Source organism: Oncorhynchus tshawytscha, linkage group LG02 (assembly GCF_018296145.1).
Source record: "Oncorhynchus tshawytscha isolate Ot180627B linkage group LG02, Otsh_v2.0, whole genome shotgun sequence".
Taxonomy (NCBI): domain Eukaryota; kingdom Metazoa; phylum Chordata; class Actinopteri; order Salmoniformes; family Salmonidae; genus Oncorhynchus; species Oncorhynchus tshawytscha.
This window is the reverse complement of record NC_056430.1, coordinates 11,056,650-11,128,589: the sequence shown is the minus strand read 5'-3', so window position 1 is coordinate 11,128,589 and position 71,940 is coordinate 11,056,650. Positions and strand designations below refer to the sequence as shown.

General features: G+C 45.0%; 1 protein-coding gene across 2 annotated transcripts; it reads right to left on the bottom strand.

Moving 5' to 3' along the window:
- Positions 1 to 20,772: 20,772 nt before the first annotated feature.
- On the bottom strand, positions 20,773 to 68,906 carry LOC112263172 (rho GTPase-activating protein 40). 2 transcript variants are annotated; one of them, XM_042330176.1, is made up of 15 exons: positions 68,692 to 68,906; positions 60,191 to 60,417; positions 57,616 to 57,872; positions 53,562 to 53,793; positions 52,577 to 52,737; positions 51,021 to 51,186; positions 50,702 to 50,793; positions 50,527 to 50,604; positions 50,216 to 50,375; positions 37,373 to 37,455; positions 36,489 to 36,794; positions 27,635 to 27,778; positions 27,335 to 27,483; positions 26,040 to 26,107; positions 20,773 to 23,415 (listed from the first exon to the last, which is right to left on the bottom strand). In XM_042330176.1, the coding sequence occupies exons 1-15, from the start codon at positions 68,799 to 68,801 to the stop codon at positions 23,300 to 23,302; spliced, it is 2,349 nt and encodes a 782-aa protein (XP_042186110.1). In that variant the 5' UTR covers positions 68,802 to 68,906; the 3' UTR covers positions 20,773 to 23,299. The 2 variants fall into 2 exon arrangements, with proteins under 2 accessions (XP_042186110.1, XP_042186109.1); XM_042330175.1 differs by lacking the exon at positions 68,692 to 68,906 and adding an exon at positions 63,047 to 63,735.
- Between the last annotated feature and the right edge of the window lie 3,034 nt (positions 68,907 to 71,940).

Genomic DNA, 71,940 nt, shown 5'->3' with positions numbered 1-71,940 from the left:
CCAGCACGCGCCATCCATCTGATGTGAATGACTCAGATATAAATATATACTGTATGTTAATTTTCTGTTAATAAAATCAGTATTTGGTCATTTGAACAATGGTTTCTGTTTACTATATTTCCTCCTCAGCACATTCAAAGATAATGGCTGTGTTTTGATCTCATCATTTCATCTTTAATTATGTGTTTTATTAATGGGACTTTTTTTTTACATGGAAATTTCATTTCACGACATCAATATTTTTGTGCTTTTCATTATTGAAAACCTCAATTCAGACTTATTTTTAATTAAACAGATTTCCTTTTTCTTGAATCAGGAAAATATTTGAATATCTTTGATGTTCCTTTGACGGTACCGATGTATTCCCAGCAGCCACCTCTCTCTGAGCAGATAGCTGTGTGTTTATTACACGCATCATTGATTTAAATGCTAATTGATTCTGAGGCAGGAGGCTTTGAGAGCAGAGAACCTCCTGGCCTGGTCTCCATAGAGGCTTTATACACCTGCCGAAGCTGAGTGACACATATTGACAGAATAACCTCTTGTAGTGTGTGTGTGTGTGTGTGTGTGTGTGTGTGTGTGTGTGTGTGTGTGTGTTTTCATTAAACGTGCTATTGATATGGTTGAGTTTAAAGAAGTGTGTAGTAGTAGAGTGAACAGAGAGACATTTGGTTGAATGCAGACACATGCACACGTACACACACACGCACGCACGCACGCACGCACACACACACACACACACACACACACACACACACACACACACACACACACACACACACACACACACACATACACACACGCACACACACACACACACACGCACGCACACACACACACACACACACACACACACGTACACGCACGCACGCACATACACACACACACACACACACACACGCACGCACATACACACACACACACACCCAGCCCCCCATCATTACATGGTAATTTGGGAAACTAGAGCATGGGCAGCTAAATGATCCATGCAATGTTGCTAGGAGACACCAGGGCTGGATGTTACAGATAAATGCTCGAATTTCACCCCTGGCTGGGAGCAAAGAGAGAGAGAGGAGGATGGGGGAGTAGAGAGAGAGAGAGAGAGGAGGATGGGGGAGAGAGAGAGAGAGAGAGAGAGGAGGATGGGGGAGTAGAGAGAGAGAGAGAGAGAGGAGGATGGGGGAGTAGAGAGGGAGAGGAGGATGGGGGAGTAGAGAGAGAGAGAGAGGAGGATGGGGAGTAGAGAGAGAGAGAAGAGGATGGGGGTGTAGAGAGAGAGAGAGAGAGGAGGATCGGGGAGTAGAGAGGGAGAGGAGGATGGGGGAGTAGAGAGAGAGAGAGGAGGATGGGGAGTAGAGCGAGAGAGAGAGAGAGGAGGATGGGGGAGTAGAGAGAGAGAGAGGAGGATGGGGGAGTAGAGAGAGAGAGGAGGATGGGGGAGTAGAGAGAGAGAGAGAGGAGGATGGGGGAGTAAAGAGGGAGAGGAGTGGGGAGTATAGAGAGAGGAGGATGGGGGGAGAGAGAGAGAGAGAGGAGGATGGGGGAGTAGAGAGAGAGAGGAGGATGGGGGAGTAGAGAGAGAGAGGAGGATGGGGGAGTAGAGAGAGAGAGGAGGATGGGGGAGCAGAGAGAGAGAGAGGAGGATGGGGGAGTAGAGAGAGAGGAGGATGGGGGAGTAGAGAGAGAGAGGATTATGGGGAGTAGAGAGAGAGAGGAGGATGGGGGAGTAGAGAGAGAGATGAGGATGGGGGAATAGAGAGAGAGAGAGGAGGATGGGGAGTAGATAGAGAGAGGAAGATGGGGGAGTAGAGAGAGAGGAGGATGGGGGAGTAGAGAGAGAGGAGGATGGGGAGTAGAGAGAGAGCGGAGGATGGGGGAGTAGAGAGAGAGAGGAGGATGGGGAGTAGAGAGAGAGCGGAGGATGGGGGAGTAGAGAGAGAGAGGAGGATGGGGGAGTAGAGAGAGAGATGAGGATGGGGGAGTAGAGAGAGAGAGAGGAGGATGGGGGAGTAGAGAGAGAGGAGGATGGGGGAGTAGAGAGAGAGGAGGATGGGGGAGTAGAGAGAGAGCAGAGGATGGGGGAGTAGAGAGAGAGAGGAGGATGGGGGGAGTAGAGAGAGAGAGAGAGGAGGATGGGGGGAGAAGAGAGAGAGGAGGATGGGGGAGTAGAGAGAGAGAGGAGGATGGGGGAGTAGAGAGAGAGAGGAGGATGGGGGAGTAGAGAGAGGAGGATGGGGTAGAGAGAGAGAGAGGAGGATGGGGGGAGTAGAGAGAGAGAGGAGGATGGGGGAGTAGAGAGAGGAGGATGGGGGAGTAGAGAGAGAGAGGATGATGGGGAGTAGAGAGAGGGGAGGATGGGGTGAGTAGAGAGAGAGAGAGAGGAGGATGGGGGAGTAGAGAGAGAGAGGGAGGATGGGGAGCAGAGAGAGAGGAGGATGGGGGAGTAGAGAGAGAGAGGAGGATGGGGGAGTAGAGAGAGAGGATGAGGATGGGGGGAGTAGAGAGAGAGGAGGATGGGGGGAGTAGAGAGAGAGAGAGGAGGATGGGGGAGTAGAGAGAGAGAGAGGAGGATGGGGAGTAGAGAGAGAGGAGGATGGGGGAGTAGAGAGAGAGGAGGATGGGGGAGTAGAGAGAGAGGAGGATGGGGGAGTAGAGAGAGAGAGGATGATGGGGGGAGTAGAGAGAGAGGAGGATGGGGTGAGTAGAGAGAGAGAGAGAGAGAGGAGGATGGGGGAGTAGAGAGAGAGAGGATGATGGGGAGTAGAGAGAGAGAGGAGGATGGGGAGCAGAGAGAGAGGAGGATGGGGGAGTAGAGAGAGAGAGGAGGATGGGGGAGTAGAAAGAGAGGATGATGGGGGGAGTAGAGAGAGAGAGAGGAGGATGGGGGAGTAGAGAGAGAGAGGAGGATGGGGGAGTAGAGAGAGAGGAGGATGGAGGGAGTAGAGAGAGAGAGAGGAGGATGGGGGGTAGAGAGAGAGAGGGGGATGGTGGAGTAGAGAGATAGAGAGAGATGATGGGGGAGTAGAGAGAGAGCGGGAGAGAGGAGGATGGGGAGTAGAGAGAGAGAGGAGGATGGGGGGGAGTAGAGAGAGAGAGGAGGATGGGGGAGTAGAGAGAGAGGAGGATGGGGGAGTAGAGAGAGAGGAGGATGGGTCAGTAGAGAGAGAGGAGGAGGATGGGGAGCAGAGAGAGAGAGGAGGATGGGGGAGTAGAGAGAGAGAGGAGGATGGGGGAGTAGAGAGAGAGGAGGAGGTTGGGGGAGTAGAGAGAGAGAGAGGAGGATGGGGGAGTAGAGAGAGAGGAGGATGGGGGGAGTAGAGAGAGAGAGGAGGATGGGGGAGTAGAGAGAGAGGAGGATGGGGAGTAGAGAGAGAGGAGGATGGGGGAGTAGAGAGAGAGGAGGATGGGGGAGTAGAGAGAGAGGAGGATGGGGGAGTAGAGAGAGAGGAGGATGGGGTAGTAGAGAGAGAGAGAGGAGGTTGGGGGAGAGAGAGAGAGAGAGGAGGATGGGAGGAGTAGAGAGAGAGAGGGGATGGGGGAAGTAGAGCGATAGAGAGAGAGGATGGGGAGTAGAGAGAGAGCGAGAGAGAGGAGGATGGGGGAGTAGAGAGAGAGAGGAGGATGGGGGAGTAGAGAGAGAGACAGGATGGGGAGTAGAGAGAGAGAGAGAGGAGGATGGGGGAGTAGAGAGAGAGAGAGAGAGAGGAGGATGGGGGAGTAGAGAGAGAGAGGGGGATGGGGGAGTAGAGAGAGAGAGGAGGATGGAGGGAGTAGAGAGAGAGAGAGGAGGTTGGGGGAGTAGAGAGAGAGAGAGAGAGAGGAGGATGGGGAGTAGAGAGAGAGAGGAGGATGGGGGAGTAGAGAGAGAGGAGGATGGGGGAGTAGAGAGAGAGGAGGATGGGTCAGTAGAGAGAGAGGAGGAGGATGGGGGAGCAGAGAGAGAGAGGAGGATGGGGGAGTAGAGAGAGAGAGGAGGATGGGGGAGTAGAGAGAGAGGAGGAGGTTGGGGGAGTAGAGAGAGAGAGAGGAGGATGGGGGAGTAGAGAGAGAGGAGGATGGGGGAGTAGAGAGAGAGAGGAGGATGGGGGAGTAGAGAGAGAGGAGGATGGGGGAGTAGAGAGAGAGTAGGATGGGGGGGTAGAGAGAGAGGAGGATGGGGGAGTAGAGAGAGAGGAGGATGGGGGAGTAGAGAGAGAGGAGGATGGGGTAGTAGAGAGAGAGAGAGGAGGTTGGGGGAGTAGAGAGAGAGAGAGGAGGATGGGGGAGTAGAGAGAGAGAGAGGTGGATGGGGGAAGTAGAGAGATAGAGAGAGAGGATGGGGGAGTAGAGAGAGAGCGAGAGAGAGGAGGATGGGGGAGTAGAGAGAGAGAGGAGGATGGGGGAGTAGAGAGAGAGACAGGATGGGGGAGTAGAGAGAGAGAGAGAGAGGAGGATGGGGGAGTAGAGAGAGAGAGAGAGAGAGAGGATGGGGGAGTAGAGAGAGAGAGGAGGATGGGGGAGTAGAGAGAGAGAGGAGGATGGGGGAGTAGAGAGAGAGAGGAGGATGGGGGAGTAGAGAGAGAGAGGAGGATGGGGAGCAGAGAGAGAGAGAGGAGGATGGGGGTCGAGAGAGAGAGAGGAGGATGGGGGGAGTAGAGAGAGAGGAGGATGGGGGAGCAGAGAGAGAGAGAGGAGGATGGGGGAGCAGAGAGAGAGAGAGAGAGGAGGATGGGTGGGTAGTGACCGAGAGGAACACAGTGTATTAGCAGTGCAGTGACCAAGAGGAACACAGTGTATTAGCAGTGCAGTGCAGTGCAGTGACCGAGAGGAACACAGTGTATTAGCAGTGCAGTGACCGAGAGGAACACAGTGTATTAGCAGTGCAGTGACCGAGAGGAACACAGTGTATTAGCAGTGCAGTGACCGAGAGGAACACAGTGTATTAGCAGTGCAGTGACCGAGAGGAACACAGTGTATTAGCTGTGCAGTGACTGAGAGGAACACAGTGTGTTAGCAGTGCAGTGACTGAGAGGAACACAGTGTGTTAGCAGTGCAGTGTAGTGACCGAGCGGAACACAGTGTATTAGCAGTGCAGTGCAGTGACCGAGAGGAACACAGTGTATTAGCAGTGCAGTGACTGAGCGGAACACAGTGTATTAGCAGTGCAGTGGCTGAGCGGAACACAGTGGATTAGCAGTGCAGTGACCTAGAGGAACACAGTGTATCAGCAGTGCAGTGTAGTGACCGAGAGGATCACAGTGAATTAGCAGTGCAGTGAGTGAGAGGAACACAGTGTATTAGCAGTGCAGTGACCGAGAGGAACACAGTGTATTAGCAGTGCAGTGACTGAGAGGAACACAGTGTATTAGCAGTGCAGTGACTGAGAGGAACACAGTGTATTAGCAGTGCAGTGATTGAGAGGAACACAGTGTATTAGCAGTGCAGTGACCGAGAGGAACACAGTGTATTAGCAGTGCAGTGACCGAAAGGAACACAGTGTATTAGCAGTGCAGTGATCAAGAGGAACACAGTGTATTAGCAGTGCAGTGACCGAAAGGAACACAGTGTATTAGCAGTGCAGTGACCGAGAGGAAGACAGTGTATTAGCAGTGCAGTGACTGAGAGGAACACAGTGTATTAGCAGTGCAGTGACCGAAAGGAACACAGTGTATTAGCAGTGCAGTGACCGAGAGGAACACAGTGTATTAGCAGTGCAGTGACTGAGAGGAACACAGTGTATTAGCAGTGCAGTGACCGAGAGGAACACAGTGTATTAGCAGTGCAGTGACCGAGAGGAACACAGTGTATTAGCAGTGCAGTGACCGAGAGGAACACAGTGTATTAGCAGTGCAGTGACCGAGAGGAACACAGTGTATTAGCAGTGCAGTGACCGAGAGGAACACAGTGTATTAGCAGTGCAGTGACCGAGAGGAACACAGTGTATTAGCAGTGCAGTGACCGAGAGGAACACAGTGTATTAGCAGTGCAGTGTAGTGACCGAAAGGAACACAGTGTATTAGCAGTGCAGTGACCGAGAGGAACACAGTGTATTAGCTGCTCAGTGCAGTAAATCAATGTATTTTTCATTACGTGTATTTTTTCTCTTAATTTTTAAAAGTTTCTTTAACTTCTGGATTTGAGCTCATTATCGTAAATGGTTTTCGAAGGTTTTCCTTTAAAATGCTGTAAAGGACTTCTGGCCCACCTCAAAACAAAGGCCAGTTTGGTCATGGAGAACAGAGAGAGAAAGACTGAGAAAGTGGAGATTGTAAGTGCATGTCACGATTGGCCCTTGAATGAGGAAGACACAGAACTGTGATTGGTGGAGAGTGTACTGTGTAGGGGGGTGTGGGTTAGGGAGTCAGGGGTAAAGGGTTAGAGGGGTAGAGGGTTTGGGGTAGGGGGGCAGAGATTTTGGGGTAGGGGGATCCTTCCATCACCTCTTCGCAATACAGCTAATTTCCATTTATCCTGTGATTACAGTAATTTAGATTCTGTAAGAGGAGACCTTTTCAGTGTCTGAGGTTGAGTAAGACTGTAGTACTAGGAGCAGCTGTAATAGCCTGGGTATTCAACATTGAACATGTTGCTTCTCTGAAATACATCCTTTACTTTTATTTGAAAGACATGTTCTTACATTGTGGATTGATTTTCTGAACAGTGAGCTTCAATAGTATTGGGACAGTGACAAATATTCGATTTTTGTTGTCTCTATACTCCAGAACTTTGAATTTGAAATTACATTAAATTTGTATATGGACCAAAACATTTAGTCTATTCATGTGTATTAAAATAGTAAACAGTTAAGTATTTCGTCCCATATTTATAGCATTCACTGACTACAACAAGCTTGTGACTCGACAAATGTTTTTACGTGCTGTATGTGGCAGTGTCTACAGACAATCACGGACTACAAAAGGAAAACAGCCACGTCACGGACACCGACGTCTTGCTTCCAGACAAACTAAACACCATCTTTGCCGGATTTGAGGATAATATAGTGCAACCGACGCGTTAACCCGGCATCCCTAGTATTTCGTCCCATATTTATAGCATTCACTGACTACAACAAGCTTGTGACTCGACAAATGTTTTGGATACAAATGCAATACTTTTGTAGCTCACTGTATATCAAGCCTAGTGTTGGAATCGATTCTTAGTCCAGGACTAGGCTTAATATGTGTCTGGGAAACCGACCCTGTAAATCATAGAATATTCTCAATTGATGAGCTAGTTAGTTAAGACGAGTTTTCCAGGGGCTAATGCGTTTTATCAGGGAACACGCAGAACAGCCTACTACACTCTCCACCATTACAAGGTTCATCTATCAATTGATTAGGACTCTCCAATCACCATTACTAACACAGAGATGCTGTAGTTGTTGTTGTTTTGTGAGAACATGCCTGCTACCATAGTCTTCTATAGTCTTCTCTAGTCTTCCATAGTCTCACAGTCTTCTCTAGTCTCATAGTCCTCTATAGTCTCATAGTCTTCCATAGTCTTCTATAGTCTTCTATAGTCTCATAGTCTCATAGTCTTCCATAGTCTTCTGTAGTCTTCTATAGTCTTCTATTGTCTCACAGTCTTCTATAATCTTCTATAGTCTTCTATAGTCTTCTCTAGTCTTCCATAGTCTCATAGTCTTCTATAGTCTTCCATAGTCTCATAGTCTTTCCATAATTTTTATAATCTTTCCATAGTCTTTTCAAAGTCTTCCATAGTCTCATAGTCTTTCATAGTCTTCCATAGTCTCATAGTCTTCCATAGTCTCATAGTCTTTTCATAGTCTTCATAGTCTCATTGTCTTCCACAGTCCCATAGTCTTCCTGAGTCTTTCATAGTCCCATAGTCTTCCATAGTCTACCATAGTCTCATAGTCTACGATAGTCTCATAGTCTTCCATAGTCTCATAGTCTCATAGTCTTCCATAGTCTACCATAGTCTCATAGTCTACCATAATCTCATAGTCTACCATAGTCTTCCATAGTCTCATAGTCTTCCATAGTCTCATAGTCTCATAGTCTTCCATAGTCTCATAGTCTCATAGTTTCCCATAGTCTCATAGTCTTCCATAATCTCATAGTCTCATAGTCTCATAGTCTTCCATAATCTCATAGTCTCATAGTCTCATAGTCTTCCATAATCTCATAGTCTCATAGTCTCATAGTCTTCCATAGTCTCATAGTCTTCCATAGTCTCATAATCTCATAGTCTTTTCATAGTCTTCCGTAGTCTTCCATAGTCTTTCCATAGTTTTCTATAGTCCTATAGTCTCATAGTCTTCTATAGTCTTCTATAGTCTAATAGTCTCATAGTCTCATAGTCTTCTATAGTCTTCTATAGTCTCATAGTCTTCCATAGTCTCATAGTCTCATAGTTTCCCATAGTCTCATAGTCTTCCATAATCTCATAGTCTCATAGTCTTCCATAATCTCATAGTCTCATAGTCTTCCAAGGTCTCATAGTCTTCCATAATCTCACAGTCTCATAGTCTAACATAATCTCATAGTCTCATAATCTCATAGTCTTTTCATAGTCTTCTGTAGTCTTCCATAGTCTTTCCATAGTTTTCTATAGTCTCATAGTCTCATAGTCTTCTATACTCTTCTATAGTCTTCCATAGTCTCATAGACTTCTATAGTCTACTACAGTCTTCTATAGTCTCATAGTCTTCTATAGTCGCATAGTCTTCCATAGTCCTCTATAGTCTCATAGTCTCATAGTCTTCTATAGTCTCATAGTCTTCCATAGTCTTCTATAGTCTTCTATAGTCTCATAGTCTCATAGTCTTCTATAGCCTTCTATAGTCTTCCAAAATCTTCTATAGTCTTCTATAGCCTTCTATAGTCTTCTAAAATCTTCTATAGTCTCATAGTCTTCTATAATCTTCTATAGTCTTCTATAGTCTTCTCTAGTCTTCCATAGTCTCATAGATTTCTATAGTCTTCTATAGTCTTCTCTAGTCTTCCATAGTCTTCCATAGTCTCATAGTCTTCTATAGTCTCATAGTCTTCCATAGTCTTCTATAGTCTTCTATAGTCTCATAGTCTCATAGTCTTCTATAGTCTTCTATAGTCTTCTATAGTCTCATAGTCTTCTATAGTCTCATAGTCTCATAGTCTTCTATAGTCTCATAGTCTTCCATAGTCTTCTATAGTCTTCTATAGTCTTCTATAGTCTCATAGTCTCATAGTATTCTATAGTTTTCTATAGTCTTCTATAGTCTCATAGTCTCATAGTCTTCTATAGTCTCATAGTCTTCCATAGTCTTCTATAGTCTTCTATAGCCTTCTATAGTCTTCTAAAATCTTCTATAGTCTCATAGTCTTCTATAATCTTCTATAGTCTTCTATAGTCTTCTCTAGTCTTCCATAGTCTCATAGATTTCTATAGTCTTCTATAGTCTTCTCTAGTCTTCCATAGTCTCATAGTCTTCCATAGTCTCATAGTCTTCCATAGTCTTCTCATAGTCTTCCATAGTCTTCCATAGTCTCATAGTTTCCCATAGTCTCATAGTCTTCCATAGTCTTCTATAGTCTTCTATAGTCTCATAGTCTCATAGTCTTCTATAGTCTTCTATAGTCTTCTATAGTCCCATAGTCTTCTATAGTCTCATAGTCTTCCATAGTCTTCCATAGTCTTCTATAGTCTTCTATAGTCTTCTATAGTCTCATAGTTCCATAGTCTCATAGTCTTCTAGTCTACCATAGTCTCATAGTCTCATAGTCTTCCATAGTCTCATAGTTGTCCATAGTCTCATAGTCTACCATAGTCTCATAGTCTTCCATAGTCTCATAGTCTCATAGTTTCCCATAGTCTCATAGTCTCATAGTCTCATAGTTTTCCATAGTCTCATAGTCTTCCATAGTCACATAGTCTCATAGTCTTCCACAGTCTCATAGTCTTCCAAAATCTCATCATCTCATAGCCTTCCATAGTCTCATAGTCTAACATAATCTCATAGTCTCATAGTCTAACATAATCTCATTGTCTCATAGTCTCATAGTCTTCTATAGTCTCATAGTCTTTCATAGTCTCATAGTCTTCCACAGTCTTCAATAGTCGCATAGTCTCATAGTCTTTTCATAGTCTTCCGTAGTCTTCCATAGTCTTTCCATAGTCTTCCATATTCTTTCCATAGTGTTTATAGTCTGCCATAGTCTTTCCATAGTTTTTATAGTCTTCCATAGTCTTTTCATAGTATTTTCAAAGTATTCCATAGTCTCATAGTCTTTTCATAGTCTGTCATATTCTCATAGTCTTCCATAGTCCTCCATAGTCTTCCATAGTCCTCCATAGTCTTCCATAGTCTCATAGTCTTCCATAGTCCTCCATAGTCTTTCATCGTCCCATAGTCTTCCATAGTCTCATAGTCTTCCATAGTTACATAGTCTTTCATAATCTCATTGTCTCATAGTCTTTCATAGTCTCATAGTCTTCCATAATCTCATAATCTCTTAGTCTTCCATAGTCTCATAGTTTTCCATAATCTCATAGTCTCATAGTCTTCCATAATCTCATAATCTCATAGTCTTCCATAGTCTCATAGTCTTCCATAGTCTCGTAGTCTCCCATTGTCTTCCATAGTCTCATAGTCTCATAATCTCATAGTCTCATAGTCTTCCATAGTCTCATAGTCTCCCATTGTCTTCCATAGTCTCATAGTCTCATAGTCTCATAGTCTTCCATAGTCTTCCATAGTTTCATAGTCTCCCATAGTCTTCCATAGTCTCATAGTTTTCCATAGCCTTTCATAGACTTTTCAACGCTGGTCTGACCAATCGGAATCCACATTTAAAGATTGTTTTGATCACGCAGACTGGGACATGTTCTGGGAAGCCTCAGAGAATAATATCTTAAATGCTTAAACGCATTTGCTCAAAACTGTATTTAACCATGGAAAGGTGACTGGGAATATGGCAGAATACAAACAGTGTAGTTATTCCCTCCGCAATGCAATCAAACAAGCGAAATGTCAGTATAGAGACAAAGTGGAGTCGCAATTCAACGGCTCAGACACGAGACGTGCTGTATGTGGCAGTGTCTACAGACAATCACGGACTACAAACAAACAGCCACGTCACGGACACCGACGTCTTGCTTCCAGACAAACTAAACACCATCTTTGCCGGCTTTGAGGATAATATAGTGCAACCGACGCGTTAACCCGGCATCCCTAGCGGCATCCTCAGAGCATGCGCAGACCAGCTGGCTGGTGTGTTTACGAACATATCAATCTGGCCAAATCTGGTCAATTGCAAGATGGCGCCGACAGAAATGGTCACCTCTCTTCAGGTCCTTAGAAAACTATGCAGTTATTAGTTTTTTATGTATAATTTCTTACATTGTTAACCCAGAAAATCTCAAGTGTTATTACATACAGCCGGGAAGAACTATTAGATATAAAAGCGATGTCAACTTACCAACATTACGACCAGGAATACGTCTTTCCCGAAGCGGATGGAGGTCTGCTTTGTGCAGACCTCCACCCTGGACATGGGATCTTATCCCAGAGGCCGACACAAAACAACACGGTCGCCGCAGGAGAGTCAGACGGAGCGGCCTACTGGTCAGACTCAGAAGGCGAGCACACCATCCACCACTTCCGAGCATATTACTCGCCAATGTCTAATCTCTAGATAACAAGGTGGAAGAAATTAGGGCACGAGTTGCCTTCCAGAGAGACATCAGAGATTGTAATATTCTCTGTTTCACAGAAACATGGCTCACTCAAACATCTTGTCAGAGTCGGTAGAGCCACCCGGTTTCTTCATGCATCGTGCCGACAGAAACAAACATCTCTCTGGTAAGAAGAAGGGCTGGGGTGTATGCCTTGTGATTAACGACTCATGGTGTAATCAAAACAACATACAGGAACTCAAGTCCTTTTGTTCACCTGACCTAGAATTCCTTACAATCAAATGCAGACCGCATTATCTACCAAGATAATTATCTTAGATTATAGTCACAGCCGTGTATATCCCCTCCCAAGCAGATACCTCGTCAGCCCTGAAAAAACTTCACTGGACTCTTTGTAAACTGGAAACCATACATCCTGAGGCTGCATTTAGTGTAGCTGGAGATTTTAGCACAGCTAACCTGAGACTTCCTAGATTCTATCAGCATATAGAATGCGCAACACAAGTTGGTAGCATTCTGGATCATTGCTACTCTAAATTCTGCGATGCATACAAAGCCCTCCCCCGCCCTATATCTCCCAATCTATACACACAAGAAGCTAAAACAGGAAACGCCCATGCTCAGGTCTATACAATGCTGGTCTGACCAATCAGAATCCACGCTTCAAGATTTCTTAGATCATGTGGACTGGGATATGTTCCAGATAGCGTCAGACAATAACATTGATGTATACGCTGACTCTGTGAGCGAGTTTATTAGCAAGTGCATTGAAGATGTCCCACTGTGACTATTAAAACCTTTCCTAACCAGAAACCGTGGATTGATGGCAGCATTCACGCAAAACTGAAAGCGCGAAACACCGCTTTTAGTCATGGCAAGGCAACTGGAAACATGACCGAATACAAACATTGCAGCTATTCCCTCCGCAAGGCAATCAAACAAACAAAGCGACAGTATAGAGACAAAGTAGATTCGCAATTTAACGGCTTAAACACGAGATGTATGTGGCAGGGTCTACAGTCAATCACGGATTACAAAAATAAAACCAGCCCCGTCGGGGACATTGATGTCTTGCTCCCAGACAAATTAAACAACTTCTTTGCTTGCTTTGAGGACAATACAGTGCCACTGACACAGCCCGCAACCAAAGCCTGTGGGCTCTCCTTCTCCATGGCCAACGGGACTAAAACATTTAAATGCGTTAACACTCGCAAGGCTGCCGGTCCAGATGGCATTCCTAGCCACGTCCTCAGAGCTTGCGCAGACCAGCTGGCTGGTGTGTTTACGGACATATTCAATCAATCCCTATCCCAGTCTGTTGTCCCCACATGCTTCAAGAGGGCCATCATTGTTCCAGTTCCGAAGAAAGCTAAGGTAACTGAACTAAATTACTAATGCCCCGTTGCACTCACTTCTGTCATCATGAAGTGCTTTGAGAGACTAGTCAAGGATCATATCACCTCCACCCTACCTGATACCCTAGACCCCCTCCAATTTGCTTACCGCCCCAATAGGTCCACTGACGATGCAATCACCATCACACTGCACATTGCCCTATCCCATCTGGATAAGAGGAATACCTATGTAAGGATGCTGTTCATTTTTTCATACAGCTCAGCATTTAACACCATAGTACCCTCCAAACTCGAGACCCCGGGTCTCGAGCCCACCTTTTGCAATTGGGTCCTGGACTTCCTGATGGGCCTCCCCAGGTCGTGAAGGTAGGAAACAACATCTCCACACTGGGGCTCCACAAGGGTGCGTGCTCAGCCCTCTCCTCTACTCCCTGTTCACCCATGGCTGCATGGCAATGCATGCCTCCAACTCCATCATCAAGTTCGCAGACGACACTACAGTAGTAGGCTTGATTACCAACAACAGGGAGGAGGTGAGTGGACTCAGAGTGTGGTGTCAGGAAAACAACCTCTCATTCAATGTCAATAAAACAAAGGAGATGATCGTGGACTTCAGGAAAAAGCAGAGGGAGTACCCCCTCTCCACATCGATGGGACAGCAGTGGAGAAGTTTCTCGGAGTACACATCACGGACAAACTGAAATGGTCCAAATCAAATCAAATCAAATGTATTTATATAGCCCTTCATACATCAGCTGATATCTCAAAGTGCTGTACAGAAACCCAGCCTAAAACCCCAAACAGCAAGCAATGCAGGTGTAGAAGCACGGTGGCTAGGAAAAACTCCCTAGAAAGGCCAAAGCCTAGGAAGAAACCTAGAGAGGAACCAGGCTATGTGGGGTGGCCAGTCCTCTTCTGGCTGTGCCGGGTGGAGATTATAACAGAACATGGCCAAGATGTTCAAATGTTCATAAATGACCAGCATGGTCGAATAATAATAAGGCAGAACAGTTGAAACTGGAGCAGCAGCACGGCCAGGTGGACTGGGGACAGCAAGGAGTCATCATGTCAGGTAGTCCTGGGGCATGGTCCTAGGGCTCAGGTCCTCCGAGAGAGAGAGAGAGAGAGAAAGAGAGAATTAGAGAACACACACTTAGATTCACACAGGACACCGAATAGGACAGGAGATGTACTCTAGATATAACAAACTGACCCCAGCCCCCGACACATTAACTACTGCAGCATAAATACTGGAGGCTGAGACAGGAGGGGTCAGGAGACACTGTGGACCCATCCGAGGACACCCCAGACAGGGCCAAACAGGAAGGATATAACCCCACCCACTTTGCCAAAGCACAGCCCCCACACCACTAGAGGGATATCTTCAACCACCAACTTACCATCCTGAGACAAGGCTGAGTATAGCCCACAAAGATCTCCGCCATGGCACAACCCAAGGGGGGCGCCATCCCAGACAGGATGACCACATCAGTGAATCAACCCACTCAGGTGACGCACCCCTTCCAGGGACGGCATGAGAGAGCCCCAGTAAGCCAGTGACTCAGCCCCTGTAATAGGGTTAGAGGCAGAGAATCCCAGTGGGAAGAGGGGAACCGGCCAGGCAGAGACAGCAAGGGCGGTTCGTTGCTCCAGAGCCTTTCCGTTCACCTTCCCACTCCTGGGCCAGACTACACTCAATCATATGACCCACTGAAGAGATAAGTCTTCAGTAAGGACTTAAAGGTTGAGACCGAGTTTGCGTCTCTGACATGGGTAGGCAGACCGTTCCATAAAAATGCAGCTCTATAGGAGAAAGCCCTGCCTCCAGCTGTTTGCTTAGAAATTCTAGGGACAATTAGGAGGCCTGCGTCTTGTGACCGTAGCGTACGTGTAGGTATGTACGGCAGGACCAAATCAGAGAGATAGGTAGGAGCAAGCCCATGTAATGCTTTGTAGGTTAGCAGTAAAACCTTGAAATCAGCCCTTGCTTTGACAGGAAGCCAGTGTAGAGAGGCTAGCACTGGAGTAATATGATCAAATTTTTTGGTTCTAGTCAGGATTCTGAAGTTTATTTAGTGCTTTATCCGGGTAGCCGGAAAGTAGAGCATTGCAGTAGTCTAACCTAGAAGTGACAAAAGCATGGATTAATTTTTCTGCATCATTTTTGGACAGAAAGTTTCTGATTTTTGCAATGTTACGTAGATGGAAAAAAGCTGTCCTTGAAATGGTCTTGATATGTTCTTCAAAAGAGTGATCAGGGTCCAGAGTAACGCCGAGGTCCTTCACAGTTTTATTTGAGATGACTGTACAACCATTAAGACCAACCACACAGACAGAGTGGTGAAGAAGGCAACTGCGTCTCTTCAACCTCCGGAGGCTGAAGACATTTGGCTTGTCACCTAAAACCCTCACAAACTTTTACAGATGCACAATTGAGAGCATCCTGTCGGGCTATATCACTGCAAGTTACGGCAACTGCACTGCCCACAACCACAAGGCTCTCCAGATGGTGGTGCGGTCTGCACAACGCATCACCAGGGGCAAACTACCTGCCCTCAAGGACACCTACAACTCCCGATGTCACAGGAAGGACAAAAATGTTGTCAAGGACAACAACCACCCGAGCCACTGCCTGTTCACCCTGCTACCATCCAGAAGGCGAGGTCAGTACAGGTGCATCAAAGCTGGGACCGAGAGACTGAAAAATAGCTTCTATCTCAAGGCCATCAGACTCTTAAACAGCCTTCACTAGCACATAGAGGCTTCTGCCTACATACAGACTTGAAATCATTGGCCACTTTAATAAATGGATCATTAGTCACTTTAATAATGCCACTTTAACTTCTTTGGGACTGGGGGGCAGTATTAAGTAGCTTGGATGAATAAGGTGCCCAGAGTAAACTGCCTGCTGCTCAGGCCCAGTTACTAATATATGCATATTATTAGTAGATTTGGATAGAAAACACTCTGAAGTTTCTAAAACTGTTTGAATGTCTGTGAGTATAACATAACTCATATGGCAAGCAAAAACCTGAGAAAAACAACAACCAGGAAGTGGGAAATCTGAGGTTTGTAGTTTTTCAACTCATTCCCTATCGAAAACATTGTCTATGGGGTCATATTGCACTTCCTAAGGCTTCCACTAGATGTCAACAGTCTTTAGAACCTTGTTTGATGCTTCTACTGTGAAGTGGGGGTGAATGAGAGGGGATTGAGTCAGAGGTCTGGCAGAGTGCCATTAGCTAACCACGCTGACCACTATAGTTAGCTTGTGTTCCATTGCAATTCTACAGACAAAGGAATTCTCCGGTTGGAACATTATTGACGATTTATGATAAAAACATCATACAGATTGATTCTATACTTTGTTTGACATGTTTCTACGAACTGTAATATAACTTTTTATCTGAACTTTCGCATGGACTTGCCTGCACGTCGTGATTTTGGATTGTATACTAAACGCGCAAACAAAAAGGAGGTACAGTGCCTTGCGAAAGTATTCGGCCCCCTTGAACTTTGCGACCTTTTGCCACATTTCAGACTTCAAACATAAAGATATAAAACTGTATTTTTTTGTGAAGAATCAACAACAAGTGGGACACAATCATGAAGTGGAACGACATTTATTGGATATTTCAAACTTTTTTAACAAATCAAAAACTGAAAAATTGGGCGTGCAAAATGATTCAGCCCCCTTAAGTTAATACTTTGTAGTGCCACCTTTTGCTGCGATTACAGCTGTAAGTCGCTTGGGGTATGTCTCTATCAGTTTTGCACATCGAGAGACTGAAATTTTTCCCATTCCTCCTTGCAAAACAGCTCGAGCTCAGTGAGGTTGGATGGAGAGCATTTGTGAACAGCAGTTTTCAGTTCTTTCCACAGATTCTCGATTGGATTCAGGTCTGGACTTTGACTTGGCCATTCTAACACCTGGATATGTTTATTTTTGAACCATTTTTGAACCATACCATTCCATTGTATCCTGTCTCAGCCTCCAGTATTTATGCTGCAGTAGTTTATGTGTCGGGGGCTGGGGTCAGTTTGTTATATCTGGAGTACTTCTCCTGTCCTATTCGGTGTCCTGTGTGAATCTAAGTGTTCGTTCTCTAATTCTCTCCTTCTCTCTTTCTTTCTCTCTCTCGGAGGACCTGAGCCCTAGGACCTGAGCTCCAGGACTACCTGACATGATGACTCCTTGCTGTCCCCAGTCCACCTGGCCATGCTGCTGTTCCAGTTTCAACTGACCTGAGCCCTAGGACCATGCCCCAGGACTACCTGACATGATGACTCCTTGCTGTCCCCAGTCCACCTGGCCATGCTGCTGCTCCAGTTTCAACTTCCACCTGACTGTGCTGCTGCTCCAGTTTCAACTGTTCTGCCTTATTATTATTCGACCATGCTGGTCATTTATGAACATTTGAACATCTTGGCCATGTTCTGTTATAATCTCCACCCGGCACAGCCAGAAGAGGACTGGCCACCCCACATAGCCTGGTTCCTCTCTAGGTTTCTTCCTAGGTTTTGGCCTTTCTAGGGAGTTTTTCCTAGCCACCGTGCTTCTACACCTGCATTGCTTGCTGTTTGGGGTTTTAGGCTGGGTTTCTGTACAGCACTTTGAGATATCAGCTGATGTACGAAGGGCTATATAAATACATTTGATTTGATTTGATTTGATTTGTAGATTTTGCTTTATGTTTTGGATCATTGTCTTGTTGGAAGACAAATCTCCGTCCCAGTCTCAGGTCTTTTGCAGACTCCATCAGGTTTTCTTCCAGAATGGTCCTGTATTTGGCTCCATCCATCTTCCCATCAATTTTAACCATCTTCCCTGTCCCAGCTGAAGAAAAGCAGGCCCAAACCATGATGCTGCCACCACCATGTTTGACAGTGGGGGTGGTGTGTTCAGGGTGATGAGCTGTGTTGCTTTTACGCCAAACATAACGTTTTGCATTGTTGCCAAAAAGTTCAATTTTGGTTTCATCTGACCAGAGCATCTTCTTCCACATGTTTGGTGTGCCTCCCAGGTGGCTTGTGGCAAACTTTAAACAACACTTTTTATGGATATCTTTAAGAAATGGCTTTCTTCTTGCCACTCTTCCATAAAGGCCAGATTTGTGCAATATACGACTGATTGTTGTCCTATGGACAGAGTCTCCCACCTCAGCTGTAGATCTCTGCAGTTCATCCAGAGTGATCATGGGCCTCTTGGCTGCATCTCTGATCAGTCTTCTCCTTGTATGAGCTGAAAGTTGAGGGACGGCCAGGCCTTGGTAGATTTGCAGTGGTCTGATACTCCTTCCATTTCAATGTTATCGCTTGCACAGTGCTCCTTGGGATGTTTAAAGCTTGGGAAATATTTTTGTATCCAAATCCGGCTTTAAACTTCTTCACAACAGTATCTCGGACCTGCCTGGTGTGTTCCTTGTTCTTCATGATGCTCTCTGCGCTTTTAACGGACCTCTGAGACTATCACAGTGCAGGTGCATTTATACGGAGACTTGATTACACACAGGTGGATTGTATTTATCATCATTAGTCATTTAGGTCAACATTGGATCATTCAGAGATCCTCACTGAACTTCTGGAGAGAGTTTGCTGCACTGAAAGTAAAGGGGCTGAATAATTTTGCACGCCCAATTTTTCAGTTTTTGATTTGTTAAAAAAGTTTGAAATATCCAATAAATGTCGTTCCACTTCATGATTGTGTCCCACTTGTTGTTGATTCTTCACAAAAAAATACAGTTTTATACCTTTATGTTTGAAGCCTGAAAAAGGTCGCACAGTTCAAGGGGGCCGAATACTTTCGCAAGGCACTGTATTTGGACATAAATGAGGGACTTTATCGAACAAATCAAACAATTATTGTGGAACTGGGATTCCTGGGAGTGCATTCTGATGAAGATCATCAAAGGTAAGTGAATATTTATAATGCTATATCTGACTTGTAGTTTTTCAACTCATTCCCTATCGAAAACATTGTCTATGGGGTCAACATGGCGGATATCTGTTTGGCTGTTTTGTTGTCTGAGCGCTGTATTCAGATTATTGCATGGTTGCGGTTACATTAAGGAGAAGTTGATCTAAAGTTCCATGTATAACACTTGTATTTTCATCAACATTTATGATGAGTATTTCTGTAAATTGATATGGCTCTCTACAAAATCACCGGATGTTTTGGAACTACTGAACATAACACGCCAAGGTAAACTCAGATTTTTGGATATAAATATGAACTTTATCGAACAAAACATACATGTATTGTGTAACATGAAGTCCTATGAGTGTCATCTGATGAAGATCATCAAAGGTTAGTGAATAATTTTATCTCTATTTCTGCCTTTTGTGACTCCTCTCTTTGGCTGGAAAAATTGGCTGTGTTTTTCTGTGACTATGTGCAGACCTAACATAATCGTTTGATGTGCTTTCGCTGTGAAGCCTTTTTGAAATCAGACACTGTGGCTGGATTAACGAGAAGTGTATCTTTAAAATAGTGTAAAATACTTGTATGCTTGAGGAATTTTAATTATGAGATTTCTGTTGTTTTGAATTTGGCGCCCTGCACATTCACTGGCTGTTGTTGAGGTGGGACGCTACCGTCCCGAATATCCCAGAGAGGTTAATAATGTTTACATATCTTACATTACTCATCTCTGTGAGGACGTTGGTAAAAGGAAAAATGCAGAGTCAGGCGCAGGACACAGTTCTGAGTAATCATCCATAATTTATTCCAAAATAAGTAAGATTCCAACAAGGTACAAATACAATAATCCCAAGCACGAACAACGAGAACCCACATGACAAACAATAACGTACAAAACAGTGTATGATCAAGACAAAACAACACGAAAATGAAACATAGATCGGTGGTGTCTAGAAAGCCGGTGACGTCGACCGCCGAACACCGCCCGAAGGAGGAGAGGGGCCAACTTCGGCCGAAGTCGTGACAATCTCATATGTATATACTGTGTTTAATGCCATCTATTGCATCTTGCCTATGCCACTCTGTCATTGCTCATCCATATATTTATATGTATATATTCTTATTCCATTCCTTTACTTAGATTTGTGTGTATCAGGTAGTTGTTGGGGAATTATTCGATTACTTGTTAGATATTACTGCACTGTCGGAACTAGAAGCACAAGCATTTCGATACACTCACATTAACATCTGCTAACCATGTGTATGTGACCAATAACATTTGATTTGATGTAGAAATTCCATAGTCTTTCCATAGTATTTCTGTAAATTCAATATATGTGAAATAACAAACAGTTCACAATATTATTTTCACATTTATTGAGAAATCTTTAAAAAAAAATGTTTTATACAAAAGATATTTGCACCAGGCCTACCTAAATTACTTTCACTTGACAAGAGTAGAAAATAATTGCTTTTGTAAACAGTACAAATACACCTACTGCGTGCAGTAATTCCATACAGGGTTTTGGTTCTAAACCATATATACTGAACTAGCATTGTAACCTACAGTAGGGTAAATGTCTTTCAGAGCACTACGGTAGCATTTGATTGTGAGTACATTATTACAAAGCAAAGTCCATTCATTGAAGACATTCAGTCTACTCAGGTTATTACAGTAAAATACATTTCTCTATTTTCCATTACTCCTCATACATGTGTTTTTGACGTCACGTCCTAGTGTAGAAAACACGGAACATTGAACATTCCAATATGTCAGTTCTCCACATGCTGTACATGTGGCCCATGTTATTGGTCAGCTGTTTGCGTGTGTGTTTGCATCAATATCTCCTCATGTACTGTGGACTGGGGTGTATAGTGTCACTACTTCCCTGAGGGAGAACAGAGCTTTAGAGGTGACCTAGTTCCACTGATTAACGTCAGCAGAAGGCCGTGTGTGTGTGTGTGTGTTCCATCAGTGCTTTGTACCGGGGTACTGAACTGTGCCATGGACTCAGGACTCAACCCAATTGGGCTTGTGTAATGAAGCAAGCACACACACACACACGCACACACACACACACATGCACGTGCGCACGCACGCACGCACACACACACACACACACACACACACACACACACACACACACACACACACACACACACACACACAGAGATAATAACATCCGTAATAACACCCAGATATTACCCTCTCTATCAACCAGAAGAACTGACTCCTCTGTGGTAATGTTCATGGAATGCATGAACCAATGCATGAACCAATGCATGAACCACTGCATGAACCAATACATGAACCAATACATGAACCACTGCATGAACCAATACATGAACCACTGCATGAACCAATGCATGAACCAATACATGAACCACTGCATGAACCAATGCATGAACCACTGCATGAACCACTGCATGAACCAATGCATGAACCACTGCATGAACCAATGCATGAACCAATGCATGAACCACTGCATGAACCAATACATGAACCAATACATGAACCACTGCATGAACCAATACATGAACCACTGCATGAACCAATGCATGAACCAATACATGAACCACTGCATGAACCAATGCATGAACCACTGCATGAACCACTGCATGAACCAATACACCGTGACGATGCATCAGTAGGTCGTGTGACAGACAGGGAATTACACCGTGTGATAGATGCTGGCTGTCATTACACTGCTGCTCGGTTCTCTCTCCTAAAATGGCAGCACAATAGAACAGAAGGCTGTGGCTCTGACTCTGTACTGAGCAATGACTGAACCAATGACTGAACCAATGACTGCTGTGACTGAGATGAGATCTATGCAGTTTGTTACATTCTTGTTGTCATTTCTGAGGAGACTGGTAGCTAAACATACATTCATGGTAGGTTGTAGATGTGTAAATTCATGGTAGATTGTAGATGTGTAAATTCATAGTAGGTTGTAGATGTGTAAATTCAGGATAGTTTGTAGATGTATAAATTCATGGTAGGTTGTAGATGTGTAAATTCATGGTAGGTTGTAGATATGTAAATTCATGGTAGGTTGTAGATGTGTAAATTCATAGTAGGTTGTAGATGTGTAAATTCAGGATAGTTTGTAGATGTATGAATTCATGGTAGGTTGTAGATGTATAAATTCATGGTAGGTTGTAGATGTGTAAATTCATGATAGGTTGTAGATGTATAAATTCATGGTAGGTTGTAGATGTGTAAATTCATGATATGTTGTAGATGTGTAAATTCATGATAGGCTGTCATATAGAACATGTGTATACTTTATATTGATGTGATGGTGCAATGTCCAAGCTTCCTCAAAACGTGTAAACACTATTCATAGATTTCATATAAAAGTGTACTCTGAAGAAGTGATGACACATGGGTAATAGGATGAGAGAATAAATATGCAGAACCGCAGCAAAGTACAACTGATCAAAACATTTACAAGAATAAGAAGACTGTCTGAAAAGAGTCCCCGAAAAGAGTGGGTGAGCTTACATGACTGTTATGTTACGATCAGAAACACCTTTTCAACCATTTCCAAGGAGAACATTAATGACTACATACATATACATACAGATACATCCAATCAATTATAAATAGTCAATCCATCGTGATATTCAATACTTCATAAAATCCTTCAAAAACAAAAAAAAAACAAACAGAAAGGTTGAAGTCCAGCTTCACTGTCTTAAACAACAGTTCCCTTTAGGGGTACTGTAATCATGTCTTAGAGATTGACCTTTGATCCCTTAGAGAGAACTATGCCCTCTGTCCCCTGTGTTTAGGGCCTCTTATAGAGCCATCAGAGGCCAAGAGCCATCAGGGACAGGGACCTAAGAGTCCCTGTCCCTTACATCAGTTCATCAGAGTACCTGACTTTCCCTCTGTGTGACATTAAAGAAATAGACAAACAAGGAAAAGAGATATACTGTGCATGTGCCTCTCTTATTACTTTGTGATCAAATGGCATGAGTAGAAGGAATGGAGAGAGAGTGGGAGAGAAAGAAAGAGAGACTCGGAGGCAGCTGCATCAGATTCCCATCTGGGCTTCTGCGGATGCTGGGAAGTGATTGGCTGAGAGCCTGAGAGCTTAGCTGACAAGCCAGGAAGCAGACTGAGACACAAGCTCAGCCACTCCTCCACCTGAAGTCTGGAGGTGGGGTGTTTTTCCACAGTAGCTGCTTTACTTCTCCTAGTCTGGTCTCCTCCGCAATGGGCAGAGAGAGGGCTCAGCCTTGAGGTGGTTTGTGGTGGCAGCATCCTCTTCTCCTCTACTCCACCTGGTCTCCCTCCTCCTCTGGCTGGCTCTTGGAGCCCCCTGCTGGTCTCTCCCTCCTCCTCTGGCTGGCTCTTGGAGCCCCCTGCTGGTCTCTCCCTCCTCCTGCGACTGTCTTATATCTGCAGTCCCTTACTGGTGGTCAGCGGTTTGTGTTTGATGACCCACTCTCCACTGGGGTTGTTGTTGTACAGGTCCAGGAGATGGGTCTCTGGGTCCAAGCAGTGCTCACCTACAGGACAGAACAGAACAACACAAGGCAGAGTCAATACTGACGGACAGATTTTGTAATGGAACATGTTTTTATACAGGTTATTCTCATTCAGATAAAATCTCTTCTGCGAGAGAGATATTGAAAACAGTTTGAAACTAAAAACTTAAACTCTGCCTTGTTTTTGGTCCGTGAATGCACATACATTATGAGTGGCGTGTGAATGATTGGGTCCAGTACATAACAGTGCAGTAGCTACATGTGGAAGCATTTGTCTGCTCTGATAACTTCAGATGCACACCGTTGGCTCCCCCCCCTCCCTCTTTCTCTCCCTCTCCCCTCCCCCTTCTCTTCCTCTCTCGCCCTCTCTCTTTCTCTCCCCCTCTCTCTTCCTCGCTCAAACTCCCCTCTCTTTCTCTCCCCCGCTCTGCTTCTTTCTCTATCCCCCTCTCTCCCTATGCCCCTCTCTCCCTCTCGCTCCCCCCCTCTCCCCCCCTCTCTATCCCCCTCTCTCATGCTCTCATGCTCTCTCTCTTTCTCCCCCTCTCGCTCTTTCTCTCCCCTCTCTTCCCCCCTCTCTCTCCTTCTCCCCTCCCTCTTTTTCTCCCTCTCTCCTTCTCTATCCCCTGTTTCCCTCTCTCTCTCTCCCCTCCTCTACCCCTATCTCACCCCCCTCTACCCCTCTCTCGCCCACTCCCCCTAACCCTCTCTCAGCCCCCCTCACTCTCCAGTTCATTGCGTAAGGCCTGGCCAGCGTAATCAGTTCAATCAGCAGAAAGACATGCACATGTCAGAGTCACTCATGTAACCTTCTAATGTGGCTCTCAGCCTGATTACAGCAAACCGGGATTCAACGTCTATTTGAAATCATTTTGAACTGTGCTTGATTGAGCTTGCCTGGGTATGGGGTGGAGGCTGGTAGATAGACTGGGTATGGGGTTGAGGCTGGTGGATAGACTGGGTATGGGGTGGAGGCTGGTAGATAGACTGGGTATGGGGTGGAGGCTGGTAGATAGACTGGGTATGGGGTGGAGGCTGGTAGATAGACTGGGTATGGGGTGGAGGCTGGTAGATAGACTGGGTATGGGGTGGAGGCTGGTAGATAGACTGGGTATGGGGTGGAGGCTGGTAGATAGTCTGGGTATGGGGTGGAGGCTGGTGGATAGACTGGGTATGGGGTGGAGGCTGGTGGATAGACTGGGTATGGGGTGGAGGCTGGTAGATAGACTGGGTATGGGGTGGAGGCTGGTGGATAGACTGGGTATGGGGTGGAGACTGGTGGATAGACTGGGTATGGGGTGGAGGCTGGTGGATAGACTGGGTATGGGGTGGAGGCTGGTGGATAGACTGGGTATGGGGTGGAGGCTGGTAGGTAGCCTGGGTATGGGGTGGAGGCTGGTAGATAGACTGGGTATGGGGTGGAGGATGGTAGGTAGACTGGGTATGGGGTGGAGGCTGGTAGATAGACTGGGTATGGGGTGGAGGCTGGTAGATAGACTGGGTATGGGGTGGAGGCTGGTAGATAGACTGGGTATGGGGTGGAGGCTGGTAGATAGTCTGGGTATGGGGTGGAGGCTGGTAGATAGACTGGGTATGGGGTGGAGGCTGGTGGATAGACTGGGTATGGGGTGGAGACTGGTGGATAGACTGGGTATGGGGTGGAGGCTGGTGGATAGACTGGGTATGGGGTGGAGGCTGGTGGATAGACTGGGTATGGGGTGGAGGCTGGTAGGTAGACTGGGTATGGGGTGGAGGCTGGTAGATAGACTGGGTATGGGGTGGAGGCTGGTAGATAGACTGGGTATGGGGTGGAGGCTGGTAGATAGACTGGGTATGGGGTGGAGGCTGGTAGATAGACTGGGTATGGGGTGGAGGCTGGTGGATAGACTGGGTATGGGGTGGAGGCTGGTAGGTAGCCTGGGTATGGGGTGGAGACTGGTGGATAGACTGGGTATGGGGTGGAGGCTGGTGGATAGACTGGGTATGGGGTGGAGGCTGGTGGATAGACTGGGTATGGGGTGGAGGCTGGTAGGTAGACTGGGTATGGGGTGGAGGCTGGTAGATAGACTGGGTATGGGGTGGAGGCTGGTAGATAGACTGGGTATGGGGTGGAGCCTGGTAGATAGACTGGGTATGGGGTGGAGGCTGGTAGATAGACTGGGTATGGGGTGGAGGCTGGTAGATAGTCTGGGTATGGGGTGGAGGCTGGTAGATAGACTGGGTATGGGGTGGAGGCTGGTAGATAGACTGGGTATGGGGTGGAGGCTGGTAGATAGACTGGGTATGGGGTGGAGGCTGGTAGATAGACTGGGTATGGGGTGGAGGCTGGTAGATAGACTGGGTATGGGGTGGAGGCTGGTAGATAGACTGGGTATGGGGTGGAGGCTGGTGGATAGACTGGGTATGGGGTGGAGACTGGTGGATAGACTGGGTATGGGGTGGAGGCTGGTGGATAGACTGGGTATGGGGTGGAGGCTGGTGGATAGACTGGGTATGGGGTGGAGGCTGGTGGATAGACTGGGTATGGGGTGGAGGCTGGTGGATAGACTGGGTATGGGGTGGAGGCTGGTAGATAGACTGGGTATGGGGTGGAGGCTGGTAGATAGACTGGCGTATGGGGTGGAGGCTTGTGTTGTGGTACCTACCAATATTTCCTCCCACTTCATACATGGCACAGTCCAGGTATGATCCCAAATCATTCACCAAACTGTTCCTGTGATAAAGAACAGGCAGACTTGTTATTCATTCAATGTATTCGGTCAACTTCAGCATTCTCAATTTCTGCTCAGTGAAATGCCAACGTAGCATTTCTGAAGCAAGGTTTTCTATGCAGTGGGTTTACTGTGTGCTTAGAGGTCACCACTAGGACAGGGATTCAGTGGTTTTACTGTGTGCTTAGAGGTCACCACTAGGACAGTGAATCAGTGGTTTTACTGTGTGCTTAGAGGTCACCACTAGGACAGTGAATCAGTGGTTTTACTGTGTGCTTAGAGGTCACCACTAGGACAGTGAATCAGTGGTTTTACTGTATGCTTAGAGGTCACCACTAGGACAGGGATTCAGTGGTTTTACTGTGTGCTTAGAGGTCACCACTAGGACAGGGATTCAGTGGTTTTACTGTGTGCTTAGAGGTCACCACTAGGACAGGGATTCAGTGGTTTTACTGTGTGCTTAGAGATCACCACTAGGACAGTGAATCAGTGGTTTTACTGTATGCTTAGAGGTCACCACTAGGACAGGGATTCAGTGGTTTTACTGTATGCTTAGAGATCACCACTAGGACAGTGAATCAGTGGTTTTACTGTATGCTTAGAGGTCACCACTAGGACAGGGATTCAGTGGTTTTACTGTGTGCTTAGAGATCACCACTAGGACAGTGAATCAGTGGTTTTACTGTGTGCTTAGAGGTCACCACTAGGACAGTGAATCAGTGGTTTTACTGTGTGCTTAGAGGTCACCACTATGACAGTGAATCAGTGGTTTTACTGTATGCTTAGAGGTCACCACTAGGACAGGGATTCAGTGGTTTTACTGTATGCTTAGAGATCACCACTAGGACAGTGAATCAGTGGTTTTACTGTATGCTTAGAGGTCACCACTTGGACAGGGATTCAGTGGTTTTACTGTGTGCTTAGAGGTCACCACTAGGACAGGGATTCAGTGGTTTTACTGTGTGCTTAGAGATCACCACTAGGACAGTGAATCAGTGGTTTTACTGTGTGCTTAGAGGTCACCACTAGGACAGGGATTCAGTGGTTTTACTGTGTGCTTAGAGATCACCACTAGGACAGTGAATCAGTGGTTTTACTGTGTGCTTAGAGGTCACCACTAGGACAGGGATTCAGTGGTTTTACTGTGTGCTTAGAGATCACCACTAGGACAGAGTTTTCCCTGATCAGCTGGGTAAAAGCATTGATTCATTGATTGTAGTGTACTGTACCTCTTGAGCAGGCCCTTGGTGTTGTCAGAGCTGTGGAGGTGCCTGTGGAACTGAGCCAGTAGGTCTGATGCTCTAGAGTTTATGTTGACCTTGACCTCCATGGTGCTGCTCATCAGTTCTCCCACCTGGATCTTTACTGTACGACATGGCTGGTGGGGGTGGGGGGTGGGAGGGAACGGGGAGAGGAGAGAGAAATAGATGCCATCAAAATAGATGCTAAATTAGAGCCAGTGAGAGAAAACAAGTCTGAGTGTAAGTGCAAGTTACAAAAGTATTAGTAGTTTCTAGAAAAACAGCTACCTCGGAGGAGTTCTTGTCAGGTTTATCCTTGCGGTCCTGGTGAATTTTCCTCAGCAGGTTCTTGATGCGGCGATCGTAGAACTGGTACCTTCGGTTACTGTTCTCATTCAGCTTACGCACCTGGCTCATCAGGAAGTTAGGGATCTGCCATGGAGGAAGATATTTCATTCATCCACTTGCCATTACAATGATCTTGTTGTCAACCTTTACATGAGTACATCCTAGCTTTTGATTTAACCTTGCATACACACTATAGTTTGTCTGATGGGTAAACGGTAAGAGAGAAAAGCTGTGCAAAGGGACGTAAGTGTTGGTGGTAGATTGGTGGGAGTGTCCCACACACCATAGCTGCGGGAAGATGTTTGAGCGGGGGAGGGGAGGGGGGCTGACCTCGGCGTGGGTGTTGGTTCTCTCCTTCCCATCCGTTAGGCTATGTGACTCTCACTCAGTATCGATCTGACAGCTCACCATACACACAAGGTCCCGTTAGCTGTCCAGCAATGACTGCCTCTAAAAGCATATCTTAACTGTTGGGACCCACACAAACAGGACAAGCTACACTAAAATTCAAATGATTTTAAACTCAAAATAGACAGGTTGATTAAAGAAGGGTAATAAATGTTCCAACCACCAGCTGCAAATTTGGAATAATACATGTTTCTCTTTTATTTTAGGCTTTTTTTGCGAACTGCTACTGTGTCATTTAGAATGAGTTAAACCCCCTAACTGCTACTGTGTCATTTAGTATGAGTTAAACCCCCCTAACTGCTACTGTGTCATTTAGTATGAGTTAAACCCCCCTAACTGCTACTGTGTCATTTAGAATGAGTTAAACACCCCGAACTGCTACTGTGTCATTTAGAATGAGTTAAACCCCCCTAACTGCTACTGTGTCATTTAGAATGAGTTAAACCCCCCTAACTGCTACTGTGTCATTTAGAATGAGTTAAACACCCCTAACTGCTACTGTGTCATTTAGTATGGGTTAAACACCCCTAACTGCTACTGTGTCATTTAGAATGAGTTAAACCCCCCTAACTGCTACTGTGTCATTTAGAATGAGTTAAACCCCATTTAGAATGAGTTAAACCCCCTAACTGCTACTGTGTCATTTAGAATGAGTTAAACCCCCCTAACTGCTACTGTGTCATTTAGAATGAGTTAAACCCCTAACTGCTACTGTGTCATTTAGAATGAGTTAAACCCCCTGCTAACTGCTACTGTGTCATTTAGAATGAGTTAAACCCCCTAACTGCTACTGTGTCATTTAGTATGAGTTAAACCCCCTAACTGCTACTGTGTCATTTAGAATGAGTTAAACCCCCTAACTGCTACTGTGTCATTTAGAATGAGTTAAACCCCTAACTGCTACTGTGTCATTTAGAATGAGTTAAACCCCCTAACTGCTACTGTGTCATTTAGTATGAGTTAAACCCCCTAACTGCTACTGTGTCATTTAGAATGAGTTAAACACCCCTAACTGCTACTGTGTCATTTAGAATGAGTTAAACCCCTAACTGCTACTGTGTCATTTAGAATGAGTTAAACCCCCTAACTGCTACTGTGTCATTTAGAATGAGTTAAACCCCCTGCTAACTGCTACTGTGTCATTTAGAATGAGTTAAACCCCCCATAACTGCTACTGTGTCATTTAGAATGAGTTAAACCCCCCTAACTGCTACTGTGTCATTTAGAATGAGTTAAACCCCCCTAACTGCTACTGTGTCATTTAGAATGAGTTAAACCCCCTAACTGCTACTGTGTCATTTAGAATGAGTTAAACCCCCTAACTGCTACTGTGTCATTTAGAATGAGTTAAACCCCCTAACTGCTACTGTGTCATTTAGTATGAGTTAAACCCCCTAACTGCTACTGTGTCATTTAGAATGAGTTAAACCCCCCTAACTGCTACTGTGTCATTTAGAATGAGTTAAACCCCCTAACTGCTACTGTGTCATTTAGAATGAGTTAAACCCCTAACTGCTACTGTGTCATTTAGAATGAGTTAAACCCCCCTAACTGCTACTGTGTCATTTAGAATGAGTTAAACCCCCTAACTGCTACTGTGTCATTTAGAATGAGTTAAACCCCCCTAACTGCTACTGTGTCATTTAGTATGAGTTAAACCCCCTAACTGCTACTGTGTCATTTAGAATGAGTTAAACCCCCTGCTAACTGCTACTGTGTCATTTAGAATGAGTTAAACCCCCTAACTGCTACTGTGTCATTTAGAATGAGTTAAACACCCCTAACTGCTACTGTGTCATTTAGAATGAGTTAAACCCCCTAACTGCTACTGTGTCATTTAGAATGAGTTAAACACCCCTAACTGCTACTGTGTCATTTAGAATGAGTTAAACCCCCCTAACTGCTACTGTGTCATTTAGAATGAGTTAAACCCCCCTAACTGCTACTGTGTCATTTAGAATGAGTTAAACACCCCTAACTGCTACTGTGTCATTTAGAATGAGTTAAACCCCCCTAACTGCTACTGTGTCATTTAGAATGAGTTAAACCCCCTAACTGCTACTGTGTCATTTAGAATGAGTTAAACCCCCTGAACTGCTACTGTGTCATTTAGAATGAGTTAAACCCCCTAACTGCTACTGTGTCATTTAGAATGAGTTAAACCCCCTAACTGCTACTGTGTCATTTAGAATGAGTTAAACCCCCTAACTGCTACTGTGTCATTTAGAATGAGTTAAACCCCCTAACTGCTACTGTGTCATTTAGAATGAGTTAAACCCCTAACTGCTACTGTGTCATTTAGTATGAGTTAAACCCCCTGCTAACTGCTACTGTGTCATTTAGTCATTTAGAGAGTAAACCCTGCTACTGTGTCATTTAACTGCTACTGTGTCATTTAGAATGAGTTAAACCCCCTAACTGCTACTGTGTCATTTAGAATGAGTTAAACCCCCTAACTGCTACTGTGTCATTTAGAATGAGTTAAACCCCCTAACTGCTACTGTGTCATTTAGAATGAGTTAAACCCCCTAACTGCTACTGTGTCATTTAGAATGAGTTAAACCCCCTGCTAACTGCTACTGTGTCATTTAGAATGAGTTAAACCCCTGCTACTAACTGCTACTGTGTCATTTAGAATGAGTTAAACCCCCTGAACTGCTACTGTGTCATTTAGAATGAGTTAAACACCCCTAACTGCTACTGTGTCATTTAGAATGAGTTAAACCCCCCTAACTGCTACTGTGTCATTTAGAATGAGTTAAACACCCCTAACTGCTACTGTGTCATTTAGAATGAGTTAAACACCCCTAACTGCTACTGTGTCATTTAGAATGAGTTAAACCCCCCAACTGCTACTGTGTCATTTAGAATGAGTTAAAAACCCCCTAACTGCTACTGTGTCATTTAGAATGAGTTAAACCCCCTAACTGCTACTGTGTCATTTAGAATGAGTTAAACCCCTGTGTCATTTAGAATGAGTTAAACCCCCTAACTAACTGCTACTGTGTCATTTAGAATGAGTTAAACCCCCTAACTGCTACTGTGTCATTTAGAATGAGTTAAACCCCCTAACTGCTACTGTGTCATTTAGAATGAGTTAAACCCCCTAACTGCTACTGTGTCATTTAGAATGAGTTAAACCCCCCTAACTGCTACTGTGTCATTTAGAATGAGTTAAACCCCCTAACTGCTACTGTGTCATTTAGTATGAGTTAAACCCCCTAACTGCTACTGTGTCATTTAGTATGAGTTAAACCCCCCTAACTGCTACTGTGTCATTTAGAATGAGTTAAACCCCCTAACTGCTACTGTGTCATTTAGAATGAGTTAAACACCCCTAACTGCTACTGTGTCATTTAGAATGAGTTAAACCCCCTAACTGCTACTGTGTCATTTAGAATGAGTTAAACCCCCCCTAACTGCTACTGTGTCATTTAGAATGAGTTAAAACCCCCCTAACTGCTACTGTGTCATTTAGAATGAGTTAAACCCCCTAACTGCTACTGTGTCATTTAGAATGAGTTAAACCCCCTAACTGCTACTGTGTCATTTAGAATGAGTTAAACCCCCTGCTAACTGCTACTGTGTCATTTAGAATGAGTTAAACCCCCCTAACTGCTACTGTGTCATTTAGAATGAGTTAAACCCCCTAACTGCTACTGTGTCATTTAGAATGAGTTAAACCCCCTAACTGCTACTGTGTCATTTAGAATGAGTTAAACCCCCTAACTGCTACTGTGTCATTTAGAATGAGTTAAACCCCCTAACTGCTACTGTGTCATTTAGAATGAGTTAAACCCCCTAACTGCTACTGTGTCATTTAGAATGAGTTAAACCCCCTAACTGCTACTGTGTCATTTAGAATGAGTTAAACCCCCTACTGTGTCATTTAGAATGAGTTAAACCCCCCGAACTGCTACTGTGTCATTTAGAATGAGTTAAACCCCCCTAACTGCTACTGTGTCATTTAGAATGAGTTAAACCCCCCGAACTGCTACTGTGTCATTTAGAATGAGTTAAAACCCCCTAACTGCTACTGTGTCATTTAGAATGAGTTAAACCCCTAACTGCTACTGTGTCATTTAGAATGAGTTAAACCCCCCTAACTGCTACTGTGTCATTTAGAATGAGTTAAACCCCCTAACTGCTACTGTGTCATTTAGAATGAGTTAAACCCCCTAACTGCTACTGTGTCATTTAGAATGAGTTAAACCCCCTAACTGCTACTGTGTCATTTAGAATGAGTTAAACCCCCCTAACTGCTACTGTGTCATTTAGAATGAGTTAAACCCCCTAACTGCTACTGTGTCATTTAGAATGAGTTAAACCCCCTAACTGCTACTGTGTCATTTAGAATGAGTTAAACCCCCTGCTAACTGCTACTGTGTCATTTAGAATGAGTTAAACCCCCCTAACTAACTGCTACTGTGTCATTTAGAATGAGTTAAACCCCCTAACTGCTACTGTGTCATTTAGAATGAGTTAAACCCCCTAACTGCTACTGTGTCATTTAGAATGAGTTAAACCCCCTAACTGCTACTGTGTCATTTAGAATGAGTTAAACCCCCTAACTGCTACTGTGTCATTTAGAATGAGTTAAACCCCCCTAACTGCTACTGTGTCATTTAGAATGAGTTAAACCCCCCTAACTGCTACTGTGTCATTTAGAATGTTAAACACCCCTAACTGCTACTGTGTCATTTAGAATGAGTTAAACCCCTAACTGCTACTGTGTCATTTAGAATGAGTTAAACCCCCCGAACTGCTACTAACTGCTACTGTGTCATTTAGAATGAGTTAAAAAAAACGAACTGCTACTGTGTCATTTAGAATGAGTTAAACCCCCCGAACTGCTACTGTGTCATTTAGAATGAGTTAAACCCCCTAACTGCTACTGTGTCATTTAGAATGAGTTAAACCCCCTAACTGCTACTGTGTCATTTAGAATGAGTTAAACCCCCTAACTGCTACTGTGTCATTTAGAATGAGTTAAACCCCCTAACTGCTACTGTGTCATTTAGAATGAGTTAAACCCCCTAACTGCTACTGTGTCATTTAGAATGAGTTAAACACCCCCGAACTGCTACTGTGTCATTTAGAATGAGTTAAACACCCTGTGTCATTTAGAATGAGTTAAAACCCCCTAACTGCTACTGTGTCATTTAGAATGAGTTATACACCCCCTAACTGCTACTGTGTCATTTAGAATGAGTTAAACACCCCTAACTGCTACTGTGTCATTTAGAATGAGTTAAACCCCTAACTGCTACTATTTACTGCTACTGTGTCATTTAGAATGAGTTAAACCCCCTAACTGCTACTGTGTCATTTAGAATGAGTTAAACCCCCTAACTGCTACTGTGTCATTTAGAATGAGTTAAACCCCCTAACTGCTACTGTGTCATTTAGAATGAGTTAAACCCCCTAACTGCTACTGTGTCATTTAGAATGAGTTAAACCCCCTAACTGCTACTGTGTCATTTAGAATGAGTTAAACCCCCTAACTGCTACTGTGTCATTTAGAATGAGTTAAACACCCCTAACTGCTAATGTGTCATTTAGAATGAGTTAAACCCCCTAACTGCTACTGTGTCATTTAGAATGAGTTAAACCCCCTAACTGCTACTGTGTCATTTAGAATGAGTTAAACCCCCTAACTGCTACTGTGTCATTTAGAATGAGTTAAACCCCCCTAACTGCTACTGTGTCATTTAGAATGAGTTAAACACCCCTAACTGCTACTGTGTCATTTAGAATGAGTTAAAAACCCCGAACTGCTACTGTGTCATTTAGAATGAGTTAAACCCCCTAACTGCTACTGTGTCATTTAGAATGAGTTAAACCCCCTAACTGCTACTGTGTCATTTAGTATGGGTTAAACACCCCTAACTGCTACTGTGTCATTTAGTATGGGTTAAACACCCCTAACTGCTACTGTGTCATTTAGTATGGGTTAAACACCCCTAACTGCTACTGTGTCATTTAGAATGAGTTAAACACCCCTAACTGCTACTGTGTCATTTAGAATGAGTTAAACCCCCGAACTGCTACTGTGTCATTTAGAATGGGTTAAACACCCCTAACTGCTACTGTGTCATTTAGAATGAGTTAAACCCCCCTAACTGCTACTGTGTCATTTAGAATGAGTTAAAACCCCCCGAACTGCTACTGTGTCATTTAGAATGAGTTAAAACCCCTAACTGCTACTGTGTCATTTAGAATGAGTTAAAACCCCTAACTGCTACTGTGTCATTTAGAATGGGTTAAAACCCCTGCTACTGAACTGCTACTGTGTCATTTAGTATGAGTTAAAACCCCTAACTGCTACTGTGTCATTTAGAATGAGTTAAAACCCCTAACTGCTACTGTGTCATTTAGAATGAGTTAAAACCCCTAACTGCTACTGTGTCATTTAGAATGAGTTAAAACCCCCCTGCTACTGTGTCAACTGCTACTGTGTCATTTAGAATGAGTTAAAACCCCCTAACTGCTACTGTGTCATTTAGAATGAGTTAAAACCCCCGAACTGCTACTGTGTCATTTAGAATGAGTTAAAACCCCTGTGTCATTTAGAATGAGTTAAAACCCCTAACTGCTACTGTGTCATTTAGTATGGGTTAAAACCCCCGAACTGCTACTGTGTCATTTAGTATGAGTTAAAACCCCCGAACTGCTACTGTGTCATTTAGAATGAGTTAAACACCCCTAACTGCTACTGTGTCATTTAGTATGGGTTAAAACCCCCCTAACTGCTACTGTGTCATTTAGAATGAGTTAAAAATGAGTTAAAACCCCTAACTGCTACTGTGTCATTTAGTATGGGTTAAAACCCCCCGAACTGCTACTGTGTCATTTAGAATGAGTTAAAACCCCCTGCTACTGAACTGCTAGTTTTAATTTAGTATGGGTTAAAACCCCCGAACTGCTAGTTTTAATTTAGAATGGGTTAAAACCCCCGAACTGCTAGTTTTAATTTAGAATGGGTTAAAACCCCCGAACTGCTAGTTTTAATTTAGTATGGGTTAAAACCCCCGAACTGATAGTTTTAATTTAGTATGGGTTAAAACCCCGAACTGCTAGTTTTAATTTAGAATGGGTTAAAACCCCCGAACTGCTAGTTTTAATTTAGAATGGGTTAAAACCCCGAACTGCTAGTTTTAATTTAGTATGGGTTAAAACCCCGAACTGCTAGTTTTAATTTAGTATGGGTTAAAACCCCCGAACTGCTAGTTTTAATTTAGTATGGGTTAAAACCCCGAACTGCTAGTTTTAATTTAGTATGGGTTAAAACCCCCGAACTGCTAGTTTTAATTTAGTATGGGTTAAAACCCCCTGAACTGCTAGTTTTAATTTAGTATGGGTTAAAACCCCCGAACTGCTAGTTTTAATTTAGTATGGGTTAAAACCCCCCTGCTAGTTTAACTGCTAGTTTTAATTTAGTATGGGTTAAAACCCCGAACTGCTAGTTTTAATTTAGAATGGGTTAAAACCCCCGAACTGCTAGTTTTAATTTAGAATGGGTTAAAACCCCGAACTGCTAGTTTTCATTTAGAATGGGTTAAAACCCCGAACTGCTAGTTTTAATTTAGAATGAGTTAAACCCCCTAACTGCTAGTTTTAATTTAGAATGAGTTAAACCCCCTAACTGCTAGTTTTAATTTAGAATGAGTTAAACCCCCTAACTGCTAGTTTTAATTTGGAATGAGTTAAACCCCCTAACTGCTAGTTTTAATTTAGAATTAGTTAAACCCCTAACTGCTAGTTTTAATTTGGAATGAGTTAAACCCCCCTAACTGCTAGTTTTAATTTAGAATTAGTTAAACCCCCCTAACTGCTAGTTTTAATTTAGAAGGAGTTAAACCCCCCTAACTGCTAGTGTGTAATTTAGAATGAGTTTTTAAAAAACTAACTGCTAGTATGTCATTTAGAATGAGTTAAACACCCCTAACTGCTACTGTGTCATTTAGAATGAGTTATACACCCCTAACTGCTACTGTGTCATTTAGAATGGGTTAAACACCCCTAACTGCTACTGTGTCATTTAGAATGAGTTAAACCCCTTAACTGCTACTGTGTCATTTAGAATGAGTTAACCCCCCCTAATTGCTACTGTGTCATTTAGAATGAGTTAAACACCCCTAACTGCTACTGTGTCATTTAGAATGAGTTATACACCCCTAACTGCTACTGTGTCATTTAGAATGGTCTGGGACTCTGGTGTGCTAGCTAACTCCCTCGTGTAATTTTACAATCTTACCACCAGGGGACGCTGCTGCACCCCTGCTTCCCGTGCCCTTGCTACAAACCCAACCAAGCTCTGATGTTTCTATTGGTAAATAAATACTTAAATGAAAAGTGTTGTTGGTAGCCTGAAGTTTTTACTTACGGTCCAGAGCAGGTCCTGGTAGCGTATGAGTAGCCTCATGATGTCAGCAGCCTTCTCAGCATGTCCTTTCTCTTCCCCTGGCCCCCCGTCAGTGAGGCGAGAGGGTGCGGCCTTGTGGAGGAACAGGTTGGGGGCCTTCTCAGCATGTCCTTTCTCCTCCCCTGGCCCCCCGTCAGTGAGGCGGGTGGGTACGGCCTTGTGGAGGAACAGGAACAGGTTGGGGGCCATGATGGTGGACACGGCCCACAGGTTCATACGGTTCCTCCTCTCTCTGGAGACTACCTTGGAAAGAAACTCCAACAGAGCCTGCAGAGAGGAGAAGGAGCCTTTATTGTCTGTTCCCGCAGAAATGTGCTTTAAAAGGAGAGGAGACCTGTTTTACAGTGAGCCCCTCTATCAGTAATACATGTTTTCTCTTCGTAAGATTGAACGATGACGGTGGCTGAAGTGTTTTTCTGACAATGTTATTCTGTGTCATCAACAGAGGGACAAAGGCTCTGAAATGTTGAATCAGACCAGACACCTACAGTCATCCATGATGATGTCATCTTAAAGGCAACCTAGTAATGTGAAAGTATTCAAGTAGTCACGATTATTTATTCCGCATACGTGAACAAGAGCACAAGCTAGTTACATAAGAGCAGAACAACTCATCAAGGTGCTGAGAGTGCCCTCTCATGCCATTACCTCCTACCATACGTGGAGGAGTTAACACATTATATTATATAAGAGATATATGACTCATTAATGCATCACCTACAAGATGTACGTGTGGAGGTTTGAGATGTAATACATTATACAGAAGAAGTGGAGATTTAAAGTGCATCGCTATAGCCATCTGGTTACGTCATGGTCATGGAATCATTTGGAGTCTCACAGAATACCTTGAGTGTGTTTCTGTTGGGTTCAGGCAGTAGGAGGATGAGGAGGTTCAGAACGTGTAGCTTCTGTTTCAGCTCAGGGATGTCTGTAGAGCAGGAGGAAGGGGAAAGACAGAACAGACAACAGGGGTATGAAGGATCAACACACACTCATTTCATTTCCTTTGGCCCAACCATAATCTGATCTGTAGAGATGAATGACTCTGACAGGAAGCTATTAGGTTTCACATTCATCATTAATCTAATGTAAAGAAGACGTGTCTAAAGTTTCATATTCACATCACAAGCTACTTATTACTTTAATCATTCTGTCATTTATTTAATGGCATTAAAACTGTACAGGAAGTGGCATTATTAATAGTATAGCTGTCACAGCCGTTGACTGAAGAGGACCAAGGTGCAGCGTCGTGAGCGTACTTATTCTTTTTATTAGAAAAGACCCCGAACAAAAACAATAAACACTACAAAACAAACCGTGAAGCTAAAGGCTACGTGCCATAAACAAAGTCAACTTCCCACAAAGATAGGTGGGGAAAAAGGGCTGCCTAAGTATGGTTCTCACAACGATAGACAGCTGTCCCTGATTGAGAACCCTACCCGGCCAAAACATAGAAATACAAATAATAGAACAACCACCCCAAATCACACCCTGACCAAACCAAATAGAGACATAAAAAGGATCTCTAAGGTCAGGGCATGACAATAGCAGATTCAGACGAGCAGCTTAAAGGCTATCGTGTTGTTTATCTTCATTAGACCTCTAAGTAGTATGGACATAAAAGATTAGCACCTCGTTCTGCTGCCGATACAGTAAGGAGACCTAGACTTAGATCTGTACGTCATGCATGGCTGTGTGACTGGGCAGTCATAGGAGATGAGTGTGTGTGTGTGTGTGTGTGTGCGTGTGTGTGTGTGTTTTCATTAAACGTGCTATTGATATGGTTGAGTTTAAAGAAGTGTGTAGTAGTAGAGTGACATTTGGTTGAATGCAGACACACACACACACACATGGTAATTTGGGAAACTAGAGCATGGGCAGCTAAATGATCCATGCAATGTTGCTAGGAGACACCAGGGCTGGATGTTACAGATAAATGCTCGAATTTCACCCCTGGCTGGGAGCAAAGAGAGAGAGAGGAGGATGGGGGAGTAGAGAGAGAGAGAGAGAGAGGAGGATAGGGGAGTAGAGAGAGAGAGAGGAGGATGGGGGAGTAGAGAGGGAGAGGAGGATGGGGGAGTAGAGAGAGAGAGAGGAGGATGGGGGAGTAGAGAGAGAGAGAGAGAGAGAGAGAGGAGGATGGGGGAGTAGAGAGAGAGAGAGGGCACCAGAAGTCCTCACAAGGATAGTAAAACAAGGACAAAACAAGGACAATTTGTCGGGACATTTTAGGCTCAGGGGTTAGGTTTAGGGTTAGAAGTTAGGGTTAGGTTTAGGGTTAGGGTTAGGTTTAGAAGTTAGGGTTAGGTTTAGAAGTTAGGGTTAGGTTTAGGGTTAGGGTTAGGGTTAGGGTTAGGTTTAGGGTTAGAAGTTAGGGTTAGGTTTAGGGTTAGAAGTTAGGGTTAGGTTTAGGGTTAGGGTTAGGTTTAGGGTTAGAAGTTAGGGTTAGGTTTAGGGTTAGAAGTTAGGGTTAGGTTTAGGGTTAGGTTTAGGGTTGTTAGTTAGAAGTTAGGGTTAGGTTTACGGTTAGAAGTTAGGGTTAGGTTTAGGGTTAGAAGTTAGGGTTGGGGTTAGGGCTAGGTTTAGGGTTAGAAGTTAGGGTTAGATTTAGGGTTAGAAGTTAGGGTTAGGTTTAGGGTTAGAAGTTAGGGTTAGGGTTCAGTTTAGGGTTAGAAGTTAGGGTTAGGGTTAGGGTTAGAAGTTAGGGTTAGGGTTAGAAGTTAGGGTTAGGTTTAGGGTTAGAAGTTAGGGTTAGGTTTAGGGTTAGATGTTAGGGTTAGAAGTTAGGGTTAGGGTTAGGTTCAGGGTTAGAAGTTAGGTTTAGGGTTAGGTTTAGGGTTAGAAGTTAGGGTTAGGGTTAGGTTAAGTTAGGGTTAGGTTTAGGGTTAGAAGTTAGGGTTAGGGTTAGGTTTAGGGTTAGAAGTTAGGGTTAGGTTTAGGGTTAGAAGTTAGGGTTAGGGTTAGGGTTAGGGTTAGAAGTTAGGGTTAGGGTTAGAAGTTAGGGTTAGGGTTAGGTTTAGGGTTAGAAGTTAGGGTTAGGGTTAGGTTTAGGGTTAGAAGTTAGGGTTAGGGTTAGAAGTTAGGGTTAGGGGTTAGGGTTAGGGTTTAGGGTTAGGTTAGGGTTAGGGTTAGGGTTAGGGTTAGAAGTTAGGGTTAGGGTTAGAAGTTAGGGTTAGGTTTAGGGTTAGAAGTTAGGGTTAGGTTTAGGGTTAGAAGTTAGGGTTAGAAGTTAGGGTTAGGGTTAGGTTCAGAGTTAGAAGTTAGGGTTAGGGTTAGGTTTAGGGTTAGAAGTTAGGGTTAGAAGTTAGGGTTAGGTTTAGGGTTAGAAGTTAGGGTTAGGGTTAGGTTTAGGGTTAGAAGTTAGGGTTAGAAGTTAGGTTTAGGGTTAGAAGTTAGGGTTAGGGTTAGAAGTTAGGGTTAGGGTTAGGTTTAGGGTTAGGGTTAGGGTTAGGGTTAGGGTTAGGGTTAGGTTTAGGGTTAGAAGTTAGGGTTAGAAGTTAGGGTTAGGGTTAGGTTTAGGATTAGAATTTAGGGTATTTAAGCGCCAGTACAGAGACAAAGTAGAATCTCAATTCAACGGCTCAGACACAAGAGGCATGTGGCAGGGTCTACAGTCAATCACGGACTACAGGAAGAAACCCAGCCCAGTCACGGACCAGGATGTCTTGCTCCCAGGCAGACTAAATAACTTTTTTGCCCGCTTTGAGGACAATACAGTGCCACTGACACGGCCTGCAACGAAAACATGCGGTCTCTCTTTCACTGCAGCCGAAGTGAGTAAGACATTTAAACGTGTTAACCCTCGCAAGGCTGCAGGCCCAGACGGCATCCCCAGCCGCGCCCTCAGAGCATGCGCAGACCAGCTGGCCGGTGTGTTTACGGACATATTCAATCAATCCCTATACCAGTCTGCTGTTCCCACATGCTTCAAGAGGGCCACCATTGTTCCTGTTCCCAAGAAAGCTAAGGTAACTGAGCTAAACGACTACCGCCCCGTAGCACTCACATCCGTCATCATGAAGTGCTTTGAGAGACTAGTCAAGGACCATATCACCTCCACCCTACCTGACACCCTTGACCCACTCCAATTTGCTTACCGCCCAAATAGGTCCACAGACGATGCAATCTCAACCACACTGCACACTGCCCTAACCCATCTGGACAAGAGGAATACCTATGTGAGAATGCTGTTCATCGACTACAGCTCGGCATTCAACACCATAGTACCCTCCAAGCTCGTCATCAAGCTCGAGACCCTGGGTCTCGACCCCGCCCTGTGCAACTGGGTACTGGACTTCCTGACGGGCCGCCCCAGGTGGTGAGGGTAGGCAACAACATCTCCTCCCCGCTGATCCTCAACACTGGGGCCCCACAAGGGTGCGTTCTGAGCCCTCTCCTGTACTCCCTGTTCACCCACGACTGCGTGGCCATGCACGCCTCCAACTCAATCATCAAGTTTGCGGACGACACAACAGTGGTAGGCTTGATTACCAACAACGACGAGACGGCCTACAGGGAGGAGGTGAGGGCCTCGGAGTGTGGTGTCAGGAAAATAACCTCACACTCAACGTCAACAAAACTAAGGAGATGATTGTGGACTTCAGGAAACAGCAGAGGGAACACCCCCATCCACATCGATGGAACAGTAGTGGAGAGGGTAGCAAGTTTTAAGTTCCTCGGCATACACATCACAGACAAACTGAATTGGTCCACTCACACAGACAGCATCGTGAGGAAGGCGCAGCAGCGCCTCTTCAACCTCAGGAGGCTGAAGAAATTCGGCTTGTCACCAAAAGCACTCACAAACTTCTACAGATGCACAATCGAGAGCATCCTGGCGGGCTGTATCACCGCCTGGTATGGCAACTGCACCGCCCTCAACCGTAAGGCTCTCCAGAGGGTAGTGAGGTCTGCACAACGCATCACCGGGGGCAAACTACCTGCCCTCCAGGACACCTACACCACCCGATGCTACAGGAAGGCCATAAAGATCATCAAGGACATCAACCACCCGAGCCACTGCCTGTTCACCCCGCTGTCATCCAGAAGGCGAGGTCAGTACAGGTGCATCAAAGCTGGGACCGAGAGACTGAAAAACAGCTTCTATCTCAAGGCCATCAGACTGTTAAACAGCCACCACTAACATTGAGTGGCTACTGCCAACACACTGTCAATGACACTGACTCTACTCCAGCCACTTTAATAATGGGAATTGATGGGAAATGATGTAAATATATCACTAGCCACTTTAAACAATGCTACCTTATATAATGTTACTTACCCTACATTATTCATCTCATATGCATACGTAGATACTGTACTCTATATCATCGACTGCATCCTTATGTAATACATGTATCACTAGCCACTTTAACTATGCCACTTGGTTTACATACTCATCTCATATGTATATACTGTACTCGATATCATCTACTGTATCTTGCCTATGCTGCTCTGTACCATCACTCATTCATATATCCTTCTGTACATATTCCTTATCCCCTTACACTGTGTATAAGACAGTCGTTTTTTTGGAATTGTTAGTTAGATTACTTGTTCGTTATTACTGCATTGTCGGAACTAGAAGCACAAGCATTTCGCTACACTCGCATTAACATCTGCTAACCATGTGTATGTGACAAATAAAATTTGATTTGATTTGATTTTAGGTTTAGAAGTTAGGTTTAGGGTTAGAAGTTAGGGTTAGGGTTAGGATTAGGTTTAGGGTTAGAAGTTAGGGTTAGAAGTTAGGGTTAGGTTTAGGGTTAGAAGTTAGGGTTAGGGTTAGGTTTAGGGTTAGAAGTTAGGTTTAGGGTTAGAAGTTAGGGTTCGGGTTAGGGTTAGAAGTTAGGGTTAGGGTTAGAAGTTAGGGTTAGGGTTGGAAGTTAGGTTTAGGGTTAGAAGTTAGGGTTAGAAGTTAGGTTTAGGGTTAGAAGTTAGGGTTAGGGTTAGAAGTTAGGGTTAGGGTTAGGGTTAGAAGTTAGGTTTAGGGTTAGAAGTTAGGGTTAGGGTTAGGTTTAGAAGTTAGGGTTAGGGTTAGGGTTAGGGTTAGAAGTTAGGGTTAGGGTTAGAAGGTAGGATTAGAAGGTAGGGTTAGGGGTTAGGGTTAGGGTTAGGGTTAGGGTTAGGGTTAGGGTTAGGGTTAGGGGTTAGGGTTAGGGTTAGGGTTAGAAGGTAGGGTTAGGTACAGTGCATTTGGAAAGTATTCAGACCCTTTGACTTTGACCACATTATGTTGCGTTACAGCCTTATTCTAAAATGGATTAAATTGTTTTTCCCCCTCATCAATCTACACACAATACCCCATAATGACAAAGCAAAAACAGGTTTTTATACATTTTTGCAAATGTATAAAGAAATAAAAACGAAAATATCACATTTACATGAGTATTCAGACCCTTTTCTCAGTACTTTGTTGAAGCACCTTTGGCAGCGATTACAGCCATGAGTCTTCTTAGGTATGACACTACAAGCTTGGCACACCTTTATTTGGGGAGTTTCTCCCATTCTTCTCTGCAGATCCTCTCAAGCTCTGTCAAGTTGGATGGGGAGTGTCGCTGCACAGCTATTTTCAGGTCTCTCCAGAGATGTTCGATCGGGTTCAAGTCCGGGCTCTGGCTGGGCCACTCAAGGACATTCAGAGACTTGTCCCGAAGGCACTCCTTCGTTGTCTTGGCTGTGTGCTTAGGGTCATTATCCTGTTGGAAGGTGAACCTGTGCCCCAGTCTGAGGTCCTGATCGCTCTGGAGCAGGTTTTCATCAAGGATCGCTCTGTACTTTTCTCCGTTCATCTTTCCCTCGATCCTGACTAGTCTCCCAGTCGCTGCCGCTGAAAAACATCCCCAGAGCATGATGCTGCCACCACCATGCTTCACCATAGGGATGGTGGCAGGTTTCCTCCAGGTGTGATGCTTGGAATTCAGGCCAAAGAGTTCAATCTTGGTTTCATCAGACCAGAGAATCTTGTTTCTCATTGTTTGAGTCCTTTAAGTGCATTTTGGCAAACTCTAAGCAGGCTTTTATGTGCCTTTTACTGAAGAGTGGCTTCTGTCTGGCCACTCTACCATAAAGGCCTGATTGGTGGAGTACTGCAGAGATTGTTGTCCTTCTGGAAAGTCCCATCTCCCATCTCCACGGAGGAACTCTGGAGTTCTTTCAGAGTGACCATCTGGTTCTTGGTTACCCCGTCTGACCAAGGACATTCTCCCCCGATTGCTCAGTTTGGCCATGTGGCCAGCTCTAGGAAGAGTCTTGGTGGTTCCATACTTCTTCCATTTAAGAATGATGGAGGCTACTGTGTTCTTGGGGACCTTCAGTGCTGCAGTCATTTTTTGGTACCCTTCCCCAGATCTGTGCCTAGACACAATCCTGTCTTGGAGTTCTATGGACAATTCTTTCCACCTCATGGCTTGGTTGTTGCTCTGACATGCACTGTTAATTGTAGGACCTTATATAGACAGGTGTGTGCCTTTCCAAATCATGTCCAATCAATTGAATTTAACACAGGTGGACTCCAAGTTGTCGAATCATTTCAAGGATGGTCAATGGAAATAGGATTCACCTGAGCTCAAGTTTGAGTCTCATAGTAAAGGGTCTGAATACTTGAATAAGGTATTCATTTTCTTTAATTTGAATACATTTGCGAAAATGTCTAAAAACCTATTTTCCCTTTGTCATTATGGGGTATTGTGTGTAGATTGTTGAGGGAAACATGTTTTTTAATCATTTTAGAATCAGGCTGTAACGTAACAACATGTGGACAAAGTCAACGGGTCTGAATACTTTCAGAATGCACTGTATAGATTAGGGGTTAAGGGTTACGGTTAGGGGTTAAGGTTAGGGGTTAAGGTTAGTGGTTAAGGTTAGGGATTAAGGTTTGGGGTTAAGGTTAGGGGTTAAGGATTACGGTTAGGGGTTAAGGTTAGGGGTTAAGGTTTGGGGTTAAGGTTAGGGGTTAAGGTTAGGGGTTAAGGTTAGGGGTTAAGGTTTACGGTTAGGGGTTAAGGTTAGGGGTTAAGGTTTACGGTTAGGGGTTAAGGTTAGGGGTTAAGGTTAGGGGTTAAGGTTAGCGGTTAAGGTTAGGGGTTAAGGTTAGGGGTTAAGGTTTGGGGTTAAGGTTAGGGGTTAAGGTTAGGGTTAAGGTTTACGGTTAGGGGTTAAGGTTAGGGGTTAAGGTTAGGGGTTAAGGTTTACGGTTAGGGGTTAAGGTTAGGGGTTAAGGTTTACGCTCAGGGGTTAAGGTTAGGGGTTAAGGTTTACGGTTAGGGGTTAAGGTTAGGGGTTAAGGTTTACGGTTAGGGGTTAAGGTTAGGGGTTAAGGTTAGGGGTTAAGGTTTACGCTTAGGGGTTAAGGTTAGGGGTTAAGGTTAGGGGTTAAGGTTTACGGTTAGGGGTTAAGGTTAGGGGTTAAGGTTTACGGTTAGGGGTTTACGGTTAGGGGTTAAGGTTAGGGGTTAAGGTTTACGGCTAGGGGTTAAGGTTAGGGGTTAAGGTTTATGGTTAGGGGTTAAGGTTAGGGGTTAAGGTTTACGGTTAGGGGTTAAGGTTAGGGGTTAAGGTTTACGGTTAGGGGTTAAGGTTAGGGGTTAAGGTTTACGGTTAGGGGTTAAGGTTAGGGGTTAAGGTTTACGGTTAGGGGTTAAGGTTAGGGGTTAAGGTTTACGCTTAGGGGTTAAGGTTAGGGTTAAGGTTTTACGGTTAGGGTTAAGGTTAGGGGTTAAGGTTTACGGTTAGGGGTTAAGGTTAGGGGTTAAGGTTTACGGGGTTAATTAGGTTAGGGGTTAAGGTTTACGGTTAGGGGTTAAGGTTAGGGGTTAAGGTTTACGGTTAGGGGTTAAGGTTAGGGTTAAGGTTTACGGTTAGGGGTTAAGGTTGGGGGTTAAGGTTTACGGTTAGGGGTTAAGGTTAGGGGTTAAGGTTAGGGGTTAAGGTTTACGGTTAGGGGTTAAGGTTAGGGGTTAAGGTTTACGCTTAGGGGTTAAGGTTAGGGGTTAAGGTTTACGGTTAGGGGTTAAGGTTAGGGGTTAAGGTTAGGGGTTAAGGTTTACGGTTAGGGGTTAAGGTTAGTGGTTAAGGTTTACGGATAGGGGTTAAGGTTAGGGGTTTACGGTTAGGGGTTAAGGTTTACGGTTAGGGGTTAAGGTTAGGGGTTAAGGTTAGGGGTTAAGGTTAGGGGTTAAGGTTAGAGGTTAAGGTTTACGGTTAGGGGTTAAGGTTAGGGATTAAGGTTTACGGTTAGGGGTTAAGGTTAGGGGTTAAGGTTTACGGTTAGGGGTTAAGGTTAGGGTTAGGAGTTAAGGTTAGGGGTTAGGGGGTTAAGGTTAGGGTTAGGGGTTATGGTTAGGGGTTAAGTTTAGGGTTAGGGGTTAAGGTTAGGGTTAGGGGTCAAGGTTAGGGGTTACGGTTAGGTTTAGGGGTTAGGTTTAGGGTTAGGGTTAGGAGTTAGGGTTAGGGTTAGGGGTTAGGAGTTAGGGTTAGGGTTAGGGTTAGGTTTAGGGGTTAGGGGGTTAGGAGTTAGGGTTAGGGTTAGGTTTAGGGTTAGGGGGTTAGGAGTTAGGGTTAGGGTTATGGTTAGGTTTAGGGGTTAAGGTTAGGGTTAGGAGTTAAGATTAGGGGTTAGGGGTTAAGGTTAGGGTTAGGGGTTAGGGGTTAAGGTTAGGGGTTAAGGTTAGGGGTTAAGGTTAGGGGTTAAGGTTTACGGTTAGGGGTTAAGGTTAGGGGTTAAGGTTTACGGTTAGGGGTTAAGGTTAGGGGTTAAGGTTAGGGGTTAAGGTTTACGGTTAGGGGTTTACGGTTAGGGGTTACGGTTAGGGGTTACGGTTAGGGGTTAAGGTTAGGGTTAGGAGTTAAGGTTAGGGGTTAAGGTTAGGGTTAGGGGTTAAGGTTAAGGGTTAGGGGTTAGGTTAGGGTTAGGGGTTAAGGTTAGGGGTTAGGTTAGGTTAGGGGTTAAGGTTAGGGGTTAAGGTTAGGTTAGGAGTTAAGGTTAGGGGTTAGGGTTAGGTTAGGGTTAATTTTAGGGGTTAAGGTTAGGGGTTAAGGTTTACGGTTAGGGGTTTAGGTTAGGGGTTAAGGTTTACGGTTAGGGGTTAAGGTTTTACGGTTAGGGGTTAAGGTTAGGGGTTAGGGTTAAGGTTAGGGTTAGGGGTTACGGGTTAGGGGTTAAGGTTAGGGGTTAAGGGTTAAGGTTAGGGGTTAAGGTTGGGGTTAGGGGTTAAGGTTAGGGGTTAAGGTTAGGGTTAGGAGTTAAGGTTAGGGGTTAGGGGTTAATTTTAGGGGTTAAGGTTAGGGTAAGGAGTTAAGGTTAGGGGTTAAGGTTAGGGTTAGGGGTTAAGGTTAGAGGTTAAGGTTAGGGTTAGGAGTTAAGATTAGGGGTTAGGGGTTAAGGTTAGGGTTAGGGGTTAAGGGTTAAGGTTAGGGGTTAAGGTTAGGGTTAGGGGTTAAGGTTAGGGGTTAAGGTTAGGGTTAGGAGTTAAGGTTAGGGGTTAGGGGTTAAGGTTAGGGTTAGGGGTTATGGTTAGGGGTTAAGTTTAGGGTTAGGGGTTATGGTTAGGGTTAGGGGTCAAGGTTAGGGGTTACGGTTAGGGTTTAAGGTTATGGTTAGGGGTTAATATTAGGATTAGAGGTTAAGGTTAGGGTTAGGGGTTAAGGTTAGGGTTAGGGGTTAAGGTTAGGGATTACGGTTAGGGGTTAAGGTTAGGGTTAGGCATTATGGTTAGGTTTAAGGGTTAGGGTTAGGGTTAAGTTTAGGGGTTAGGGTTAGGGTTAGGTTTAGGGGTTAGGGGTTAGGAGTTAGGGTTAGGGTTAGGGTTAGGGTTAGGGTTAGGGTTAGGGGTTAGGGGTTAGGAGGAGTTAGGGTTAGGGTTAGGTTTAGGGGTTAGGGGTTAGGAGTTAGGGTTAGGGTTAGGTTTAGGGGTTAGGGGTTAGGAGTTAGGGTTAGGGTTATGGTTAGGTTTAGGGGTTAAGGTTAGGGTTAGGAGTTAAGATTAGGGGTTAGGGGTTAGGGTTAAGGTTAGGGTTAGGGAGTTATGTTAGGGGTTAAGGTTAGGGGTTAAGGTTAGGGTTAGGAGTTAGGTTAGGGGTTAGGGTTTTAAGGTTAGGGGTTAGGGTTATGGTTAGGGTTAATTTAGGGTTAGGGGTTAAGGTTAGGGTTAGGGGTCAAGGTTAGGGTTTAAGGTTAAGGTTAGGGATTATGGTTAGGGGTTAATATTAGGGTTAGGCATTAGGTTAAGGTTAGGGTTAGGGGTTTAAGGTTAGGGTTAGGCATTATGGTTAGGTTTAGGGTTAGGGTTAGGGTTAGGGGTTAGTTAGGGTTAGGGTTAGGGTTAGGTTAGGGGTTAGGGGTTAGGAGTTAGGGTTAGGTTTTTAGGGGTTAGGAGTTAGGGGGTTAGGGGTTAGGTTTAGGGGTTAGGGGTTAGGAGTTAGGGTTAGGGGTTGTGAGTTAGGGTTAGGGTTAGGGTTAGGGTTAGGGTTAGGGTTAGGTTTAGGGTTAGGAGTTAGGGTTAGGGTTAGGTTTAGGGTTAGGGTTAGGAGTTAGGGTTAGGTTAGGGTTAGGGGTTAGGGTTAGGGTTAGGGTTTAGGGGTTAGGGGTTAGGAGTTAGGGTTAGGGGTTAGGGGTTAGGGTTAGGTTTAGGGTTAGGGTTAGGGGTTAGGGGTTAGGTTAGGGTTAGGGTTAGGGTTAGGTTTAGGGTTAGGGTTAGGTTTAGGGGTTAGGAGTTAGGGTTAGGGTTAGGGTTAGGGTTAGGGTTAGGGTTAGGGTTAGGGGTTAGGGTTAGGGTTAGGGTTAGGGTTAGGGTTAGGGTTTAGGGAATAAATTGTTTGCTCCCCACAAGGATAGTAAAACTAAACTGTGTGTGTGTGTGTGTGTGTGTGTGTGTGTGTGTGTGTGTGTGTGTGTGTGTGTGTGTGTGTGTGTGTGTGTGTGTGTGTGTGTGTGTGTGTGTGTGTGTGTGTGTGTGTGTGTGTGTGTGTGTGTGTGTGTGTGTGTGAAAATGACTTAGATACATAATGATAACTGACTCAGACTAAGGAATGATTATATACACTCAGACTAAGTAATGACTATATACACTCAGACTAAATAATGATTATAATGACTATATACACTCAGACTAAGTAATGATTATATACACTCAGACTAAGTAATGACTATATACACTCAGACTAAGTAATGACTATATACACTCAGACTAAGTAATGACTATATACACTCAGACTAAGTAATGACTATATACACTCAGACTAAGTAATGACTATATACACTCAGACTAAGTAATGACTATATACACTCAGACTAAGTAATGATTATATACACTCAGACTAAGTAATGATTATATACACTCAGACTAAGTAATGACTATATACACTCAGACTAAGTAATGACTATATACACTCAGACTAAATAATGACTATATACACTCAGACTAAGTAATGACTATATACACTCAGACTAAGTAATGATTATATACACTCAGACTAAGTAATGACTATATACACTCAGACTAAGTAATGACTATATACACTCAGACTAAATAATGACTATATACACTCAGACTAAGTAATGACTATATACACTCAGACTAAGGAATGATTATATACACTCAGACTAAGGAATGACTATATACACTCAGACCAAGTAATGACTATATACACTCAGACTAAATAATGACTATATATACTCTCCTGACATATTTATATTTGGACAGTGAAGCTAAAACTTTTAATGTGGCTCTATACTTTGAGATCAAATTTGTATTTATATGACAGTACACAATGTCACCTTTTATTTGAGGGTATTTTCATTCGTATCTGTTATACCATTTAGAAATGAAAGCACTTTATGTATCTAGTCCCCCCATTTGAAGGAGTCATAAGTATTTGTAAAAATGTGTTGACTACATCAAGCTTGTGACTCTACAAACTTGTTGGATGCATTTTCAGTTTGTTTTGGTTGTGTTTCAGATTCTGTTGTGCCCAAAATCAATTATAAATCATCTATTGTGTCATTTTGGAGTCACTTTTATTGTAAATAAGAATATAATATGTTTCTAAACACTTCTACATTAATGTGGATGCTACCATGGTTACTGATAATCCTGAATGAATCGTGAATAATAATGAGTGAGAAATGTACAGATGCACAAAGATCATATCCCCAAAACATACTGAACTCACAGTTAGCATGTGAGGTTAGCATGTATTCGGGGTATGATTTTTATGCCTCTGTAACTTTCTCACTCATCATTATTCATGATTCATTCATGGTTATCCATAATTCTATTCTTATTTACAATAAAAGTGACTCCAGAATGACAAAAAGTATTGACCATTCATTTCTATTGAGCACAACATAATCCGAAACACAACCAAAACAACTGCAAATGCATCCAACAAGTTTGCAGAATCACAAGCTTGATGTAGTCATTGCGTACTAGGAATGTGGGACCAAATACTAAACGTTTGACAAAATGACACCTTCGAATGGGGGGGACTAGATACATAAAGTGCTTTAATTTCTAAACAGTAAATCAGATACTTATGAAAACACACACAATAAAAGGTGCCATTCTACACTGTCACCTCATATAAAACATTTGATCTCATATCCAAAACGCTGGACTATAGAGACACATTAAAGGTTTTATCTTCGCGGGTAAATAAATAGATAGGGGATTGTCTGTGTGCAGACTCACCCCTGGTAGCACTGAAGGTGTTGAGGTGCTCCGCGGTGAGAAGTGGAGATGGTAGTTCTCTGATAAACTTCTTTAACAGGGCAGCAACATCGTTAGGACTGACCTCGTCCCAGATGAACCCTCCAGAGTAGAAGTTCTGTTCCAGGTCCTGCTGCAGCTTCTGACCACAGGGAGAAACAGACAACATTGTTGAACAGTGTACAGGTATCTTTCTTTCATGACTGTATGGTGTTTGTACCCTGCACATGCAACTTATTGGATGTGCATATTCTATTTTCTAATTAGAAACAAGAGATTGGAAAATATCTCACCTTGATTCTGGACTGAGAGCCTGAAACCCGCAGAATACCCTCTGAGTCAACTCCCCTCTTCTCCAGGAACCACAGCAGCTGTAGAAGATACATACAGATAAGAACAGCAGCAGCAGGACATCATGCTCTTGGTTTTTAAGATAGATACTAGAAGTCGGTATTATGTTTAGCTTACCGCTTGCAGGATGAGAGGAGTGGTAGCAGTGGGTTTGACTTTCTGGTCATTCTCCAACAGGGTGGCCAGGGGAACCCCAAACAGGGCACCCTCTGTGAACGAGAGAGAGAGAGAGAGAGAGAGAGAGAGAGAGAGAGAGAGAGAGAGAGAGAGAGAGAGAGAGAGAGAGAGGAAAGGTTAGTATTGCTGTCAACTCCTGTACTCTTTTCACATCTCCCAGGGCTTGACACATTCGTTTGGCTGCAGAGGCAGGAGGAGCACGAGAGGCCACACACAGTTTGTGTGTGTGTGTGTAAGTTGTGTTAGAGAGTTCACATACCTGGGATCTTCCTCTTGCAGGTCTTGTGTCGTTTGACATCGAGCTCCAGCAGGTCACAGAGTGCTGTCATGTCGATCAGGGCCAGCTGACGTACCTTTTTCATGTCCTGGTTGGACAAGTCCTGGATACGAGTTACACCCAGACGACACTGGGGGCAGATCACCCTCTGTGGGGGGAGGGGGAGGGGAGGGAGAGAGAGAGAGAGAGAGAGAGAGAGAGAGAGAGAGAGAGAGACAGAGACAGAGACTCAGACAGAGAGAGAGAGAGAGAGAGAGAGAGAGAGAGAGAGAGAGAGACAGAGAGAGAGAGAGAGAGAGAGAGAGAGAGAGAGAGAGAGAGAGAGAGAGAGAGACAGAGAGAGAGAGAGAGAGAGAGAGAGAGAGAGGCAGAGAGACAGAGAGAGAGAGAGAGAGAGAGAGAGAGAGAGAGAGAGAGAGAGAGAGAGAGAGCGAGAGAGAGAGAGACAGAGAGAGAGAGAGAGAGAGACAGAGAGAGAGAGAGCGAGAGAGAGATAAAGCCCTTGAATTGAATTGAATTGAGAGAGAGAGACTTAGCAATGGATACATGTCATCTCTATTCCTCCCTCTCTTTCGCTCCCTCCCCCTCCCCTCTCCCCCCTCCCCCTCCCCTCCCCCTCTCCCCCTCCCCACACCCCACTCCCCTCCCCACACCCCACTCCCCCTCCCCTCCCCCTCCCCCTCACATGGATGGGCAGGGGCATTCACAAACAGGGATATAAACAAATTTGTGCCCAACATTTGAGAGAAATAAGCTTTTTGTGCGTATTGAACATTTCTGGGATCTTTTTATTTCAGCTCGTGAAACCAACACTTTACATGTTCCGTTTATATTTTTGTTCAATATAATAATAGAACAGGAATTATCCTAAATTCATTCTCTGCACATACCTACGTAAAACAGTCCTTACATTGTTCCGTACTAAATCCCCCAGTCAGAGTCCCTAACACTGTTATCTAACCTACAGTACAGGGTCCCAGTCTGAGTCCCTAACACTGTTATCTAACCTACAGTACAGGGTCCCAGTCTGAGTCCCTAACACTGTTATCTAACCTGCTGTACAGGGTCCCAGTCTGAGTCCCTAACACTGTTATCTAACCTACAGTACAGGGTCCCAGTCTGAGTCCCTAACACTGTTATCTAACCTGCTGTACAGGGTCCCAGTCTGAGTCCCTAACACTGTTATCTAACCTACAGTACAGGGTCCCAGTCTGAGTCCCTAACACTGTTATCTAACCTGCTGTACAGGGTCCCAGTCTGAGTCCCTAACACTGTTATCTAACCTACTGTACAGGGTCCCAGTCTGAGTCCCTAACACTGTTATCTAACCTACAGTACAGGGTCCCAGTCTGAGTCCCTAACACTGTTATCTAACCTGCTGTACATGGTTTGAGTCTGAGTCCCTAACACTGTTATCTAACCTACAGTACAGGATCCCAGTCTGAGTTGGTGTAGGAGGAGAGTTTTTCTGTTTTAATGCCTAAGATGATGTGTTCCACACATTGCATGTGTACCGAGTGAGAGAGAGAGACTCTTACAGGAAGTGTGCCGTCCTCCTTCCTCTTGCAGCTGTTCTTTATCTGAGGCAGCTTAGCCTGTTTTAACAAGATGGCCGCCTGTTCGCAGTAGGCCACGTCTGTGATGAAAATCTCCTCTTTAGGGGCACCTCCATGCTTCTTCTGCTGGTCCAAGCTGACCTCTGACAAACAAAATCAGGTTGATGTGTTAATGATAGTGTACCTCATAGCAGTCATAACGGTTAGCATAATGTAGGTCTGAGGTAGTAAAACACAATTAAATGTTCGCTCATTAATGCTGACCCCAAAGGTGATCAGGCCGGTACATCACCGGGGCCAAGCTTCCTGCCATCCAGGACCTCTACACCAGGCGGTGTCAGAGGAAGGCCCTAAAAATTGTCAACGACTCCAACCATCCCAGTCATAGACTGTTCTCTCTGCAACTGCACGGCAAGCGGTACCGGAGCACCAAGTCTAGGTCCAAAAGGCTTCCTAACAGCTTCTACCCCCAAGCCATAAGACTCCTGAACATCTAGTCAAATGGATACCCAGACTATTTGCATTGCCCCCCCCCCATCCCCCACCCCCATCCCTCCACGCTGCTGCTACTCTCTGTTATTATCTTTGCTTAACAACTCTACTCTTTAATTACTTGTTATTCTTATCGCTTACTTTTTGGGGGGTATTTTATTAAAACTGCTTTGTTGGTTAAGGGCTTGTAAGTAAGCATGTGACAAATGCAATTGGATTCGATTGGATCTTTAATTAAGTTTATTTCACCTTAGACCAGCTGGTCTGTGGAGTGCGAGTTCAGGATTCATCTGAACCAATCAGAAGAGAGAATGTACACACACACACACACACACACACACACACACACACACACACACACACACACACACACACACACACACACACACACACACACACACACACACACACACACACGGTCAATGTATGTTATACTGTCAGGTACATATGGAATAAAGATGTAGATAGTTGGTACCTTGTAGTGGTGTCTTGTTGATGGTCTCCATACTGTCATCCGGTAGAGATGATTTAGGCTCTGTAGGCTCAGAGTCTTGACACTCTGGTAGAGATGATTTAGGCTCTGTAGGCTCAGAGTCTTGACACTCTGGTAGAGATGATTTAGGCTCTGTAGGCTCAGAGTCTTGACACTCCGGTAGAGATGATTTAGGCTCTGTAGGCTCAGAGTCTTGACACTCCGGTAGAGGTGTCTGAGTGGAGAGAAGAGAAGGAAACATGTCAACTGATCACATTGATTGACAAAGTCCTTTTTAACACCCGCAGTTTGTCGCAAAGTGCTTTTGCAGTAACACATCCTAGAACCCAAAGAGCAAGCAAACATGTCTACCAACAGAGGTAGGACGAGCTCGAGTACAGTAACAGTTAGTCTCTTTACAGTGTCATGTCACTTCATGGTGTCTGATGACTGAATGGAAGCACGGAGAGAAGAATTGTTTTCTAGTGTTAAACAGCTGATAGGATCAGAGAAACACCTATTTTACTCCATCTCGGGAGCTCAGACGACAAAGAATGGCCTTTCCGTGTGATTTCCCTTTATTCTGATAGGTCAACTGTCTTTATAGAACTCCGGCACCAGTGAGAATAGAGGAATGAACACAGTGAAGGCTATTATTTAAACCAAAGGGACTCTGGGAGATGTACTCTGTGTGGACTAGAGTAAACCTGGCATTGGATGTGTACTTGACTCAGCTGGTGTAAAACCATAGAACAAAAGCCTGAAAGCAAACACACAATTGTGTTTTTCTGTATTTGTTTCCTTTCAGCTGCAGGAACAGGAAATCCATCCTGTTATCACAGGAAAAATCATATCTACGGACTGATTGCACCACTAAGAAGAGACAGTATGAAACAATGTGGAAAGGAAAAGGAAATCCTACAGAATGATCCTGACAGAAAGAGACTACTAACAATGTGTCAGTCTGACAGTAAGACAGTACTAACAATGTGTCAGTCTGACAGTAAGAGACTACTAACAATGTGTCAGTCTGACAGTAAGACAGTACTAACAATGTGTCAGTCTGACAGAAAGAGACTACTAACAATGTGTCAGTCTGACAGAAAGAGACTACTAACAATGTGTCAGTCTGACAGAAAGAGACTACTAACAATGTGTCAGTCTGACAGAAAGAGACTACTAACAATGTGTCAGTCTGACAGAAAGAGACTACTAACAGTCTGACAGAAAGAGACTACTAACAATGTGTCAGTCTGACAGAAAGAGACTACTAACAATGTGTCAGTCTGACAGAAAGAGACTACTAACAATGTGTCAGTCTGACAGAAAGAGACTACTAACAATGTGTCAGTCTGACAGAAAGAGACTACTAACAATGTGTCAGTCTGACAGAAAGAGACTACTAACAATGTGTCAGTCTGACAGAAAGAGACTACTAACAATGTGTCAGTCTGACAGAAAGAGACTACTAACAATGTGTCAGTCTGACAGTAAGACAGTACTAACAATGTGTCAGTCTGACAGAAAGAGACTACTAACAATGTGTCAGTCTGACAGAAAGAGACTACTAACAATGTGTCAGTCTGACAGTAAGACAGTACTAACAATGTGTCAGTCTGACAGAAAGAGACTACTAAAAATGTGTCAGTCTGACAGAAAGAGACTACTAACAATGTGTCAGTCTGACAGAAAGAGACTACTAACAATGTGTCAGTCTGACAGAAAGAGACTACTAACAATGTGTCAGTCTGACAGAAAGAGACTACTAACAATGTGTCAGTCTGACAGTAAGACAGTACTAACAATGTGTCAGTCTGACAGTAAGACAGTACTAACAATGTGTCAGTCTGACAGTAAGACAGTACTAACAATGTGTCAGTCTGACAGTAAGACAGTACTAACAATGTGTCAGTCTGACAGTAAGACAGTACTAACAATGTGTCAGTCTGACAGTAAGACAGTACTAACAATGTGTCAGTCTGACAGTAAGACAGTACTAACAATGTGTCAGTCTGACAGTAAGACAGTACTAACAATGTGTCAGTCTGACAGTAAGACAGTACTAACAATGTGTCAGTCTGACAGTAAGACAGTACTAACAATGTGTCAGTCTGACAGAAAGAGACTACTAACAATGTGTCAGTCTGACAGTAAGACAGTACTAACAATGTGTCAGTCTGACAGTAAGACAGTACTAACAATGTGTCAGTCTGACAGTAAGACAGTACTAACAATGTGTCAGTCTGACAGTAAGACAGTACTAACAATGTGTCAGTCTGACAGTAAGACAGTACTAACAATGTGTCAGTCTGACAGTAAGACAGTACTAACAATGTGTCAGTCTGACAGTAAGACAGTACTAACAATGTGTCAGTCTGACAGTAAGACAGTACTAACAATGTGTCAGTCTGACAGAAAGAGACTACTAACAATATGTCAGTCTGACAGTAAGACAGTGCTAACAATGTGTCAGTCTGACAGTAAGACAGTACTAACAATGTGTCAGTCTGACAGAAAGAGACTACTAACAATGTGTCAGTCTGACAGAAAGAGACTACTAACAATGTGTCAGTCTGACAGTAAGACAGTACTAACAATGTGTCAGTCTGACAGAAAGAGACTACTAACAATGTGTCAGTCTGACAGAAAGAGACTACTAACAATGTGTCAGTCTGACAGTAAGACAGTACTAACAATGTGTCAGTCTGACAGAAAGAGACTACTAACAATGTGTCAGTCTGACAGAAAGAAACTACTAACAATGTGTCAGTCTGACAGAAAGAGACTACTAACAATGTGTCAGTCTGACAGAAAGAGACTACTAACAATGTGTCAGTCTGACAGAAAGAGACTACTAACAATGTGTCAGTCTGACAGAAAGAGACTACTAACAATGTGTCAGTCTGACAGTAAGACAGTACTAACAATGTGTCAGTCTGACAGAAAGAGACTACTAACAATGTGTCAGTCTGACAGAAAGAGACTACTAACATTGTGTCAGCGGTCAGTGGGACAGTCTGACAGTCTGACAGTAAGACAGTATTAACATTGTGTCAGCAGTCAGTCTGACAGTAAGACAGTATTAACATTGTGTCAGCAGTCAGTCTGACAGTAAGACAGTACTAACAATGTGTCAGTCTGACAGAAAGAGACTACTAACAATGAGTCAGTCTGACAGAAAGAGACTACTAACAATGTGTCAGTCTGACAGAAAGAGACTACTAACAATGTGTCAGTCTGACAGAAAGAGACTACTAACAATGTGTCAGTCTGACAGAAAGAGACTACTAACAATGTGTCAGTCTGACAGTAAGACAGTACTAACAATGTGTCAGTCTGACAGTAAGACAGTACTAACAATGTGTCAGTCTGACAGTAAGACAGTACTAACAATGTGTCAGTCTGACAGTAAGACAGTACTAACAATGTGTCAGTCTGACAGTAAGACAGTACTAACATTGTGTCAGCGGTCAGTGGGACAGTCTGACAGTCTGACAGTAAGACAGTATTAACATTGTGTCAGCAGTCAGTCTGACAGTAAGACAGTACTAACAATGTGTCAGTCTGACAGTAAGACAGTACTAACAATGTGTCAGTCTGACAGTAAGACAGTACTAACAATGTGAGAGTTAACATTGTGTCAGCAGTCAGTCTGACAGTAAGACAGTACTAACATTGTGTCAGCAGTCAGTCTGACAGTAAGACAGTACTAACATTGTGTCAGCAGTCAGTCTGACAGTAAGACAGTACTAACATTGTGTCAGCAGTCAGTCTGACAGTAAGACAGCACTAACATTGTGTCAGCAGTCAGTCTGACAGTAAGACAGTACTAACATTGTGTCAGCGGTCAGTCTGACAGTAAGACAGTACTAACATTGTGTCAGCAGTCAGTCTGACAGTAAGACAGTACTAACATTGTGTCAGCAGTCAGTCTGACAGTAAGACAGTACTAACATTGTGTCAGCAGTCAGTCTGACAGTAAGACAGTACTAACATTGTGTCAGCAGTCAGTCTGACAGTAAGACAGCACTAACATTGTGTCAGCAGTCAGTCTGACCTGAGCAATAGAGGATGCTGATGAGCTGAAGACGTCCCTGACGTCACGTGGTGGGTGTTTGCTCCTCTTCCTCAGGGACAGTGTGTAGGAGTCCAGTCTCCTCTGGACGGCAGCGGCCTGCGTACGGGTCAGAGTGGACAGCAGTATGGCCTGGTCAACATCCTGGTCCTCAGTGTCCCTGTCTCTGTCTGGTTTCTGCTGCCTGATCAGAGTGGAGAGACCGGCATCCTGCAGCCATCGCTCCTCCTGCTCCCCCTCTGGATCAACAATACAACTATTAAATAAACCCTTATTAGTCATGACATAATAGCTTCATCACAGAGCCTGTACAGAGTTCTCCCCAGGATATTTGACCAAGGTGCTGCTGATGAGTCATTCTAGGGGGAGGGCTGGGAGATTTAACACCTTCAAGAATAACCAATAAACTAGCAGACACTGTGATTGAATTAATACATTTAAATGAATTCATATTTAAATATTTTCCTATTTTTCCTAGAATTATCCTGGTAATTTCATTTTTCAATGGTCAACATAACGTGGACCATAGTTATGAGGGCCAGACAAGAGCAATTCCTGTAATTCACAGTGTGTGTGTGTGTGTGTGTGTGTGTGTGTGTGTGTGTGTGTGTGTGTGTGTGTGTGTGTGTGTGTGTGTGTGTGTGTGTGTGTGTGTGTGTGTGTGTGTGTGTGTGTGTGTGTGTGTGAAAAATATATATACTGTACATACAGTAACAGTCAAATGTTTGGACACACCTACTCATTCAAGGGGTTTTATTCATTTGATTTGTTTAACACTTTTTTGGTTACTACTTGATTCCATATGTGTAATTTCATAGTTTTAATGTCTTCACTATTATTCTACATGGTAGAAAATAGTAAAAATAAAGAAAAACCCTTGAATGAGTAGGTGTGTCCAAACTTTTAAATGGTACTGTATATTTGATTTATTTTACATAGTGGCGCAGCTCAGTCTACAAGGTGGGGCAGTGCAGCTCAGTCTACAAGGTGGGGAGGTGCAGCTCAGTCTACAAGGTGGGGAGGTGCAGCTCAGTCTACAAGGTGGGGCAGTGCAGCTGCCTGGTGGGAGCTCAGTCTGACAAGGTGGGGGTGCAGTCTACAAGGTGGGGCAGTGCATCTCAGTCTACAAGGTGGGGAGGTGCAGCTCAGTCTACAAGGTGGGGCAGTGCAGCTCAGTCTACAAGGTGGGGAGGTGCAGCTCAGTCTACAAGGTGGGGCAGTGCAGCTCAGTCTGGGAGGTGCAGCTCAGTCTAAGGTGGGGCAGTGGGGAGGTGCAGCTCAGTCTACAAGGTGGGGGTGCAGTGCAGCAGCTCAGTCTACAAGGTGGGGCAGTGCAGCTCAGTCTACAAGGTGGGGCAGTGCAGCTCAGTCTACAAGGTGGGGCAGTGCAGCTCAGTCTACAAGGTGGGGCAGTGCAGCTCAGTCTACAAGGTGGGGAGGTGCAGCAGCTCAGTCTACAAGGTGGGGAGGTGCAGCTCAGTCTACAAGGTGGGGCAGTGTCTAGCTGGGCAGGTGCAGCTCTACAAGGTGGGGAGGTGCAGCTCAGTCTACAAGGTGGGGAGGTGCAGCTCAGTCTACAAGGTGGGGCAGTGCAGCTCAGTCTACAAGGTGGGGCAGTGCAGCTCAGTCTACAAGGTGGGGAGGTGCAGCTCAGTCTACAAGGTGGGGCAGTACAGCTCAGTCTACAAGGTGGGGCAGTACAGCTCAGTCTACAAGGTGGGGCAGTACAGCTCAGTCTGCAGCAAGCTGGGGCAGTACAGCTCAGTCTACAAGCTGGGGCAGTGCAGCTCAGTCTACAAGGTGGGGCAGTGCAGCTCAGTCTACAAGGTGGGGGGGCAGGTGCAGCTCAGTCTACAAGGTGGGGCAGTACAGCTCAGTCTACAAGGTGGGGCAGTACAGCTCAGTCTACAAGCTGGGGCAGTACAGCTCAGTCTACAAGGTGGGGCAGTACAGCTCAGTCTACAAGGTGGGGCAGTACAGCTCTTACATTATTTGGGGAGAACCCTGCTTTACATACTGCGTACTTGTGCATGTGTGAACGTGTGCTTGTGTGTGTGTGTGTGTGTGTGTGTGTGTGTGTGTGTGTGTGTGTGTGTGTGTGTGTGTGTGTGTGTGTGTGTGTGTGCGTGTGTGTGCGTGTGCGTGCGTGCGTGCGTGCGTGTGTGTGTGTGTGTGTGTGTGTGTGCTTGGGTGTGTGTGTATGTGTGCGTGCGTGTGTGCGTGCGTGTGTGTGTGTGTGTGTGTGTGTGTGTGTGTGTGTGTTTTGCACGTGCATGTGACTGTCCACATTATACTGTTACCTGCAGTTATATGCATAGCATATGTACCGCTGTGTAACGACTAAGACTGGATCTTATAGAGGGAAAGTACATTGTAACATTGTGGTTCTATACAGCACACACACACACACACACACACACATGGTTCAACGCAACACAACTCACCAAAAAACATCAGGCAACCCAATAACAACCAAATCTCACTGTTTACATTAAGACAATAGACTCTTGCAGGTAATCGACTGACTTACACACAACTCCTCTGTCTCTGTTCTTACCTTCAGAGTGTCTGGAGTCTCGTCTGGCGCTCTCAGTGTCAAGGTCAGTGTATCCGCTTCCCTGGCTACGTATCGCCTCCACCTCGCTCCAGAAGGAGTCCAGACACAGTTTGTCAGGGTGCTGTTGTTGTTCCTGGTGGGATGCTGTACAATGTTCAGCTGCAGCTTGGTCCTGGTATCTTGGCCTGGCCCAGGGCTCACCGTTCATCTCGGAGGAACTGGGGCTCCTGACAACCAGACAGACAGGAAGAAACAACAAAAGATCAAGATAAACGGAGACGGGAGAATAATAGAGAGACGAGGGATCCAGATTCCACAGAGATGGAGAGACAAAAGCTGGAGGAGGGATGCAGGGAGGGAGGGAGGGAGGGTAGGAGGCAGGGCCTGAGGGAGGAGAGGGAGAGCGTGGACTGGATGGACACAAAGACTCCGGTTTCCATTGTTCTCAATAATACTGGCCCGGGGACGTGATAATGTGTGTGGCCAGTAGATGTCACTGTGGCGCTGTTTCCACCCAATTTTCTCCCGGTTTAAAAAAAAAAAATCTAAATGAGATTAAAATAATCCATTGATTGTGATTGCATAATATTCAACACACTGTTGACATAATGAACGCCTTGACAAGTTCCATACAAAATGTTATAACCTAATTTCCTAATAATCCAAGGATTCAGTATCCCAGTATCTCTACTTGCACATTCATCTTCTTCACATCCTACCATTCCATTGTTTAATTGCTATATTGCAATTACTTCGCCACCATGGCCTATTTTTTGCCTTTACCTCCCTTATCCTACCTCATTTGCACACACTGTATATAGACTTTTTCTATTGTGTTATTGACTGTATGTTTGTTTATTCCATGTGTAACTCTGTCTTGTTGTATGTGTCGAACTGCTTTGCAGGTCGCAGTTGTAAATGAGAACTTGTTCTCAACTAGTTTACCTGGTTAAATAAAGGTGAAATAAAATTTAAAAAATAATAAAAATTCAGAGTTACATCCCTTGACTAATAATTGTGCCCGTCGTTCCAGTCTGCTGTTCATGTGTAGAGCTTTTCAGACGATGAAATGACAGTCTGAAGTGTCTTAATATCCACGTTCTGTTAGTTTTGACTTGGGTCCAAATACCAAAACAGCTATTCTTGTTTCCTCTCACAATGTCTCTTTGTGATTTCCTTTCACAGTTTGTACTGTAGCTTCCTGTAGTTTTGTAACACAGTTTCTACTGTAGCTTCCTGTAGTTTTGTAACACAGTTTCTACTGTAGCTTCCTGTAGTTTTGTAACACAGTTTATACTGTAGCTTCCTGTAGTTTTATTTCACAGTTTCTACTGTAGTTTCCTGTAGTTTAGTTTGCAATCAGTTATAGTGAGGTGGAAATGTTCCTACTTCTCCTCTTGATAGCCTAGTCAATGACCATTGATAAAACCATTTACTCAGCCCTTTGACATGCTAAACAGGTCCAGCCGAGGCCTCTACAGGGCAGGGTGACTGACCGGTATTGCCCATTTCTGTGACCTGTTTAAAAAGCTCCTTAAAACAATGTGGAAATAAACAGATAATCCCTTGATATCAGAACAGGCTCACAGATCGACAGCAGTCAAAACAACTGTTATAAATAAAACAAATAAAACAATAAAACAACTGCTATAGAACACATAAAACAACTGCTATAGAACACATAAAACAACTGTTATAGAACACATAAAACAACTGCTATAGAACACATAAAACAACTGCTATAGAACACATAAAACAACTGCTATAGAACACATAAAACAACTGCTATAGAACACATAAAACAACTGCTATAGAACACATGAAACAACTGTTATAGAACACATAAAACAACTGCTATAGAACACATAAAACAACTGTTATAGAACACATAAAACAACTGCTATAGAACACATAAAACAACTGCTATAGAACACATAAAACAACTGCTATAGAACACATAAAACAACTGCTATAGAACACATAAAACAACTGCTATAGAACACATAAAACAACTGCTATAGAACACATAAAACAACTGCTATAGAACACATAAAACAACTGCTATAGAACACATAAAACAACATAGAACACATAAAACAACTGTTATAGAACACATAAAACAACTGTTATAGAACACATAAAACAACTGCTATAGAACACATAAAACAACTGCTATAGAACACATAAAACAACTGTTATAGAACACATAAAACAACTGTTATAGAACACATAAAACAACTGCTATAGAACACATAAAACAACTGCTATAGAACACATAAAACAACTGCTATAGAACACATAAAACAACTGTTATAGAACACATAAAACAACTGCTATAGAACACATAAAACAACTGCTATAGAACACATAAAACAACTGCTATAGAACACATAAAACAACTGCTATAGAACACAAACAGAACATAGAATATCAAAACAAATGTGTTGTAATTTATGGTATTTAATGGTCACATAACCTTCCAGATAAAATCACAAGAACAGAATCAAGCCTCATAAATCCCACAACATCTGCAGCACTGACACGCATGCCCCACAGAACTAAGTCCTACAGACAAAATAGGCTCAGCAATATACATAACCTGCTTCCACAGTCAGTCAGTCAACCATAAGGAAACTACTGTTGACGAATTCTAACCCGTATTGATAGTGAGACAGTACTGTGCCATAGAGTGGGGCATACAGTATGTATAAGGGTTGCATAACTCAAAAAGTCACACAAATCTCTCATGATTTACTCTAGTCTGAGTGAAGCCTGTGATCTCAAGTGAAGAGCCTTCCCTAAGTCAGTAGTCAGCAGATCCAGAATCATATAGTCCAGTCCACTGGACCTACATACCTGTCGGCAACGTGGGAGGTTGATTTGGATCCCAGCCTACTGAAGGAGCTGTGGGTGGTTGGGAACTTCAGCCTGTTCAGCCGCGTGTGGGGTAGAAAATGGCTGGTGGTGCTGGAGATAGGAGCGAGCCTGCACATTACCTGCTCTCTGTTTCCCATTTTCAATCAGTGCTTCAGGGCTTTTACGAGTCCTTAAGTAGCTCTCTTTTGTTTTCCACTCTCTCTAGTCAAAAATAAGATTCTAGTGCTCGAGGGCTTTTAACCGCAGAGTGCACGCTGTGTACATGTATGCAAGGTGACGGATGAAGGAATGTTGTGTTTGTGTGAGGTGACGGATGAAGGAATGCTGTGTGTGTGTGATGGTGGGGCTAGTCATCAACACCAAGTTGTCCCCTTACTCTGAGGACACACCCTGTAATCCTGGTCTCTGGTTAAATCCTAGATCTGGCCTCCACAACCCACCTGACTGGAGAGGATTAGCAACACTAATACACGTTAGTGTATTACACATTTATTTACTTATGGGTGGTCCCTAGACTCAAACCCTCTATTCTGCCACTGCAAGAGCTCAGAAGACTACATATACTGCCATGGCATGGGTCCTGAGATCCTCAAAAGGTTTTACACCTGCACCATCGAGAGCATCCTGGCGGATTGCTTCACTGCCTGGTATGACAATTGCTCGGCCTTTGACCGCAAGGCACTACAGAGGGTAGTGCGTATGGCCCAATACATCACCGGGGCGAAGCTTCCTGCCATCCAGGACCTCTACATCAGGCGGTGTCAGATGAAGGCCCTAAAAATTGTCAAAGACTCCAGCCACCCGAGTCATAGACTGTTCTCTGCCATGCTGCTGCTACTCTGTTATTATCTATGCATAGCCACTTTAATAACTCTACCTACATGTACATATTACCTCAATTACCTCGACACCGGTGCCCCCGCACATTAACAAATTGACTCTGTACCGGTACTGGCTGTATATAGCCTCCACATTGACTCTGTACCGGTATCCCCTGTATATAGCCTCCACATTGACTCAGTACCAGTACCCCCTGTATATAGCCTCCACATTGACTCTGTACCGGTACCCCCTGTATATAGCCTCCACATTGACTCTGTACCGTTACCCCCTGTATATAGCCTCCACATTGACTCAGTACCGGTACCACCTGTATATAGCCTCCACATTGACTCTGTACCGGTACCCCACATTGTATATAGCCTCCACATTGACTCTGTACCAGTACCCCCTTTATTTGACTCTGTTAGCCAGTGTTGAACTGGAGATAAGGCGGATTATTTCCCTGTATATAGATAGCCTCCACATTGACTCTGTACCGGTACCCCTGTATATAGCCTCCACATTGACTCTGTACCAGTACCCCTGTATATAGCCTCCACATTGACTCTGTACCGGTACCACCTGTATATAGCCTCCACATTGACTCATTACCGGTACCCCTGTATATAGCCTCCACATTGACTCTGTTCCGGTACCACCTGTATATAGCCTCCACATTGACTCAGTACCGGTACCCCCTGTATATAGCCTCCACATTGACTCTGTTCCGGTACCCCTGTATATAGCCTCCACATTGACTCATTACCGGTACCCCTGTACCCCCGGTGTATATAGCCTCCACATTGACTCTGTTCCGGTACCACCTGTATATAGCCTCCACATTGAGTCAGTACCGGTACCCCCATGTATATAGCCTCCACATTGACTCTGTTCCGGTACCCCTGTATATAGCCTCCACATTGACTCTGTACCGGTACCCCCTGTATATAGCCTCCACATTGACTCTGTACCCCTGTATATAGCAGTACCGGTACCCCTGTATATAGCCTCCACATTAACTCTGTACCGGTACCCCTGTATATAGCCTCCACATTGACTCTGTTCCGGTACCCCTGTATATAGCCTCCACATTGACTCTGTTCCGGTACCCCTGTATATAGCCTCCACATTGACTCTGTACCGGTATATAGCCTCCACATTGACTGTACCGGTATAGCCTCCACATTGACTCTGTTCCGGTACCCCTGTATATAGCCTCCACATTGACTCTGTACCCCTGTATATAGCCTCCACATTGACTCTGTACCGGTACCCCTGTATATAGCCTCCACATTGACTCTGTTCCACATTGACTCTGTACCCCCTGTATATAGCCTCCACATTGACTCTGTTCCTCCACATTGACTCTGTACTGGTACCCCCTCCACATTGACTCTGTATATAGCCTCCACATTGACTCTGTACCGGTACCCCCTGTATATAGCCTCCACATTGACTCTGTACCGGTACCCCCTGTATATAGCCTCCACATTGACTCAGTACCGGTGCCGGCTGTATTTCGCCCCACTATTGCTATTATTCTTATCTCTTACTTCCTTTTTTAGGTATTTTCTTAAAACTGTTGGTTAAGGGCTTGTAAGTAAGCATTGTCTACACCTGTTGTATTGGGCGCATGTGACAAATGAAAATGAATTTGATTTGATGTACTGTGTAAACCTTACGTGTTTGTTTTTCACAGCTAAAGACAATCTCAATCAGCAAAAGTCCCATAAATCAAAGTGAGGAACATAGATGTAGGGAAGGTAAATACCTGGTTATTATTACTCTCAATACCTGTGTGAGGTGACCGGGTTGAGGAAACCAGGGGAACAGGCTTGTCAGCATTACCTACCAGTGACCCCCCCCCCTCCTTATCTCGTAAACTCTCCTTCTTTCACTCTCTCTGCTCCCCCACCACTAAGTTAACATGTGATTTGGCAAACCAAAACAGACAGGCTGAAAGGTGAAAGGGTAATATTATCATGTTATTTTTGACTTTATCAACAACCAGACCAAGTTAAATAAATAAAACATCTCCTTATTGTATGTCAAATGTAGCCTCTATCAGTAAATTCAATATTGTTATTAGAACAGCAGAATCATTATTTCAGGCTAATATACTACATCAAAATCAAATGACTTGTCAAATGTTCCCGAACACAAGTGAGATGCTTACAAGCCCTTCTCAACAATGCAGAGTTAAAAAGTAAGACAAGTTGCTAATAAACATAGAAAATAGGAACACAATAGATAACAATAACAAGGCTCTATACAAGGAGTCCATGTGCAGGGGTACGAGGTAGTTGAGGTAATTATGTACGTATAGGTAGGGATAAAAGTGACTAGGCGTGTGTGTGTGAGTGAGTGTGTGTGTGTGTGTGTGTGTGTGTGAGTGTGGAATCCATATGCATTTGTGTGTTTTGTGTGTGTGAGAGTATTTTGTGTGTGTGTGTGTACGTGCGTGCGTGCGTGCGTGTGTGCGCGTGCGTGCGCGCGTGTGTGTGTGTGTGTGCGTGCGTGTGTGTGCGTGCGTGTGTGTGTGTGTGTGTGTGGAATCCATATGCATTTGTGTGTTTTGTGTGTGTGAGAGTACTTAGTGTGTGTGTGTGTGTGTGTGTGTGCGTGCGTGCGTGCGTGCGTGCGTGTGTGTGTGTGTGTGTGCGTGTGTGTGTGTGTGTGCGTGCATGTTGGAGTGTCAGTGTAAGTGTGTGAGTAGATTCCAGTGAGTGTGCAGAGAGTCAGTGCAAAAAAGGATCAACTCCAATAGTCCTTGTAGCCATTTCATGAACTGTTCAGCAGTCTTATGGCCTTGGGGTTAGAAGTTGTTCAGGAGCCTCTTGGTCACAGACTTGGTGCTCCAGTAACACTTACAGTGCTGTAGCAAAGTGAACAGCCAAGGCTTGGGTAGCTGGGGTCTTTGACAATTTTCCTGGTCTTCCTCTGACGCCACCTGGTATAGAGGTCCTGGATGGCAGGGAGCTCCCCATTACCCTCTGTAGTGCCTTGTGATCAGATGCCAAGCAGTTGCCTTACCAAGCCATGATGCAGCCAGTCAAGTTACTCTCGATGGTGCAGCTGTAGAACTGTTTGAGGATCTCAGGGCCCATGCCAAATCTTTGCATCCTCCAGATGGGGAAGAGGCGTTCTTGTGCCTTCATCACGACTGTGTGTGTGTGTGTGTGGGTGTATCATGTTAATTCCTCAGTGATGTGGACACCAGGGAACCTAGAGCTCTCGACCCGCTCCACTACAGCCCCGTTGATGTGAATTGGGACTCAGTCCTCCGTTTCCTCTTGTCCTCGATCAGCTCCTTTGTCCTGCTGACGTTGTTGTCCTGGCACCACACTGCCAGGTCTCTGACCTCCTCCTTATAGGCATGTGTCTCATGTGCATATTCTTTGATTCAACATTTAATTGACCTTGTAAGGCTGTTTGGAAGCAGGGAAGCGGTGAAGCAAGCAGTATATTACACCTGCTTTTATAATCAAATCACCTATTAGAGTTTCCTCGACGTCTAAAAATAGCCTTTTATTTGACACCAGGATTTTTAAGTGGTGAAAACTGGGCTTAAAGGCAAAGCAGTCAAATAGCTCAGACCAGAATGAATCTCGGTAAGTCACAAGGTTGTCGACCACAGGAATATTCCTGTAGAGATTTCAATAGAAAGAGGAACAGTGAAAGTTAACAGTCTGGTCTGATCGGCAGGCTTCCGCGTTTCACCTCATGATTCTGGAATGAAAACAACCCAACAAGCCTAAACCTATTTTTAAACCAGGCTGTAAATGTTCCCGAGCTCCACCAACGCCCACAGCACAGGTAGGTAACGTCTAATTGTCATACAGGAACTATACATACAGTAAAGTTTACGGTCTGAAAACCTTGATACTAACCCTGATAATACTGCATGTAAGTTCATGTCACTGTGCAGTTAGCCTAATTTTACAACCCAGAGTTACCCCAATGTCAATCAAGGCAAGTCATTAAGTCATGTGTTTTTTCATCTCACGATAGACTACAGAAAGCTACAGGTCACATTCTAGAGACTGAATTCATTTGGAATCCTCTGCTGTTGGACAGAAATCAACAGTTAAGTCATGCAGACCTGATAGAGGGAGACTTTCTTTCCACTGGTGACCAGATCACCACAGCACATGGACAGAAATCAACAGTTAAGTCATGCAGACCTGATAGAGGGAGACTTTATTTCCACTGGTGACCAGATCACCACAGCACATGGACAGAAATTAACAGTTAAGTCATGCAGACCTGATAGAGGGAGACTTTATTTCCACTGGTGACCAGATCACCACAGCACATGGACAGAAATCAACAGTTAAGTCATGCAGACCTGATAGAGGGAGACTTTATTTCCACTGGTGACCAGATCACCACAGCACATGGACAGAAATCAACAGTTAAGTCATGCAGACCTGATAGAGGGAGACTTTCTTTCCACTGGTGACCAGATCACCACAGCACATGGACAGAAATCAACAGTTAAGTCATGCAGACCTGATACAGGGAGACTTTATTTCCACTGGTGACCAGATCACCACAGCACATGGAGGGAAAGAAGGAAGGGGATTGAAGCTCAGTAAAGGAAAGTGCTGATGTGTCTGCTCTGACTGGTTGTGAGTTGACAACATATCATCAATCAATACTCCAAAAATGTGTCTTATTCCAAGTGCTCAATGAATTGTACTACCGAGTAAAAATGACATAATGGTAGAAATCGTGATCCATTCATTCAGAAATGATAAATAGTTGAGGTTAGTGCCTATAAGGGCCGAGTATAAGCTTACCTGGCCTTGGGTCTGGGTGGTCCATTGGCTTTACCTGAGCCTTGCTGCCTGGCCCGAGATGCACTTCTCCATAACGGCATCCTGCCTGTCGTCTCCTCTCTCTCCCCCATGCAGCCTGCTGCTGTTTGCTAGTAGGAGAAAACAGCAGCTGCCCCGAACCTTCCCCGCTTGCTCTGCTCTGCAAGCTGCTTCCTTATAATCTCCTCAGGCAGTAAACACATTACAGTCAGAAAGGAAGTAAGGACTGTTTCATTGGTCTTACTTTGTTAGTGGGACGTCACACTGTCTGTTGCATCCTGAGGCAGGAAAGGACTGGAGAAGGTCGAGGGCCTGGGGGCCTGGGTAAAGTAGGGGCTGGGGGGCAGGGGGTAGTAGGACTGGGGGCTGGGGGAAGTAGGACTGGGGGGCTGGGGGAAGTAGGACTGGGGGCTGGGGGAAGTAGGACTGGGGGCTGGGAGGGTAGGTCTGGGGGCTGGGGGAAGGGGGGGGCTGGGGAAGTAGTAGGAAGTAGGACTGGGGGCTGGGGGAAGTAGGACTGGGGGGCTGGGGGAAGGACTGGGGGGCTGGGGGAAGTAGGGGGGGCTGGGGGAAGTAGGACTGGGGGTAGGACTGGGGGAAGTAGGACTGGGGGGGACTGGGGAAGTAGGACTGGGGGCTGGGGGAAGTAGGACTGGGGGAAGTAGGACTGGGGGAAGTAGGACTGGGGGACTGGGGGAAGTAGGTCTGGGGGGACTGGGGGAAGTAGGTCTGGGGAAGTAGGTCTGGGGGAAGTAGGTCTGGGGGCTGGGGAAGTAGGACTGGGGGCTGGGGGAAGTAGGACTGGGGGAAGTAGGTCTGGGGGAAGTAGGTCTAGGGGACTGGGGGAAGTAGGTCTGGGGGCTGGGGGAAGGGACTGGGGGCTGGGGGAACTGGGGGAAGTAGGACTGGGGGCTGGGGGAAGTAGGACTGGGGGAGTAGGTCTGGGGAAGTAGGACTGGGGGAAGTAAGTAGGACTGGGGGAAGTAGGACTGGGGGCTGGGGAAGTAGGACTGGGGGAAGTAGGACTGGGGGAAGTAGGAGGAAGACTGGGGGAAGTAGGTCTGGGGAAGTAGGACTGGGGGAAGTAGGACTGAGGGCTGGGGGAAGTAGGACTGGGGGAAGTAGCTCTGAGGGAAGTAGGTCTAGGGGACTGGGGGAAGTAGGTCTGGGGGCTGGGGGAAGTAGGACTGGGGGACTGGGGGAAGTAGGTCTGGGGGCTGGGGGAAGTAGGACTGGGGGCTGGGGGAAGTAGGACTGGGGGAAGTAGGTCTGGGGAAGTAGGTCTAGGGGACTGGGGGAAGTAGGTCTGGGGGCTGGGGGAAGTAGGATTGGGGGCTGGGGGAAGTAGGATTGGGGGCTGGGGGAAGTAGGACTGGGGGCTGGGGGAAGTAGGACTGGGGGCTGGGGGAAGTAGATCTGGGGGCTGGGGGAATATAGACTACAGCCCTCTGGACTGATTAATATAGACTACAGCCCCCTGGACTGATTTATACAGACTATAGATCTGGATGATCACCCTGCTCTCTTCTCATCTGATCTCTCCCCCACCCCCCCCACCCCACCCACCTCTGAGGGCCTGTGACAGGGCAGGGAGGAGAGAGACACAGTGGCAGGGAGGAGGTTTACACACTTCTGAACCAAGCCGAGCCCAACCCAGCCAGGTTGCTGAAGCCGTGTTGGGAAAAAGAAAACACCTGAGTATAACCAGTATCTTGCACTTTGTGTCGGCAAGTTACAGTGCTAAGCACATACATCAGGCTAAGAGTTCAACAGATCTAAATGAAGAACAGGAACAGATTAACAGTGTGAGTGAGGTATGGCATTCATATAACAGAGGTACGTCACAGTCACTGACTGAGTGGGTATGGCGACATAGTGATCCATCCACATTCCATTTCTTTGCCATGCAGGTCTTGCAAATTCCGCAATGGTGACAAGAATAATAGAATTGTTGTTATAGACGACCGCAAATAGATGTATAATGCCTCCCGCTGTATTTTAACAGAGATGCTATGTATGTGGGGCCACGCAACTGCAGAGTTCAGTATGTGATCTGGAATTACATGCGGCAAATGGGTGATAATCTCACTACAGTTTATGACAACGAGCAATAAAAGCCCTTGTTGTAAACCCACCCTCCCCCTTCCTCTCCCCTCCCCTTCCCTCTCCTCTCCCCTCTCCTCCCCTCTCCTATCCCCCCTTCCTCTCCCCTCCTCTTCCCTCTCCTCTCCTCTCCTCTCCTCTCCTCTCCTCTCCCTCTCCTCTCCTCTCCTCTCCTCTCCTCTCCTCTCCTCTCCTCTCCTCTCCTCTCCTCTCCTCTCCTCTCTCCTCCCTCTCCCCCTCGTCTCCCCTCTCCTCTTGTCTCCCCCTCCTCCCCCTTCCCTCTCCTCTCCCCCTCTCCTCTCCCCTCCCCTTTCCTCCCCCTCCCCTCCCCCTTTCCCTCTACTCTCCCCTCTCCTCTCCCCTCTCCCCTTGTCTCCCCCTCCTCCCCCTTCCCTCTCCTCCCTTCCCCCCTCTCCACTCCCCTCCCCTCTCCTCTCTCCCCCCCCTCCCCTCCCTCCCCCCTCCCCTCCCCTCCCTCCCCTCCCCTCCCCTCCCCTCCCCTCCCCTCCCCCTCTCCTTTCCCCCTCCCCTCTCCTCTCCCCCTCTCCTCTCCTCCCCCCCCTCTCCCCCTCCCCTCTCCTCTCCTCTCCTCTCCCCCCCCTTCCTCTCCCCCTCTCCTCTCCCCTCCCCCTCTCCTCTCCCCTCTCCTCTTGTCTCCCCCCTCTACCCTCCCCTCCTCTCCTCTCCTCTTTCCTCTCCTCTCCCCCCTCCCCTCCCCCTCTCCCTCCCCCTCTCCTCTCCCCTCCTCTCCACTCCCCTCCCCTCCCCTCTCCTCTCCTCCCCCTCTCCTCTCCCCTCCCCTCTCCTCTCCCCTCTCCTCTTGTCTCCCCCCCTCTACCACTCCCCTCCTCTCCTCTCCTCTTTCCTCTCCTCTCCCCCCTCCCCTCCCCCTCTCCTCCCCCTCTCCTCTCCCCTCCTCTCCCTCCCCTCCCCTCCCCTCTCCTCTCCTCCCCTCCTCTTCTCTCCTCTCACCCCTCCCCTCCCTCCCCTCTCCTCTCCCCCTTCCCTCTCTCCTCTCCTCTCCTCTCCTCTCCCTTCCCTTCCCTTCTCTCCTCCCCCTCCCCTCCCCCCCTCCCTCCCTCCCCTCCCCTCCCTCCCCTCCCCTCCCCTCCCCTCCCCTCCCCTCCC

Bases quoted from the DNA above. Each gene is read 5' to 3' on its own strand.
- LOC112263172 (XM_042330175.1), bottom strand. From the start codon at position 63,204: ATGGGAAACAGAGAGCAGGTAATGTGCAGGCTCGCTCCTATCTCCAGC. The intron at 51,187-52,576 runs GTAAGAGTCTCT...CTCCCCCCACAG, and splicing joins AGGAGGACGGCACACTTCCT to AGGGTGATCTGCCCCCAGTG. The intron at 37,456-50,215 runs GTGAGTCTGCAC...CCTGCTCTACAG, and splicing joins CACCTTCAGTGCTACCAGGG to ACATCCCTGAGCTGAAACAG.